The following is a 72,089-nucleotide window of genomic DNA, read 5'->3' on the forward strand; positions in this document are numbered from 1 at the left end:
ACTAGAGGAATAAACCAAAGAAGGTTTCATTGGAGAGAGACAAGATTCGTGGAACATTGTTTAGGCACATAGCGTGTTAGTCACTTTCGCTGATTCGCAGACTATGTGGCCGCCATTTCCTTTTGCCCCATGAAACAATGAATTTGAATAACATAGCATGTTAGTAGCTTTTGCTGATTCACGGGCTATGTGGCTGCCATTTCCCTTTCCCTCACAAAATAGCGAATTTGATAAACATAGCGTGTTAGTCTGTGAATCAACAAAAGTGACTAACACACTATGTTAGTTGAATTCGTTGTTTCATGGGGAAAAAGGAAATGGTGGCCACACAGTCCATGAATTAGCGAAAGCGACTAACATGCTATGTTAATCGAATTCACTGTTTCATGGTCCAAAAGAAAATGGCAGCCACGTAGTTTGTGAATCAGCGAAATCGACTAACCCGCTATTTTTAGTTGAATTCGTTGTTTTCCAAGGCAAAAGGAAATGGCGGCCATGCAGTCCGTGAATCAGCGAAAGTGACTAACATGCTATGTTAGTCGAATTCACTATTTTATGGGGCAAAAGGAAATGGTGGCCACGCAGTCAACGAAAGCAACTAACACGCTATGTTAGTCGAATCTTCCATCAACACGCTATGTGCCTAAATAATGTTCCATGAATCTTCTCTCTCTCTCTCTCTTTCCCTCTCTCTCCCAGTCTTTCTCTCTTAAGTCTCTCTCCCTCTCTGCCTCTATCTCTCTATCTCACTCTCCTCCCCTGTCAAGTGTATCTCTTTCCCACTCTCTCCCTACCTCCCCCCCTCCCTTTCTCTTTTTCACTTAACTCTCTCTCTCTCTCTCTCTCTCTCTCTCTCTCTCTCTCTCTCTCTCTCTCCCATTCTTTACCTCTAAAGTCTCTCCCTCTCATCCTCTCTCTATCTCACTCTCCCCTTCTCTCAGGTGTATCTCTCTCTTATTCTATCCCTCTCTCCTCTACCTCCCTCTCTCCCTTTCTCATTACCTCTCTTTCTCACCCTCTCCCTCTCTCCCTCTCTTTGCACCTCTCTCTCTCTAGTCTCATGTGCTCTCCTTCTATCCCTTCCTTCCTCTCACTCAAACTCTTTCTATCTCTCACTCTCTCTTTCTCTCTCTCTCTCACCTTCCCTCCCTCCATCTCTTCGGTCTCTATTTCTCTCCCAATCCCTTTATCCACCTCATAGATCTCTCTCTCTCTCTCTCTGAGTCCCCTTCTTTGTGTTGCTCTCTATCTCTATCTCTCCCTCTATTTCACTCTATTTCCCTCTCTCTCTCTCTCCATCTCTCTCCCCCTCCCTTTCCCTTTCTCTATCTTTGTCTCCCCCCTCTCTCTCTCCATCTCTCTTTCTCTCATTTATCTCTTGTCTCCCCCTCTCAGTCTTTATCTCTCTGTCTCACTCTCCTCCTCTCTTAAGTGTGTCTCTCTTCCATTCCCTCCCTCTCCTCCCCCTCTCTCCCTCTCTAGGGTCATATGGTATTCTTAGGGTTCATATGGTATCCTAGGGATCCATGCATGTGTCCTATGGGGTCATAGGACACCATATGACCCATAACGACACATAAGATGTCATATAGAGTCCTAAGGGGTCATATGACACCATATGACCCCTTAGCACACCATACGACCCATAACGACACCAAATAGTTTCCTAAGGGGTCATATAACACTATATGACCTCTTAGGACACCATACGACCCATAACGGCACCATAGAATCTATAATGACACCAAATAGCATCCTAAGGGGTCATACAACACCATATGACCCTTTAGGACACCATATGGTGTTGTTATGGGTCGTATGGTGTCTTGAGGGGTCATATGGCATCCTATGACCCCTTTTGACACCATATGGTGTCGTTATGGGTTGTATGGTGCCTTAAGGGGTCATATGATGTCCTAAGGGGTCATATGGTGTCCTAAGGGGTCATAGAACACCATATGACCCCTTAGGACACCATACGACCCATAATGACACCATATGGAGTCCTAAGGGATCATAGAACACCATATGACCCCTTAGGACACCATATGACCCATAACAACACCTAAGGGGTCATATGGAGTCCTAAGGGACATAAGACACCATATGACCCCTTAGTACACCATACGACCCATAACGATACCAAATGGTGTGCTAAGGGATCATATAACACCATATGACCCCCTAGGACACCATATAATGACACAAATTGTGTCCTAAGGGGTTCTACGGTGTCCTAAGGGGTCATAGAACACCATATGACCTCTTAGGACACCATATGACCCATAACGACACCATATGGAGTTCTAAGGGGTTATATGATGTCCTAAGGGTTCATAGGACACCATATGATCCTTTAGGACACCAAACAACCCCAAACAACACCACATGGTGTCCTAAGGGGTCATAGGACCCCACATGACCCCTTAGGACACCATATGATACATAACAACACCATTTGGTGTATTAAGGGGTCATAAGACACCATCTAAGCCCTTAGAACACAATATGACCCCTAACAAAACCTGAGTGGTTACATGGTGTACTAAGGGATCATAGAACACCATATGACCCCTTAGGACACAATACGACCAATAATGACACCATATGGTTGCTTAAAGATTGATGCAATTTGCTGCTCCATGATGCCTGAAAATATTGGAAGGATGTGGTGGTATCAAATGCTTCCTTGAATGATTGAAGATGCTTGATGTTGCTTGTAGATGGATGTGGAATGAATGAGTATCGATGATGTGATGTGAAAATGAATTGAAAGGATTCTCCTAAATAGGGTTCCGAAGGTAATTTACCAATTAGGGTGATCTCCAATGGTTAAATTGAGACACCAAGATCCAAAATCACCAAGAAGGGGAAGTGCACTGGCAAATTTAAATATGTTTTTTTTAAGGAAGGCAAGGATGTGTTGGGCACCCCTATACAGACAAGGGTGCCTCGAGTGCACCTGTTCATTGAAAATAGGGCAAATAAATAATAAATGAAGAGAAAACAACTCAATGTTAGGGTTTAGATTACCGTGCAAAAAGGTGACATTAGTTTTGAGGTAAAAAGGCCTGAAATGGACTCAAGTGAAAGCTAAGATGGGACACATAAAGTTGTGTAAATTATAAAAGGTTACAAATTACAACACTTCACTATCTCTCTCAGTCATACACACACTCCTTGTTTCTATCTCTCTACAAATCTCCTTTGTACCTCTCTCTATCTCTTTGTTCCTCTCTTTGTTACTTGTCTTCATCACCTTTCTCTCTCATTATTGCTCCCTCTATTTGTATCTCCCTGTCCCTCTCTATCTATATCTCATTATCTATACCTCTCTCTCATTCACCCCATCTCTCTTTCTTTATATCTTTATCTCTCTATTACTCTCTTTATCTCCCTCTTACTCCTCTCTCTATCTCTTTCTATCTCTCCCTCCCTTTCTCTTCCAATATATCTCTATCTATCCCTCTTTCTCTCTCAATTTCTCTATCTCCCTCTATTTGTCTCCATCTATATTTTTCTATCTCTACTTCTCTATGTTTTTGTTCCTCTATCTAGATCTCATTGTATTTCTCTTTCTCTCCATCCCTATATTTCTATCTCTACTTCTCTATGCTTGTATGTCCCTCTATCAATCTTATTTATTATGTTATCTTGTAATTGTAGACACCCAAAATTGTCCAGTCTAATTAAATAAATATTTTATTTATTTAATTATCTAAGCTTAATTCATCTATTAATTAAATAAATTTTTATTTGTTTAATTAATTCATTTATCCTCTTCTAGCCTTATTTCTCATTTAAATAAATACATTTATTTATTTAAATTATCCTTTTCCTAAATTAAATAAATATTTTATTTATTTAATTATCCCACTTCTTCGATTAATTAAATAAATCTTTATTTATTTAATTAATTCATTAGCCTTTTCTACCCATGACACATGTCATTCATCTCTTAATTCCTACACTACCTACCCCTTTCATTATTTTATTATTTTCTCTACCTACCCTCTAATCGTAGCCAACCTCCTTTTACACCTCTCAATCTTATCCCTCCATTTCATATTGTGTCTTCTATATAAGGCGATACTTCCTTCATTATCAAACCCTAATCAATTATGCTAACTACCCGACCTTTGGACATAGGCGATCCTACTTGCAACCGCATTCCGTTCTTTGTTGAGCTCTTGTGCACATAAAATCTGAGAGCAAATATATCAAGCAAGATCAATGGAGATAGGAAGAATGGAGATCCAAACCCTATTGGACATGTGATGGTATAATCTTTGTGATTTCATTTGATTTGCACTGTCTTAGGTAATCTTCATATGTTATGGTGGATCTTTGTTGTTGTTGTTAGGCTAGGGTTTTGTGGTTGAATTCATTTAGCCTTTCAATATCGTTATTATTGTTGTATCCATTTTCACCATATACATTTTGGCATGCCCGGTGGGACCCTTGTCCCTTTTTGCATTTAACATCCTTGTTGCAGACTTTGTGTTTTGAAGTTGCAGATCTGATATTTTTGACAGCATTTTGATATTTTCACGTCTGCGTACTTTCAGATGGCATTTTTGATTTTTCTGACACGTTTGTGTGACATCTGGAATCACGTCTATGTTCTCGATAGTATTTTATTTTGTAGATTCTGGAAACCGCGTCTGTGATCCTCAGTCACGTTTGAGGTGTTTTTTAGACGCGTCTGTGTCTAGAAGTCGCATCTGGGTTCTGGAGCCGCGTCTGTGTCTCACAGAACCGCGTCTGCATCAGGGAGTCGCATCTGTGTCAAAGGTAACCGCGTCTGTGTGCATTGGTTTCATTTTTTTTGAGTTTATTGATTTAGTTTTGGGTCTTGCATTTAAGGTTTCAGATCCGGTTTATTTTGAGCTAACATTTTCAGATCTAGCCAACGAAATTGGTGCAGCTTGTCTTGAAAGCAAAATCATTTTGTTGAAGGCCCCTATTTTCACAAATTCTTTTGGATTTAAAATTTACCTAACTTGTGTGCTTGCAGGAAGGGGTGATTATTTGAAACAATCCAAACTACTAACAACTCTTTGGTGCAGGTCCTTGGCAAAGGTTTTTTTTTGGATTTTTATTGTGTGCTTTGTTTTCATAGACTAGCAAACACTTCAATTGGTGCACTAAGATTGAACCATTGTCTTTTGTGTCTTGAGCAATAGGCTCTTTTTGTTTAATCTTTAGAGGGTCTGTCTTCCCGTGTGGTCATTAGGACTACTAGTGAGAAGAGAATGATCCAAGTGGTAGCAAAAGAAAAACCATCTTCTTCCAAACCACTATAAATAACTGTATTCATGGTGAAAACTATGAGTAACGTGTGTTGATTAGTTCATACCGACACTATGTCTCCCCATAAACCCGTTTGATCAAATTTATTTGATTAGTTGTAGGGTGTAACCCCTACCGGATGTGAGCCTTCTGTATTTACAGAGCTAAAAGTGTCGCATGTATGGCCACATGAGCGGATGCCCTTACTAGCACCTTTTTGTTTTAGAAGCCCAAATCCTTCTAGTTGTTGAGGCAGGAGGTCGGACCTCTGGTAGTGGCCCACACACATACGGTTCTTAGTAGAGATACAAAGTTCACCACGGGGAGTTTTCGTGGGGACTGATGCTTGGCTGACCCGAGAAGTGAGTGCCGAGGGTGGAGCCAGTGAGGTCAAGCATCTAAGTATCCGCTCTGAATAGCGTAGCCTCGGGGGTAAAACCCCATGTGGGATCAACAACTATTGTCTTGGCCAGGCATAAGAATTGTGCTTGACTTATTTTGAACAATCAAACATTCAAGACCAAACAACAAAACATTGTGTCTTTTGTGTCTTCAAGTGTATGCAAAACATTTTTACATCAAACAACACACTTTTCTTGGAGTCATTTTGAGTCTAGGCACTTGCAAACATTGATTCTTCATCAACACTATGTCCTCTTGTCATGAAAAACAGTCAAACAATCAGATTTGGTCACAACAAAAATGACTTCACAGATTGGAAAAAATTGCACAAATTTTGTGGAAACGCGTCTGTGTTGTATAACCGTGTTTGTGAAGGGTAGAAACGCGTCTGTGTTTTCCAGAATCAACAGTGCATTTTTACAAAAATCTCAGAAATGCGTCTGTGTTAAATAGAACCACGTCTGTGTCAGAAAATCGCGTCTGTGAAGTATACAGGCACGTCTATGTTCAGAATTGAAAAACTTGTACAGTCCAGCAAACAAACATAGTTAGTTTCAGAATTTTTGAGCTTCCTAGGTCATTTCTCCAGGGTTTCATTTAGCATTCAACCTGTCTTTGGGTCTCACAAAGTCCATCATTGCTTTACACCTTACATTACATTCACATCTGTCTAAACTTGAGTCAAAAGGTCATTTGCTTGTCCTCATCATACTTTTTCAACACACTACATACAACAACACTTTGCTAAGTGGTCCCTCATCAAGGTCTATCACCTTTGGGTCTCATTTGGTCTTACTTAGAGTCAAGGTCAACTTACCTCATCAAGAGAAACTATCCTCTCTTTGGAAGTCACACCTACTCTACTACATACATACTTGGTCTTACACTTTGGACATTGCAAGTATGCCTCAGATTCATTTACATTCCATCCAACTCTTGGTCTTCCATACTTTTTCCATTTTCATCTAGTCTCACACATTTTGGTCAATACCTAGTTCATGGTTGAAACCTGTCTTCAAAAATCTAGGAGAGAAACTAAAGAGGCTCAAGAGTCCGCAAACATGAGTGTCTATGAGTATGACAATGATGTCTTTTTCAATATTGATCATAACACATTACCTGACATGGATGCCTATAGCAACATTCCAAATGTTGAGCACATGGACACTACAAACAACAATGATACACACAATGACAATATGGTTAATTTTTCCATACATTCAGCAGATGTGGAAGAATCCATTAGGGATCCCCGTTTCAACAAATTAATTGAGGAAATAATGAGGGATAGACAATACTTCTTACAAATGATGGCACAAAGTGGAGCCAAGATACCTCGTGATTTTGACATGTCTCAAATAATGGAAAATCGACCTTTGCAACAAACTCACTACAACATGGATCAAAGGAGACCTAATAGTGGAGGCAATAGAGGACCACATATGGTACCTGAATCACCATCATCTTTGTTTCAAAAACCAGAGGTCCCACATACACATGGTCAAGCATATGATACTCACATTCGCAGACCATTATGGAAGTCTTATGCAAAGAAATATGCTCAATCACATATCAATGCTAAGGATCAACCACCAAAGCAATTGGATATTCAAAGGCATGCTCAAAATTTGGACACAAGGAAACCCCGTGTCAAATTTGGGGGCAACACATTAGAACATGACATGCCTGTAGAGTATGGTATACATGGACAAAATAGATATTTCATTCCTCAACATGAATCTATACCAAGTGGTCCATATATGCAACATCACTATAGACCTCCTCCATATGAACATGTGTATGATCAATATCATCCATATATGCAACATGCTCCTCCTCCAATTGGTGCCTCAAGCATGGGGTATGGTCCAAGAAGTCAATCTCCACCTAAGAGCAATTTGGAACAACAAATTAGGGACTTACAAAAGAAAATGGAGGACATAAATACACCAAAGCCAACATACACAATGAGAGACATATGTCCTTATCCATTTGACAAGAGCATTCCAATGCCTCCTTTTCCTACACACTTTGTGACGCCTAAATTTGATAAGTATAGAGGAAAAGGGGATCCTAAGGCACACATAAGACAGTTTTTCACAGCTTGCATTGAGCTAGCAGCAAAAGAGACATATTTGATGAGATTATTCCCACAAAGCCTAGGTGATCAAGCTATGGAATGGTTCTCCCAACTCCCACCTGGTATTAAGTCATGGGGTGACTTAGCAGAGGCATTTATCCAACATTTCTCCTACAACATAGAGACAGACATATCAGTCACTACTTTGTGCAACACCAAGCAAAGGGATGGAGAATCTTTTTCATCATTTTTACAAAGATGGAGAAATCTAGCCAGCAGATGCTCTTGTGAAATTCCACAAAAACAAATGGTAGAGATGTTCACACAAAATGTTAACAAAGACATTGGATATGATCTAAGGAAAGCTTGTTTGTCCACCTTCAAGGACGTCATTGAAAAAGGCTTAACAACAAAGAAGGTCCTAATTGAACAAGGAGTCATTAAGATATTTAAGGAAAACAAAGATGACTTTAAAGGAAAGGACAAGCCAAGATTCTGGAATAAAAACAAGAACACAGTCAATGATGGTGTTGTTGATGCCAACACAGTGCGACCCAAATTCATTTTTTCCAGATCAAGCTCTACAAACAATCAAGTGAATACCCAAACAACTTCTAGATCACGAAGGAAGTACACTCCATTGGGAGAACCACTTGAGTCAGTTTTCAAGAAGCTTGTGGCAAACAAGGTAATCACAGTTCCATATTTTCCTCCATATGAACCAAAGGTTAAACCAAATTGGTGGAATGATGATGAGTATTGTGAATTTCATAAGAGCAAGGGTCATAAGATAGGAAATTGTCATCGACTGAAGAACATCATACAAGATCTCATTGATAGAGGTGACATTGAGATTGAGGGACACTCATCCAATCAAGAACATGAGATGTTTAAGGAACCATTCCCAAAACATGAAAAGGGAAAAGCTAAAGCCACAGACGACCAAACCAACTATACCAGAGCAACCTATAACTATGATTCAACTATCAATCACATTTTGATGGACAATTATGTCTCTACCATTATCATCAAGGACAAAAACCCTGAGAATTCTACCCAGAGACCCAAGATTGTCCTAAAAGGTGTCGGATCTTCTTCCGAACCTACCTCTGAATGTCATGTTACAACCCGTCGAGGTAAATTTACTTTGCAAAGTGCTCCAGCCCAAAATACCCCTTCTTCATCAACCAAGCCTGAGTATGACCTTGTAGAACAATCAGGGAAAACACCCGCGCTCATCTCCATTCTTGAGCTCCTACGCATATCCCCCGCACATAAGGCTATTCTTGACAAAATCTTGAGAGACATTGTCGTTCCTACTGATCTAAACGTGGACCAGTTTCAAGCCATGGTGGGATACCTTTCCGTTCCACATTCCCTTACATTCACAGAAGCTGACGACGCCTCCGTAAGTCAGCCACATAATGCACCACTACACATTGAAGCTTTCATACACAAACATCGAATAAAACGAGTCCTGATAGATGGAGGAGCTGGTCTAAACATTTGTACATTGAGCACAATTAAACAATTGGGATATTCTGATAAAGCTATGAATTCTACAAACAAAATCACCATCAAGGCATATGATGATGAAGAGCGTTCATCCAAGGGCACAGTCACCTTACCTCTCAGATTTGGGCCAGTTACGAAGGATGTGGTTTGTCAAGTCCTAGATCTAGATCTCACATACAACATATTGCTAGGACGTCCTTGGATTCATGAAATGAGGGCAATCTCATCTACATATCACCAATGCATTAAGTTTCCTCACAATGGAGTTGAGATAACAGTTAATGGTGATCCTAATCTATTCATATACTGCAATAACCTGAGATAAAAAACTGAGACCATCATTCCCAGTAATCGCGAAGCTGTTCCTTCTTCGACATATATTGATCCTGAGTCATTAAAACCTTCGACATCAAAAAAAGGTGAGCTTAAAGGCAAATTTCAGGACAAGGGCATGGGGGAATACACTTTCAATCAGACCATGTACTTCCAACAAGTCATGAGTTCCCCAAAAGAATATGGAAGACCACATCCTAACAAGAAAGTATCCATCATTGTACTCAAATGGGACCCTACTACCTTTCAAAGATGGGGCGAACTGGAAGAGGAAGACTTATACAAAATGCTTTACAAAGACCTGGAAGAGGATACACAAGATCATATCAATCTCCATGTGAGAAATATGACAAAGGTTTTAAGATCCTACAAAAATTCAGGTATGATGGAAAAAGCCCTCTTGGGTTACGAAAGGAAGGCATCATTGAACCTTTACAACCTGAATTGACATTCAAAAAGGAACGCTTGAAAGGACTTGGTTTCCTGACTTCCGAGGTCCACACTCAAAGGACAGAAGAAGCCTTACAAATCAAAGCTGCCAAAATTCAACAAGAGGATCGCTATTCCACAGACTCCAACGAATGGGAATGGGGTTCAAACAAATCCTCCAGTGACTATGAGCTCACCGAGACATTTAGAGAGCCAAATGAACCCACAGAAGAAGAGGAATTTTATAAAAGATTCAAAGTTGGTCAAGAAACAACCCATGAGGATTCCACGCAATCCTTGTCTCAAGGTTCTAGGTTGAAATCACATAGGATGAGAACACCTGTCCCAGAATGCGCTACTAGTGATGATAATCTGGATTCGTTCGTGATCAAGACTGATGAGGAGAGTGCCATCGATGACCTCGATAATTACCTTGACATACCCGAGTATAACTGCATCTTCACTCTTAGCCCCACTAACTTCGAAGACATTAAAGGCCTTCCCCTTGTTCGCCACCAACTCATTGATTGGGATCATGAAGGACCTGCACAGTTTGACACATTCCAAAATGATGAAGCTTTTATTAACTATCCTGGCATACGAGATGATCTTCCCCCTGGGGACCATAAAGCAGGATACACTATAGAACTCAATAGTGTGGCATATTTTGGTGAGGGCGTCGGACCTTCCAGTCGCAAAAATGTGAAAATAAGAACAAACCAAGGGTCTTATGGCGAAAACCACACTGTGGTGCTGTCTGACCCCAAAAAAGTAAAAAGAAAGGACATATCTGAGGGCGAAAACCTCTCTGAGGCACCCGAAGATGGAAGGCTCGATATTCTCCCAGCATCATATGAGGAAAAGTCACCCATGTTGGTAGAGGAGACTATCAAAACAAATATTGGTACAGAAGAGGTTCCACACAACATATTCCTGGCTCAATCGTTGACGGAGTCAGAAAGGTCAAAATTCATAAGTTTCTTCAAAGAACAACAAATCAACTTTTCCTGGTCATACGTTGATATGCCTGGATTGGATCCGGATTTGGTAATGCATCATTTGATAGTTAAACCGGGGGCAAAACCAGTGAAACAAAAATTAAGAAAGATGCATCCACAAGTGGCATTACTAGTCAAAGCAGAACTTGAGAAATTATTGGATGTCGGATTCATACGCCCAATTGATTATCCTGAATGGATCTCCAACTTAGTGCCTATCAGTAAACCAGATCGCATCATCAAAATATGTATAGATTTCAGAGACATCAACAAAGCTTGTCCTAGGAATGACTTCCCATTACCAAATATTGACTTGATTGTCGATCTCACAGCAAGTCATGAAATGTTATCGTTGATGGATGGATTCTCTGGTTATAATCAAATAAAGATTGCGTCCGAGGATCAACATAAAACATCATTCACTTGTCCTTGGGGAACCTTCTGCTGGAATGTCATGCCCTTCGGGCTAAAAAATGTAGGTGCTACATATCAGAGAGCCATGACTACTATCTTTCATGATCTCATGCACGTAACTGTGGAAGATTTTTTTGACAACCTCTTGGGCAAATCAATAGATAGAAATACACATTTGGACATACTTTCAGTCGTCTTTGATCGGTTGGAAAAATACAAAGTAAGATTAAACCCCAAGAAATGTGTCTTTGGAGTAACCTTCGGGAAGCTCCTAGGATTCATTGTATCCAAAAGAGGAATTGAAGCTGATCCAGCAAAATTCAAGGCCATCTTGGAGATGCAACCACCAAGAAATATTAGTCAACTTCGGTATTTACAAGGGAGACTTTAGTCCATACGAAGATTCATAGCGCAACTTGCAGATAAGTGTAATCCTTTTCAGCACTTGCTACATAAAAACATCAAATTCAAATGGGATGATAACTGTCAATAGGCTTTTCAGACACTCAAAGATTATCTTTTGAATCCACCAGTTCCAGATCAGCCTCTGTTACTATACATATCAGCTACTCCAACAGCACTGGGGGCACTCTTAGCACGACAAATTGTTGAGGGCAAAGAAAAAGCAGTATACTATATCAGTCGCACATTGGTGGGATATGAGCTAAACTACACACCAATTGAGCGTGCATGTCTCGCCGTGGTCTTTGCTTCGCATAAATTATGACATTGCATGCTCACTCATAAGACTAAGTTAGTTGCAAGAATCGATCCATTGAAATACCTTCTCAATAAAGCAACACTTACTGGGCGACTGGCCAAATGGGTAATGATACTGAGTGAATTCGACATCAAGTATGTGGACAGAAAAGCAATAAAAGGACAAGCCATCATAGATCAATTAGCAGATGCCCCCATGATAGATGATGTTCCTCTAAGTTTAGAATTTCCAGATGAATCCATTTTAACAATGTCACATGCAAAGCCATGGCAACTGTACTTCGACGACTCATACACATAGCATGGGGCAGGAGCCGGCATCCTCTTTATAACTCCTCAAGGGGATTCTATACCAAAATCATACCGCTTATCATTTCCTTGCACTAACAATATAGCGGAATATGAGGCATTAACAACTGGATTACGGATTGCAGTTCGGTGGAAGATCCAGGAACTTCGTGTTTTTGGAGACTCTCAACTTGTAATCCATCAAGCAACTGATGATTACCAAATAAAGGATGAAAAATTAATGCCTTACAAACAAATGGTGGATGACCTTAAACAACACTTCACAAAGAGAGACTTTGAGCAGATACCAAGAGAGCAGAATCGAGCCACAGATGCCATGGCTACAATTGCTTCACTAATCGATCTACCTCCAAATGAGACTCACTATGAGTTCTTGGTGGATAACCTTTTGGTTCTTTCATATGAAATTATTCCTATTGAGATGATATGTGTTGTCGGTCTCAAGTCCCAGTTATATGGTTCCATTTTCACATACCTTCGCGACAATACCCTACCTCCTGATCTATCAAATAACCAACGTCACACTTTCATTCGCCAATCCTCTTGATATGTCATTTTAGCTGATATCCTATATCGGCGAGGTCTAGATGGCACTCTTCTTAGATGTTTAGAAAGCGACAAAGCTTAGATTGCGTTACGTGAAGTACATGAAGGGATATGTGGTCCACATGCTGGTGGTCCTACCTTAGCCAAGAAACTCATCAGGACTGGATATTACTAGCCCAATATGGAAAAAGACTCATATAAGTTTGTCAAGAAATGTAAGCAATGTCAAATTCATGGAGACCTCATCCATGCGCTAGCACAAGAACTTCAACCAATTGCGTCTCCTTGGCCCTTTTGTCAGTGGGGACTCGATCTCATAGGCAAGATTCACCCTCCTTCCAATGGTCATAAATTCATTATCACTACCACAGAATATTTCACAAAATGGATTGAAGCCGTGCCTCTCACACAAGTCACTGGAAAACAGATTGCTACGCTCATCCTCAACTATATCATTTACCGATACGGTATTCCTATTTCCATTATCACTGATAACGGGCGTCCCTTTAAAAATCAGGATGTTCGTGAACTCTGTGATCGCTTCCATATTTCCCATCATTTCTCCACGCCATATTACCCCCAAGGTAATGGTCAAGCTGAGGCGTCTAATAAGACAATCCTTAAGATCCTAAAAAAGACAGTCGACGACGCTGGCCATAATTGGCATATCCAACTTAATCCTACACTTTGGGCATACCGCACAAGTGTTCGCACACCTATAGGAGCTACACCCTATTCACTTGTCTACGGCGCTGAAGCAATCTTGCCTATTGAGGTCGAGCTACCCTCTTTATGAGTCTCTTTGCAAAACATTATCAGTGATGAAGACTATAGGGTCTCTCACTTACAAGAGCTTGAACTACTGGATGAACAAAGACAAACTGCTTTTAATCATCTCAAGGCTTACCAACAATGAATGAGTCACAGCTACAATCACAAGGTCAAGCCTCGCACATTTGAGGTAGGTGATTTAGTTCTCAGAGAAAACCCCAAAAATCAGCAAGACAGAGAGAAGAAGGGCAAGTTCGAACCAAACTGGCTTGGTTCTTACATCATTACAGTAGCATATGGATCTGGTGCATATCAGCTCTCAACTATAGAAGGTGAACCTTTGGAGGATCCTATCAACAACATGCACCTTCATAGGTTTTACACATAGCTCTTCAGAATATCCTAATTCCCAAAAATACAAAAACAATTATAAAACAAAAAAATTGTTACTTGGTGAAAACCTGGCAAACAGGGGCCTTGTGACATAAAAAACATTGAAAATCGAAAAAAGTAAAGAGAAATAATTTCGTCCAATGGTGAAAACCACTTCGGTGGCACCTTGGGCAAGTACCATGGTGAAAACTGGGTCACCAGCGCCATGCGTAGAAACATTGCTCCTCCCTCCTTCAGGATTCACTTTCATCCTTTCACTCTGCACACACTCACAACCTATTCGTTCATAATAAACTTACCCATTCCCATCATGGCTTGCTATTGATCTACCCAAGATTGGTTCACCATTCATAATAAACCTCCCTTTTCACTCCCTTTCCATCCATAATAAATCAGATCCTATCTGTGGCTAAGGAAAATCCTACGTCTAGTGATGGGTGTGGAACTCAGAACATCACATGTTTCGAGTAGTATAGTTTCTTCCAGTTTTCTTCAATCTATCCACACACAATCTGCAATAAAGCAACATTTGCATCACAGATCCGCAATAAAGTTTCATCTTCTCCGCAATAAAGTATCAGTTTCATGGATTCAGTCAGTTTCAGATGAGACACAGCAGCAACAATGGGCTTCAACAAATCAAATCTTTCAACAGACTCAGACAACATATGGTTCAGTGCTATCTATCCTTTCTGTGAAAGTAAACATTGTGACCACAATCAAATAAGACTTATACAAGTGACAAGAGACACTAAACTTGAGGACTACAATGGATGTTGGTGTCGAGTCTTGGTTTTCTTTTGATTTTATCTTTCTGGTGACATGTCTTTTAGCTTTTTCGGGATGTCTTTGACTAGAGATTCTATCTCTAGGATGTTTTTGACTAGAAAAGCGAGGATGGGGTATCGTCACCTATTTGTATTTGTTGTCTGTGGATTGTCTTTTAGTAATGCTATGACTTGTGCAAGGATATGAGGACACTGAGAGTCTAGTATGAACTGGGGCATTCCTTGTTTATGACTGTCTTATCTCCATGCAAACAGGTACAATGATTTTCTGGGTCGAACATATACCTCTATTGTCATAACCTACTTGCCATAATAAAGCTCAATGATGATAACACACAAGAAGCTCTTTCACTTTTATATCTTCTGTCTTCCATCCCCCTTTCTTGATTTACTTCCATTGTCCTTCTCAAGTCCGTGTAGCCCGCTATCACATGACTGAGTATAATGACACACCAAAAACATTTGCATTTCATGTAGTTGCACCTGCATTACGGCATATAAGCATTTCATACATACATATAGATATCACATCCTACACACAACACCTATTAGCACAATTTACATTTGCATTATCATATTCATTTGCATTTCATACATTCACATTTGCATCATGCATACACATATAAAACATAAAAGAACAAAAATATGGCATTTCATCATGTACATATTTGCATCCATATCATAAGCATCACATAGAAACATACATCATAGAAATACATAGAAGCATCACATAAAAACATAAATCATGAAACATTCATCACATAGGTACACGTGCATATAGCTGCCGCAAAGAAGAATCATCTCATATATATAAATCAAAAGTGTCATGATACAATGATGTCAAAATCATATGGCTACAATCACCTGCAGGTGTCTACATCATCATACAAAAATGATACAGTATTGATATATAGGGAGCCCTCTACGGCTGTGATGAACTCCCTCCCTTGGAGCCGCCTAGCCTCAACGAAATCTGAGCCCCTGAAGGACCCGCCCCAGGATCATCCCTCATATCCCCTCTATCTGGTGGTGGTGGAGGACCCATAACCCCACCACTAGACGCCTGTCTCCTCCGGCTCCCTCTCGTAGCTGTCGCTGTCTGCGATGGTCTATGGAAACTCCTCGCCTGCTGATCAGCTGGCACTGCACCATAATAGAGATCCCGCCAGTAGGCAATCTCCTCCCCTGCCCGCAGGACATAGGCGTATCCGGCCCCTGTGTCCTCTGTCGCCTGCCTCCCAGCCCTCAGTGCTGTCTCAGCCTCTGTGTAGCACTGAATGGCCTGGTCTTGCTCCCGCTCAGTATCTTTGAGCTGCCTCCTGAGTCTATCCCTCTCCCTCTCCAAGTCTTGGATCTCATCTGCCTGTCCCTGGCAGATCTCACTCAGCTCAGTCAGCTCATCCTCCTTTGCCTCAGCCCCCTGTGGCTCTGCTTGTGGCTCCCCCTATACGGGTGCCTGCCCTTGTGCCTGTGCCTGTACTGGTGGCGGTACCTATACCTGTCCCTGTACCTGTCCCTATCCCTATACCTGTCTAGGACCCTGTGCTGCTGGCACCTGTAGCGGCAATCCACCGCAACCCCTCACCACCCGAGCCTGCCTGTCCTCTCCACCCTCCCTCCGCGATGCCACCCTCCTCTCTCCAACTGCCCCCCTCCTCCTCTGTCGGCCTCTACCCCCATCATCTCCATCATCATCACCATCCCCACCACCATCTCCATCTAGTAGCTCTCTTGGATCCGTCAGGCGTGGGAATGGATGCTCGGCCCAGTATGCTGTGTACTCGGCATCCATGCCGACATCCTCAATCTCTGGCCATATGTCCTAGGGTAGGGGCATCATCTCTACTAGTTGTGTAATAGCCTGATCATATGATAGTAAGGGTCCAAACTGCGCCTGATCCTTGATAGTTCGTGCATACATGCATGAACCCCGTGGCATCCACTAGATCCTACCGAACTGCTTGCCCACCCTGTCCACTAACTGCCTCTCCAGTACATAGGGCATTCACCCAATCAGATACCTGCTTCGGAAGGTGTAGGGCAGCTCTACTGCATCATCCTCCCACTGCTCACATCCTAGGTACGGCCTCCATATAACCATATCAATATCATCTATAACTCGTCGCCAGTGCTCTAACTTTCCAATCCGTGGCTGTGAGGTGATCATGTCGTACAAATGCATGAAACTGTGTTCGTGACCTCTGCCCCTAAAGTGTATCGGTCTCGTCACCGATAGATGCTCATAGGCCCACACCTGTAACAACGTGACCCCGCAGCCCAATCCCACTGACCCATGGTACACAAACTGATGTCGCTCGTAATATAAGTGTGCCAGCACGCACGAACCCCAGGCATATCTAGTGTGCTATGTCACCAGTGTCTCCAATGCACCTCCCTAGCCCACAGCCAACCCTCGTGTTGCTCTATCAGGACACAAGAACCCACTGATCGCTCCTCCTATCACTGTTGGCAGTGCTAATCCTGTAGCTGTCATGGTGTCCCAAGCCACATGCCCTGCCCTCATCTCCAATCCTGGGTCCTGGAACACTCTTCTCAGGGCCTCTCTGTCTCCATCTCGATCGTAGGGAATCAGCTCCCCATCGATCGGTATCCTCAAAATCCTGTATACATCCTTGAGGGTGACTGTCATCTCCCCCATCGGTAAATGAAAGGTGCAAGTCTCGGAGTGCCACCTCTCCGCCAGTGCAGTCAGCAATCCCATGTTCGCCCGAAACTCAGGTACATATAGGATATGTCTCAAACCCGTAGCCTCAATAACCGCTCGGTCCTCAAAGGTCAGCTCAGGTCGCAATCTCTACGTTGACGTGAATCTCTCCCGTGACTCCAACATAGGCAAATACTCCTGCAGTCAAGCAAATCAATCATGTCAGTCATAGTGGCATTCACTGTTCATCACAAAATGCTACTTTTTATCTAAGTGCATATGGTACTCTATCCTAGTGACACTCACTGTTTATCACAAAGTGTTGCTTCTATCCTAGTGACACTCCCTGTTCATCACAAAGTGTTGCTTCTATCCTAGTGGTACTCCCTGTTCATCACAAAGTACTATGTGTTTTTGCACTCACTGTTCATCACAAAGTGCTGCTCCTATTGGTACTCCCTATTCATCACAAAGTATTATATCTTGGTACTCATTGTTCATCACAAAGTGCCTTGATCTATCCTATCCTAGGGCCTCTGCTTGAGTGAATCCTCTTGAGTAGTTTCCTAATTGGCAATGTATGTTCTATCACAAAATTGTCAATCCTAGCCCTATTTGCAATTCTAGTCTTCCCTAGAGGACCTGCTTGAGTGTATCCTCTCAACAACTTATCCAATCGACAACGTATGTTCATCATAGAATTGTCGATTTGACCTAGAAGACACAAATTCACATTTTTGGACACAAACGCGCTTTCCTGACATAAACGCGCTTAGAGACTGCATAAACGTGCCTATTTTACACAAACACACCTACAACACACAGACGTGCCTATGCTCTGCATAGACACGCCTGAGCGACACAAACGTGCCTTCCTATCATAGACACGCCTACACAGCACAGACGTGGCCGCATTTTTCACAAATGCATTTTCTAGCACAGACGCGCCTAGCACAAACACAGACGCACCTAGCGAGCACAGACGTGCTTGGCACCAATGCAGACACGCCTGGATGTTTTTGACATTTTTTGGACCCTCACCTAGAGCGCATTTATTACCCTATCTAGCATGCATTAATGACAATAATAAATGCAATGAAGTACGAGGAGGTTTTGTGGTACTCACCAGCTCTCCTGCCTCTGCTGGCCTCTGGAATCAGCGAACGCGATCGAATCTATGAACAAAAGCCATCGCTGCTGACTGCTGCTGCTCTATTTTCGCACTACACTCTGCTCTTGTGGATGTGTGGATGACAATGAGGATGTATTTCCCTTGTGGTCTATCTTATAGACTACCCTAGCCCTAGCTCTCATCTCCGAGTCAATTTTCATTACCCCGTGACTCTGTCACTTTATCTAGTCGATCCATTCTAGCCTTTCTTTTTTATCGAGAGATTGTTTGTGGTCTTTTTACACATTTTTTCATCCAATCTCTCAAGGGGGCATATCATTCCCATCTTGGGGCAACTCTGTATCAGTTCATCTTATCTTCTTTGAAACAACGTGACAAGCCGCATTGTCTCAAAGAGGGGCAAAATGTAGACACCCAAAATTGTCCAGTCTAATTAAATAAATATTTTATTTATTTAATTTTCTAAGCTTAATTCATCTATTAATTAAATAAATTTTTATTTGTTTAATTAATTCATTTATCCTCTTCTAGCCTTATTTCTCATTTAAATAAATACATTTATTTATTTAAATTATCCTTTTCCTAAATTAAATGAATATTTTATTTATTTAATTATCCCACTTCTTCTATTAATTAAATAAAACTTTATTTATTTAATTAATTCATTAGCCTTTTCTACCCATGACACATGTCATTCATTTCTTAATTCCTACACTACCTACCCCTTTCATTATTTTATTATTTTCTCTACCTACCCTCTAATCATAGCCGACCTCCTTTTACACCTCTCAATCTTATCCCTCCATTTCATATTGTGTCTTCTATATAAGGAGATACTTCCTTCATTATCAAACCCTAATCAATTATGCTAACTACCCAACCTCTGGACATAGGCGATCCTACTTGCAACCACATTCCGTTCTTTGTTGAGCTCTTGTGCACATAAAATCTGAGAGCAAATATATCAAGCAAGATCAATGGAGATAGGAAGAATGGAGATCCAAACCCTATTGGACATGTGATGGTATAATCTTTGTAATTTTATTTGATTTGCATTGTCTTAGGTAATCTTCATATGTTATGGTGGATCTTTGTTGTTGTTAGGCTAGGGTTTTGTGGTTGAATTCATTTAGCCTTTCAATATCGTTATTATTGTTGTATCCATTTTCACCATATACAGTAATAACTTTCGTGTTATATGAAATCCAGTCAATAATCTCCAATGTTGTCTTGTGGTTACCTTCATGTTATACAACATCATGTCAATAATCTGTCATGTTATCTCAATATAACCATCATGTTATATGTAAATCTAGTATATAACGAGCCATGTGCAAAAGTGACTTCCTCACCACCCCATGGGTTAAAATAAGGAAAGACAATGGTGTTGCGAGCTGGAGGGATGAGCAAAAATTTCTGCAACTTAGATCACTCAAAAATTACAAATCGTTGATCGTGATCACCATAACTAGCCGTGGCTTTGATTTTTCAAAAACATTACTAAAGTCAATAACACGAGTTTTATAACCACTTTTTGGAGTCAGTTTATTTGCATCCCGATGGGGGTAAAAGTGGTTATAAACATTGTGTTATTGACTTTGGCGAAACCCGGTCATATTATTTCATAATACGTTCATGTATTACGAAATCTTGTCAAAAATTTGTCATGTTATCATGTAAAAAAACTTCATGTTATATGAAATACAATCAATAATTTATCATGTTATCCTGTAATAACCTTCATGTTATATGAAATCTAGTCAATAATTTGCATTTTTATCTTGTGGCTACCTTCATGTTATACAACATCTCGTCAATAACCTATCTTGCTAATCCTTTGATGGATAATGTTATGTGAATACAATAATAAACATACATAAACAACAATTAGGCTATAGAGGTTTGTGTCTTGTGTGTCTTGAAGGATGCCCATGTCTTGTTATAAAGATCCAATCTTGGTACAAGAAGGATGTTGGAAAAGTTTGTGATCCAATGGTTTTTTTTTTGTTATCTCAAGTGAATGATTGGATAGATCACAACCTTCCTCTTCAAATAACAAGAGGTATGTTCACCCCATAAAATTGTATAAAATCATAGTTATTCAAGATAAGAAATAAATTGTTGCACATATATAGCTTAGGTGGAGTGGTTGGATGAAAATTTAAAAAATATTTGGAATTGAAAAACAATGACATATTTACCATATAACATAATTTATACTCTATTAAATATCATAAATGATTATTAAGATTATACAAATTGAAAATGTAAGTAATATATATATATATATATATATATAATTTCAAAATGTGTTGTACTTAAATTCGTAATGGAAAATTATGTGAAATTTATCTAGATCTTTTCAAATATTTGGGTAAACACAAGTCAATAGTAGAGTAAGTTTAAATTCCATAATTATTTGATTTATTATTACTATAAATGAAAATATTATATTTTCTACTCATATTTAAATATAATTTTTAATGATAAAATTGATTTGAAGGTTTTTCAATAAAATATTATATATGTTAAAATATAATAAATGTATGACATAGCTATTAAAAAAAAGAGCAAATTTTTTTATATTATTTAAGAAAACTAAATTATATAAATTTTTCATTATTTTTTAAAATTTAAATCTTGTAGACATATAATTAAAATTATTAATTAAAAGATAATTTTATTTATTAATATAATAAATTTAAATGTACTTTATTATTAAAAAATATTCATATTAAAGAACATTCTAAAAATTTTGCATTTAATTTAAACTTCATATAAGAACATTTTAAATTTTTATAGTTATTTTACAAAGAGATTCAAATAAGAAAACTTTAAGTGATTGGAACTATGGAGAATAACCAATGTTTGAGTAGATTTAATTATAGTATTAATTGGAAACTACAAAACAATGTTTGGATTCAATCTAATGAAATTCGATGTGGCTTTTTTCAATAAAACTTTAGCTATCACGAAATTATGAAACAACTTCTGAATTAAAAAATATATATATTTTAAGTGACATTTTTCAAATGCATGTGAATTTTTTGTCTATATAAATGTGATTTTTTTTTGTCTGTAAATGAAACTTGATCCAAGTGTAACAAATTTTCCTCCTTTACAATGGCTATAGTATATAAGTTGGCGTGGTTTTAATAAAATATAAATTTCACAACAATCATCTTATTTAAAAATAAAAATCATTCAAGATGAGATATATTCACCCAAATAATTAGATTTAGAAATTAAGAACCAATCTTAATTCCTTTTTGCTTAAAATCTCCTCTATAAATGACCTAAATTAAACAACACAAAGCCTGCATAATTAAAATCAATGAATTTTTTAATGAATCAAAATTATAACTTTTACAATATTATAGTCAATTTTAAGTATAAATTAAAAAAACCGAATAACAATGCTTCATATTCTGGTTGTTGGTGCGAGGGCTACCCGAGTGCCAAATAGTTTTCATATTTGATCAGCCACACCAGAAACTGCTCCATCTCTTGTCACGGTGAAAGCCCCATAAAAGCTTCATTGCCACAACTCTTCCTGAAGGTATCAACGTCATCGAGGTATCAAATTTGGAAGGGAGCTCTTGGCAATACATGCATAACAAATGAAAACTAGTGAACATATAAGCACATCTTGAACAACTGTCATTTTCACCTGCCAAAGTTTAAGAATTAGGTTTCTGATCTCTCTGTATTACTGGGCATCACATTCAACTCGAAATTTGGAGGATTTTTTTGCTCCTTGGCTTCCAAAATTTCACCATTAGTAACAATTATACTCTTTAAATCAAATTTTGGAGGCTCAATTTGCTCAGCTTCAGAGTTTTCATCCCCTGTAATAGATGAGGGTTTCTTCTCATGCTTATTAATGTGCTTCTTCTTTCCTACTCTTGAAATAACCTGCGCCGCATCTCTCATGATTGGCCGCTTCCTTGCAGTTGTTTGAATGCACTTGTATGCAAGGTTTGTCATTGCAGTGACTTCATCTAGATTATATTTTCCATCAAGTCGTGAATCCAAGATTTCCTCCCACCCAGATCTTTCGTCTGCACTAAATGCGACCTTTTTCAAACAAAGAATTTCAATTCGTCAGAGAAAATGGAAAAATATTAGGAAACTAAATAAAACTTGAAATCTTCATAATCAACCAAAATATAACCAAGGCAACAAGAATGCAAGCAACAAAGGGGATTTCTTAATATCTACATGGTAAAATAAATAACCCTTGAGGCATGCAAGTTTACAAACTATGCAATTTGATAATTAAATAGAGCACATTATTTGCCTCAATGTAAAACTAGTGCATCTAAAGAATACTAGCTCCAAAATGAAATGTCTAGTTATCCAACACAAGAAATCTATGAACGTTCATTTAAGCAATTTAACTGCACATAAAAGGAAAGTAGTGTGAATTATAAAAATGAGATTTTAGGCGTATTACCTGAATTGGGGATAAATTCTTTTTCTAGAACTGCTCTGCAACTTGGTTGACTGAATCATTGGCGAGGTTTTTGCTCTGCTCTCAATAGTGGAAACTTAAGAGAATACCGATTTTAATCTTTTTGACAGAAGAAATTTTGAGGACCATCAAGGCCATGAGCTACAACAAGATCAACGTCTTCCACTGGCACATAACTTCAATGTCATTCAACCAAAACCTCCACCTCCAGATTATTTCTCTCTCGCCGGACGCAACTATTTTGGCAAAATGATCATTGAGGCGGGCATTTCAAATTTTTAGACATGTTTACAAACTGAGGCGGGCATTTCAAATTTTTGGACATGTTTACAAACTCAGGCAGGCGTTTTAAATTAACACGGGCGTTTCAAATCGACGCGGGCATTTTCAAATTAGCTGCGTTCAAATCTCCGCAAAACGACAACATACCTCCACGTCAGCCCGATGATGGATCCGAGAACATGTCTCATGGCATCATGAAAGAGCATACGATGTTGGAGCTGCATCATAGCATGACATGCCGTTTTGGAGCCAAAATAACTACAGCCCCTACCAAGAGAGGAGAAAGCTTGTGATTGTTATCACTAGCATGTTCATTAATAAATACAATTAATAATAACTTGTGATTGTTATCACTAGCATGTTCGTTAATAAATAAAACAATAATAATATTTTAATTTAGTAACATATACTTATAATTTCCTCCCCTTTCTCCTTTTGGCGCCAATTTTGATTGCATATATAACCCTAAAAACTGCCACCTTCTAACCATGTCTTTCTAGTCTGCTCTGCGTTCAAGCCATTAATTCACTTTAACAGTTTTCTTCCCTTAAGTCCTCCTCGTCCAATACTACTGAAAATCTCTACATAAACCTCCCCTAAACAGAAGACATTTCTAAAGAGCGAATCGGTAAGCCGTAAGGGTTGAAAAAATCACATTTATCAGATAAATTTGAGCAGTTGAACGCTGTATCATATCTGCAAAGGTCTGTGTTTAATGAAAGTTTAGGATGCCAATCTTAACGTAAAGGTACTTTATCGTGTTATTCTCTCGTAGAATGTTTGGAGTTTTGTAGGCTAGATTGACAAAAAATTATCCTTCAAAATTTTGTAAGTTGGGTTCTTACACAGGTATGAAAATAACAAAATTCAAATACAATGTGTTTTCTTGCTAGGGTTTCACCTGCGTCATTGTAAATCATTTTTCTAGAGGATAAAAGGCTATGTTTTAGATTGACGTTTCGGATCACTCAGACGTTTTTTTTTTTTTCCCCAAAATTTGTTAATCTGGTAATATCCCCTTGCTGGGTATTCCTCCGCTTTGATGTGGTCTGTTGTAGGGGATACATCTCCTGCTTATCCTCTATGGATTGTCCTGTGCAAAGTTTGTTCATATAAATTATGAACAAATAGAATCATTTCCTTAAAATATAAACTAGATGAAGTTTGTAGGACCTGATGAGAGTTTTTAGGGAGGCATACTGAAAAATGCCATCAAATATATTTGATGACATTTGTTTTTAGAGGCTTATTGACAAATACAATCTAATATTTGTTGACATTTTTTCTTAGTAAGGCATTTAAATATTCCACTGGATCTCGCCCTTGAGAATAGCTCCACATCTGGCTTAAAAAAGTAATTGAAATTCAAAACCCAACATGTATTTGAAATTCAAAATCCAATATGTATTTAAATTTTAATTAATTCAAATAAGTATTATTTATGGACAAATTTGCATCCAGTATGAAATAAAAGTATTGCGCCCATTGAAAGATGCTTTCTAAATTTTCTGAACGCATGCTTCTCAGAAATTTTAAGAGCAGTTTTAATGAAATATGTCTCATACCAAGGGTACCTTACAATTAAAATATTTGCTCAAATGTGCCCCAGCCTCCCCACAAGACAACCTTGACGTATGTATGTTGGAGTTATGGGTCATGTTATTGCTGTTCATGGATTGAACTCAAGTCTTGCACTCAGAACGTCCTTGTTTTATTACACCAACCACCCGTTGGACCTCATGTGTTGTGTCTGCATCATAGAAATAATACACAACTTATGCATGGTTATGAGGCTTTTAGCAAGTTTGTCATGGTTAGAGAACCTTGTTGCATGTCGGATGGGGCTATTGACTACCATATTGGGGTGGAGGAATTTAAAAATGAGTCAAACTCTTACGAATGGTAGACTGGACCACAATCCTAGAAGTGTTATGTTTGTATTGGACAATTAGACATTGTGCATGGTTACATAACCATTTTATAATTTGTGATCTCAAATTTATAGGTTTTTAGTTCAATACATGCTTGGCGCAAACCTAAAACACAACCTTTTCCTTTTTAACGTAAATCTATTTTCTTTGGATTCAGAAATTTGTATACTAGTGCTTGAGTTTTGTGTATTAGTTTCAATTGTGTTAGAAGTTTTTAGTTCAATACTAGTTTTGCAGACACAGCAACGCTAGTATTTTTTGGTTTAAAAATCCAAGAATTTCATTAAAATTTGTACAAACCTTCAAAGCAGGTCCATTAACTTTTCCAGGACAAATAGGGATAGAATACTCTTTTTAAACTGTGATTACGTTGCTTTGGTTCTTGATATTTCTTTTCTACATGTAAAACGAGAAAAAAAGTCTAGTGTGTTTTTACATATGAAACATGCAGTCAAGGTCATCTTCTTTCTGTAACTTCTCAGGGGCTTTTGCATTCGGAAAGAAAGGGGAACAAATAAAAATTCTGAATGGAGTGTTTTTGGGGTAAGCTATCTGTAATTCATTCAAATTAGTATCTTCTTTTATACCCAACAAGTGGGCTTATTTTCTATGTTCTAATGGTTGCTAATGATTGTGTTTCTGTAATGAGTGCTTGTTGTATCCTTTTAACTGCTGGAGTGGACTGGTTGTTGCATCCCTTGATCCATCTTTGGAGTTTCATTATGTGTTGCTTGTGTTATTCCCTGTATTTAGTTTTGACTCTTGAGTGACTTTTCAGGGAATGGGCTTTTTATTTTGTTATGTAACATTTATTTTGGTTGCCTAGACAGGAGTTGAAGTGAAGCCTGGACAAGCTTTGACTTGTGAATCCTTCAAAAACGATGTCATAAATTTAACTCAGGTTGTTTAAGATGCCTGCTCTGTCACTCCCCATATCCATAGTACTCTAATGAATGTGCTTGAGAGTTTGCAGGCTTTCTTATGAAACGTTTGGTTATATCTTCACAGGCCTCAAATTTGAAATTTTTGCAAAAATATGCCATTGGTTGCAGGTGGCCCTCGGAGAGACAACTTTGCGCAGAGATAATGAGAGGGTTCTTGTTTATCTTCATGTGGATAAGAAGATAATTGTGCTAGGAACCCTTATACATGGAAGATGTCATCAGATTGGGCTGAATTTGATCTTCAATAAATCATTCCAAATATCTCATTCTTCTAAATATGCAAGTCTATTTTTCTGTGGCTATTCTAGAGTTGTCCCTAAGTGGAAGCAATCTGCAAGGAGGGATGATGATGCTGATGATGAGGGGGACGACAAGGTTGGGTTTCTTTTGTCTTTTGCTTGTACGTTTTAATCAAATGAGTTTATTATATAAATCCTTAAGGCAATTTAAGAAATTATAGATACTTGCTTTGTCATCTGCATCAAGACATACTTTTAGATTTCACTTTTTTTAGAAGCACCATTTTCTTGGCCTACAAAGTTCATATTGTCTGCGTGACAGGATTTTGAAGACTTTTGTAGTAGTGATGATGGAAGTGAAAAAGATGAGGATGAGGATGACTATGATGATGATGATGACGACGACAAAGATGAGGGAATTCCCATGGTATAATTGGAATTGGTTGATTTGTTTCAGCTCTGACATTTTAATATTTAGCTAACAATGCAATATCATACGTTGCTGATGGAAATCAATGGCCTGTGCAGGATTCGGATACAGAAACTCCAAGAATAATTCAGAAGGGAAACGTTTCTACATCTGAAGATGATTCCAAGGATGAAGAGGGAGAGTACGATGAAGTTGAGGTTAGTTTTTTATATATTGGTCAAATATTTTAAGTACATGGGTTTCAACTTTAAAATTTTTTCACCAACCTAATAAGTGAATTTTTGGTTAATTTCTCTCTTATTTTTACTGTAATTTGACACCAATATGCTCGTACTATTTGTGCCTTTTCTACATGTCTTATGAAGCTTAATCCTTTTGTGTAATAGGACATGGAAGATAGTAGAAGTGATGATAAGGATGAGGAAAGTGAGGATGAAGTAGACAGCAGTGAAGATGAGGAAGATGAGGAAATATCAAGGGTCGCAATGGTATAATTTTTCTTGGTTTAATTATTTCAACTTGTCTTGGGCATTTAAAGTTTATTGACACAACAATGCACTGCCATAGATGTGTGCTGGAAATCATAAGCGGCCAAGGCCAAATTCAGGCATCAAGACTCCAAAAACAAATAAGAAAGCAAAGGTGGTTACACCTCATGTTGAAAAGCCAGGTTATCTTTGCAGCTCTATTGCTAAGTTGTCTTCTTTGCTTTTCTTTTGGTGTTTTGATTATGTCTGATTTTATCAATGAGTAGTAGTTAAAATCATTTTCAATTTTTTCTTTGGTTGTCCATGTAAACCTTCTATTATGATGGCAAGGTTGATTTCATGCCTAGATAAGTAAAATCTCTACTTGGTAAAATATATTATCTTTACTAGCAAGAAAAATTGTATCTATGTTGACCAGATTATATCATATTATGCTAGTGGTCAGGGATTCTTGTAAAGATCTTTGCATTAAAGATTCATTTGAGTATGAACATGCAAGGGTCTAGAATGAAGGAACATTTGTTTTCCTTTGTTGCCACACAAAATTTGAACAAGTTGCAAAAATGTAAACCTTTGGTTGAATTTGATGATATTGAAATCTAGTGTGTGTTGATTTATAAAATCAAATATATCCACTTGTTCCCTGAAGATGCATCACATGGGTTTTTAGCTATTCTTTGAGCGCTGGGGGGTTCAACTATTATATAGCTTATAATATGGTAGGAAAACTTTGGAGCAATTTTGTAAGGTAGGTAAGACCTTTGACTTTGGGCTCAGCTAGACCCAGTGGGCTTCCTTAGAGGTACCTTGAATAGGATTAAATACAATTGAAGATAAATCTATAAATTGTGTAGTAGTATCCACTGTACATCTAACCCCAAAGGTTGTCACTAGGTCAAGGACTAACCTACCACTATAACCTCTATTAAGCTATTAAGCACATCACTCCATGACAACAAGGTGTGGGCATGCACAAAGATCCTCTAGGATGATAATCGCTATGGATTGATGGAGATGGTTTTCCTAGTTATAACATTGAGTCATGAAGTGCACACAAACCTTCTTCCTACTACCCTATTGGTGTAAGATGTTTTTAGTTTAGGTTCATGGTGCATCATTACTTCGAGGATTGGCTCCTTATCTATTTGGTCATGGAGTCCAGGCATGCCATGAGGAACAGCAAATCAAAATCACAAAGGATATGAGCCATGCATACACATACACCACAAATATCAACAAGCAATTGAACATACTTGGCAATCCATCCTAGATTGTAGAAATTCATATGCAATAAAGAAAAAAATTGTACAACGCTTGTAAGGACTTAGAACGTTGTCCCATTCATCTAATATTCGATTACATTTATACTAGCAAACTAGCAAGAGAAAACCTCAAGCTATAACTTCCTAAAAAAATCCCAAATGGAATTACGGAGACATTCAATTGCGAGAATCATTTACAATATTATCCTCCTTGAGATTTACAAGCATTTGTTGCTTGAACGGTGATTGAATTTGCAAGAGTTGAAACACCGTAGAAGCTCCTTTGGTTTGTAGATGCATGGATATTAAAAATGGCAAACCTTCTTTTTGGAAAACAATTTGGCATGTACGATGCTCCATTGGTTGCCATGTTACTTTGGGAATTGAGGAGGAATTGGTGGTCAATGGTTGAGGTGTGCAAAGTGAGCTTAGTTCTATAAAATCCATTAAAATGGTAGTTTGGAGCTTTCATGGAAACCATCCATGTAAAAAATGTAACCATCACATTAATAGTGGCATGGCACTCCTCATTCTTTTCCATTGATGGAAGTACATTTGAAATTGTACCCTTGAGATGAATAGTTCTTTTTGGGTGTGAAAAATCCAATTGGGTTAGTGCGGTGTCTTATTAAGTCATTAATGACGCTTTGGGTTGTGTAGGCAGGCAAGTGGGAGTGAACAATACAAAGTGCAAGAGTTTTGAGGATTCGAGGTCTATGCCTCAACCCATAATACTAGGGGTGTTCCCACATCTTCAACTCTGATAAAGCATATAGAAGGAAATGTTGGAAGATGGGGATAAGGGATACCAAGGGAAATATACCTAGGAAAAGGGAAGGTTGAAACCTTGGCTCTAAAGGAAACTTATCATAAAGGATTGAAGAGTAGGGAGTCAAGAGGAAAGCATGTTCGTGAGATAAATTCTAACAACTTGACAAAAGAAAGGGAAATTCGAGTTCAACGAAAAGGAGTGATAGGAAGGACGTAGGAGAACTTAGATGTCTTGACATGAATGGGTAAGAGGTATGTTGAGATGGGAAAGTTCAATATCTTGATGGGAATAAAGGAAACAATGGGGCTAGGTAGAAAGGCATATTGGAAAGGGAAGCTTTGACATTCAATATAGTCTCTAGAAATTTGAACATAGAACCTTCATACTTAGACTTTTTGGGATTTTTTAACTTTTAACACATGAGTAGGCACATGAGGGATGCAAAGGAAGGACTCCTATGCAGACTTAGATGAAGGGAGACCCATTAGGAATTATCTCAAATTGGTTATCTATGATGAGAATAGCAGGGGAAAAATACATAAAGGGCTATGAATCTAGCACAATTGGACATAGTCAAACCGGGTGCTAACATTAGGGATAGGGGGATGAGGATAACAAATCCCATGTTCACCACCCCTAGTTTTCTTTAAGGGACATCCTCATATGTTGGGTAACTTTGTGGGATGGCTATCATCCTTGACATCCCTATAACTTCCCAAAGACTTCAAGACATCCCCTGTGATTGTCAATTTTAAATTTGTAAAAGTTTTTCATTGACCTAAGTAATGCTTTGTTCGTTTGCTCATCAATTTCCTATTAAAGATAATTGCTTGGATGTTTGTGCAATCTACCAAAGCTTGGAGCGACATGGTTGGGTAATACTAAAATTTGTAGCAATCCAACAATGGATAACATTGTGGGGTTGGATGGATGCTAGTGGGCCAAGGTCCATGGAACAAGATTTAGTTATAAATCTAAGGCAAAACTTTAATTTAATGGTGTGTTTGATATTGATTTTAATCTTTACAATTGTAAACTTCAAATATTATAGAAAGTAACAATATATTTTTTAAAAACTTGGATAATTGTCAAAATGGGATTTGTTAGGCTTAGAAGTAGCTTGAATACTTGAAAAGATAGTTGATGATAGAAATGTTATATCTCTTGAAGGAACCCTTTTTAGCTCATCAGAGAAAGGTGCACTACTCAATTTGTCGATGGCATGGTGCAAGTGAAACAAGTTTTACAATTCATTTGGGGAGGATACTATATCCCCCTTCAAGTCTAATATTGTTGGTATTTGTCATTGTTATGACTCAATACTAGAATGAGGGAATAAATGATATGGTCTTCTAGTCTTGTTATCAATCTTAATCGTACACCTTGATATATACTCATTTATATGCTATAAAATGGAGTTGCTATAATTATAACTTATTACTATTGCAATTCAAATTCATTATAATCCTCTTAGTAAATTAATTAATAAATTATTTTCTGAGCTTTCTAAGTCTAATATATAATTTTTAAAGGAAAATACTATAAAGTGAATAAAATCAAATAAAGAAATGTTTGTTGAAAAGAAAAGAGGCAGCAAACAAATTATTGAAGAACTAAAATGATGTGAAAGAAGTTTGGTGGAAGGTGAGCAGTTGCTTGCATGTCATAGAAGAAGGAATGGCGTCCATTTGCTATGGTTATATTGGAAGTGATAGGGGCAGGTGCAAGGTGTGAACATCCATTAAAGCATAAAAGATGGAGGATTTGTCAGATGAGTAGTTGGTGCTGCCCTTTGAGGCACGGTGTTGCATGTATTAATGAGTCGCTTCTCTACAAGCTAGGTATACTTGTGCAAGCAAAAATGACCATGATTCATGTGCTCTAAGCTTTGTAGAATGAATTGAAACCATAAACATTGAGAATCTAGGAAGCCTCCAGCATAGTATGAATGGCCCATTGAAAAGGAGAAGAAGTATGGCACACATAGCCCATTCTTTGATAGCTGTAGGAGCCAATTAGGGGATCCTCTATAAGATAACTCTCATAGGGAAATTTGAGTTTGTTTAGCTTTTTTCCCATGGTGATGAGAAGAATGATATTCATTTCTTAAGGGCACTGAACATATTGCAAGTAAGTCTAATATAGAAGTTTAGAGATATAAAAGGTGGTTATCAACAAGGCCTCCTTGTGTATTGTGCCAATTGTTTGAAGTGGTGATAAGAGAGACAAACACAATGAGTCAGCTTTCCTGTGGAGGTTTGTAGACTAACTCAATAGTGACCTGGGACAACATTGAGCTTACAAATTAAAGAATAATTTTTGCACTCGTGTGCCTCCTTGCAGAGGCAGCAGATAGTGTAAAAGAAGAAGTGGCTTCCACTATTGTTAATGTTATTAAGTGTGGGAGCAATGAGTTGGTGTTGTGACAGGGCTGAAAACACTAGCGACTACCATGCTTGGGTTTGGATTGGGATAGAGGAGAGTGGTGGAGACCATGGTCAACATCAACACACAACTTCTCTTACCTTGCTGGCAGTGGGTGTTACCATTGGTGGGAGCTGGTATGGAAAGGTACATATTTACATGCTTGTGTGAGTCTATGAACGGTGGAAAACCCACAATTTGTACTTGCATTAGGATTCATTTTAGAGGCTGGTGTGTTTGGGTGTCTGGTTATTAGTTTATGTCATTTGCAGTGCACGCTCTTGGAGTATTTTGGTGCTATGGGTAAGTGGTTTTGTGACCGTTCTTTGTGTATTTTTTGGGTGTGAGTTTGAATTATTATGAGTCTTATAATGCTTTATTTTCTAATTGTTAATATTTTTCTAGTAGAGCTACAGGATGTAGTTCTATGTATATATCTTTTGTGAAAGCAATAGATAGTTTACCATATGATAATGCAAACTGATGTCTATGGGGAACTGCTGATACACAAGTTCGAAATTAGAAAAATAAACCACAACCACATGACATCTCTTTACTTTTCCTTTGGTGTAAAAAAATTGTTCCCTGAAATGGTTCTTCATGTGTTTGCAAATCTGATTTGAAAGGTGAGATGTCTAAATTACCATATTATGAAACATAGACTGCATAAAATACCATTAAGATTTCAGGAAACAACTTGGTATGATAAGACACAAGTGAACCCATAGCATTATCATAGTGAATTTTTGGTCAAAAGCATGATGACTTATATGGAAGTTGTGAAGACTAAAGGCTTGGCTTTAGTTGAGAAATGCAATGAACGTTGTAAACCTTGTTGAACCATAAGGTGTTAGTTACATTACTATTGTAGTTGTCCGCTTGAGACCAATTTCAAAGGCTGCATCAACAAGACTTGTGTGACCTCAACATCATCATTTTTGGACGAAGAGCTATGGAACAACATTGGATTGAGATAGTATCTGATGCAGAGCATGGGGGCTCACTTCAACTCTTTCCTTAACTTGACAAGGTCTACTCAAGATTTCATATCACCAAATGACTCTAACTTTCCAACCCCTTCAACAAACTAATGGACACTTTAGAATATGTGCAAATGACATGACTAACCCAACAATGACTCCTGCAATCTCAGACTTTTCAAAACTTCAGTCTTTCAATTAACTGTCCCAATTTAACCTTCTTGTTCACACAAGGCTACAAACACCCAAATAGGCTTAATGGCTTCAAAAGCTTAAACCTCTTAACCAAAGCTTCAAACACTTCATTTAGGACCTATAAATGCTCATTAAATCATTAGCCACCTCCCCCAAGGATTTTTCTTCAAACCCTAACCTCTAACCACCTCTTCTTGCACAAAAACACACCGTTTCAACCTAGGGCTTCCTCATACCATATGAAAACCTTCTTCATAATTCCTTAAACCTTGGTAAATAATCAAACACCTATAAATAGACTTTCTCACAAATTTTGAACGGTTTTCAACGATGGAAACTAAAGATATGAATTTTCCTTCAAAACTGGAACCTTAATTTTTGAACAGGGCTGCTGGGAAGATTACCTTATTAGACAAATCAAATGAACTTATCTTTTGGACTGATAAGAACAAACAATGTTTGAAATTAAATTATCTTTACAACCATGTGAGTTTCAGGTCCGTACTATTCTGTATATGGCCGTACAACACAAATTATAGTCATGTTTTGCAAGAAAACAATGAGTATTGATTCCAATTTGCATCCAAACGGCCACCAACCTTGTGGTCGACCATATGAAGTCTTTTTAAATCTTCACATCTAGTTTTTGATCAGTTACAAACCACCAACCAACTTCTAATACCCCTTGACTCTTCAACTTCTATTCTTGCATTTTTGCACTTTGACAACATGACAACTTTTGCAAGAATTTACAAAATTTGACAAACCACCACCTATAAACTTAATAATGACTCAAGACACCTTACACACCTTAGAAATGGTCTTTAAGACCTTATGAAATGACTCAAACACAACATAAAGGAACTATTTACAAAAATGGCCTCATGGAGGCATAAAGTCCACTAGGTGATCCGGCACCAATATCTAACAACATGGATAGGAGAGTGCATCTTTGACCCATCTTCTATCAACTATGTCCCATAATTGCATATACTTGTCTTTGTTATTTTCCATCCTAATCCTTGTCATCCCCTTGTCCCTTTCCATGGCCTCATACAAATAGCCCATGGGGGATTTCTCCCTATCCACCACTCTCAAGACTTTTACAAAAGGCTTTGAAAATTCTACAACTTGTTTACTTGCATCCAAAACACAAGTATAATAAATGTACTTTGCTATTGCTATGTCATCTACTTGATTTATGAAGCTAAATTCCATCCGCTCATTTAAAAAAAACATACATTTTCAAATTTATTTTTTGTTGGCAAATAGTCTGTAGCGTCAATAGGTGTGTTACAAATTTTGTCATTTTTTATCAAACTAGCTCCTTGCCCTTCGTGAAAAATTGTATCATACACAAAACCCTCATGTGATTATGGATAAATTTGGTAATTGTGCAAACCTTTTGCAATACCTCCTTAACCCATCCAATTTTTTGAATGTCCTCTAGGATTAGATTGTGGCAATGTGCTCTACGTGCGGTAAAAAATGTAGAGGAGCATTTGTCCATTAGGAATCTCTTAACAACAACACAAGCAACAACATTGTCTGTAATAAATTGAACCAAATTTTGTTGCCCTACATCTTTGAGCATCAGGTTGCAAATTTGATTTCATCGAATGCATCCAAAGATTTTAAAAATATGGTGCTAATATCACAAGAGACAAGGAAGTTGATGAGGGTTCAGTTCTTTCTATTTGTCCATCCATTTGACATTATGGTTCAACCAATATTTTCCCACTCTAGTTGATGTTCATTAACAACATCCTTAACGTTTTGTACTACACCTTTGAGCATTGCAAACCTCAATGTCTTTTAAAATGGGGCTTTGGATCTAGGACTTGCAATTGCAATAGCGTCCACCATACTTTGTCAATATGGAGACCTGGAACATGTAATAGAAAGTTAGAGTGGTTCCAAAATTTTGCAATTGTCTTCTTTGCTTGTTCATGGGCATTTTTCCTCTATCCTATACTCTCCAAAGTGGTCTGTGATCCTAGTGTAGTATGTGGTGCAAAGAAAGAATCAATGTTTCCTCCACCTATGTTTGGGCCATGTTGTAGAAGGTGTTGACGTGAATTCCCTAAAAGACCCATGTGCATCACCTTCTTCCAAACAATTGCTCCTAGCAATTGTAGAATTAGAAGCTAATTTTATTCTAGTTTTTGTCTTCTTTTCCTTATCCATAGAATTGTTTGAAGAGCTTGTTTTGCTTGATATGTGACTCATGTAGGAGCATGTTGTGCAACCAGTGGTGCTATGTCATGTCTTTTTCGCCAAATGCCATTTGAAGTGATAAATGCCACCATTGATATCATTCAGACACTAGTTGCATTTAACCTTAGTTTTATCTAAGACTAATGTGCAATGCGTACACACAAAGTCTTTTTGATATGTCATTATATTATGATCAAATATGCAAAAATGTTTTAATTTAGTCTTTCATGATGTGATATTTCAACCCAAGAATGTGAATGAATGAAGGAGAGCAAAGCAAGAAATAAAAAATGAGCCAAATAAACTATATTCAACTCAAGAGAATGCAAGGAATACAATGAAAAATAAGATGCTCATATGAGAGCGATGGGTGAGTATATATAGCACTTACCACCCAAGAGACTAAAAACACAACCAATGTGGGATAAAGTGAAAAAGTCCCTAAGTAAGCTTAACTAAGTGTGAAGAGAGCTATAGTGGAGAACTAGCTAATAAAGAACTAGAAGGCTAAAGAACCCTATTCACACTAACAATCCCCCCTTAAGTGCAACTTAGGGAGAAATGTAGACAAAAAAGTAAAGATGGGTCCCAAGAAAGGAAGGAGAAAACCTAGTGGAAAAAAACTGTTGATTGTAACTAGGTAGAATGTGGATTCTAGTTGCCTTAAGGCAACATTGGAATCCGCCAAGGGCTGGGCCCTTCTCCTCTCACACGCTACTCTTAGGGCTGGGCCCTTCTCATCCCACACGCCACTCTTAGGGCTGGGCTGTATACATCACGCTACTCCTCAATACCACGCTACGTGCAAGATAACATGCTTACATGAATAGGGCCGACCCTATCTAATAAAGGGTTTCGGTTAAAGTGATGCAAATAAATTAAAGGTTATGAATTCATCATAAGCCGACTTGATTAGGAGTGGTTGCTCTCCTATAAATAAGACATATACCTCTCACAATATAATTAATGTAGTCTGCAAGTAAATGCAAAATATATCCTCCTTGTGCAGCGAACTCCTTCACAAGTAGTAGGTCACAGCGAATATCTCCTTCTTGTGCAGCGAACTCTCTTACAAGCAGTAGGTCACAGCAAACTACATGTATGTGCAGATCTAAGTGGTGATCACAGCGAATTCCATATATGTGCAGATCCAATTAGTGATCACAGCGAACTCCATGAATGAACGGCAGATCCAATTAGTGATCACAGCGAACTAATTGGTGATTACGAATTCCATGAATCTCCATTGAAGGCTCAAGCAAAGGACTGCAACTAGTTGAAAGGTGCATACACAGCAAGACAAGTTAGAAGGACTGTAAAACATGATCTTTGTCAACAAACTAGCTGTGTAGTCTTCCATAGCATCTTCCTTGTGACTACAACTTCTATACTCCAGATAAGTGTGTAAGTGTCAATTGAATCTAAAACCATAATCAGATTTGAGGATCTTTTCTGGTTGGGTTTTTCCTCCTAAGAGGTTTTCCTAGGGTAACTTTGTTTTGTCTCTTTTGCATTCATTTCTTATCATGCTTAAATCTGAAAACCAATAAATCTAATTAACCTAGTTGGAAACAAATTCTGATTTTCTGAGTATCATCTAATCTGAAAGTGCTAAAATTAACATGGTATCAGAGCTATAGGCTAGATCAACTTTCAATTTTCAGAATTAGTACTCCTTTATTTCCAGATTGTTGTCTCATTCACAGGTCAGGTTAATGGGGCTGGAAGTTGAAGATAGGCTTGATGAAAATATCAGAGATAGGTTCGTACTAACCAGTGATCAGATTTAATCATGTAATTTCAGTCTCTTGTCCTTTCCTTCTTTGATGACATGTTTGTAAATATAAGGATCTCTCAATAAGACGAATTTTATAACAATGAAAACATTAAATGTTAACTGAATGAATCTTCTATTTTAGTCCTTGTTAAACTGAATATTATAAGAGGATGCTTGGTTAATTAAGATTGTTGTTAAGGGCTTATTATTTTTGGTTGCAACTTTATGTAGTGGTTAAGATCTGATTTAAATAAGAGTTGCAGATCTGATTGTGAAAGGGTGTGTCTCTTGCCAAAGAACATACATGATGAGGAGGTGTGACCTCTCCCTCATATTGAGAGACATAAAGGAAAGAAATCAAAGCATCCAGTGATATCACCTCGGATCGGATCGGATCATAACTATTTTTAAGTTACAGGTAGTAACATCTTTGTTCTAGGTGGTATGCATGGGGATGTGCTTAGTGCATGCTTAATATATGATACCTAATAATGATCTTATACAGAATTTAATAATAATATTAATATGGACTGCAATATGTATGACAGTTATACTTAATTTCATTCATAATACATGACAAGTTAGTATGCTTATAGCCTAATACTTGTTACTACTGTCAGTATTTAAGAAAGTTGAGAATGGAGTTGTTTCCAAAGAGGGGCAGTCTAAATCCAATCAATAGGATGATTCCCAAGATAGGGTAAGGATCAGCATCCCATAAACTTTGAGGGTATGGTCCCAAGATAGGGTAAGGGCTTGGAACTGTAAACCTTGAGGGAGCCTATTGTATCTTGGTCTCTGAGCGCTTTGGTAACATAGCCATCCCCTTCTTCCTTAGAACTGAAGTAGTAACGTAGGTTGACTCTTGCATTAAGAATTATGGATGATAAAATTAACTATCTACTATGATACAATTAGTTCTCTAGTATGGTAAATGAACAATTTACTTATCAATAATTGATAAATTAATTGAAGTCATAAGTATTTTGAAATAGATTAAATTATGGTTAAAACAGACCTAAACCTAGTAGGGGAAATTTTGTGTACGTGCCTGTCTATGACCTGATCAATTAAATACTAAAATTAAATATGGAAGTATGCTCACATTAAATATCTAGTGCTTAATTGTTCCAATGAGTGAGATCAACACAAAGAAGAAAAGTTGAACTTCATATATTTGTAAAGACATTGCGAACTTGAATATTTCCTCTCTGTTTTGAACTTCGTTTAATTTGTGTGTGCCTTTATCTATGTGCGTAAGGGAAAATAAGCCAGTTACATAAGTATCGCTGCTAATTGAGTAAATGAAGTATTCATTAATGCCATAAATAAGTGAGTTAGGAATTTATTGTTCAATGCTTGTATTTGCTGTTGAATATCTAGAGGTTGATCTGAAATCCTTTATCAGAATTATTTTATTATATACTGTAGCTTACTAATTGCTATTGATTCATGGAAGTATAGGCTCTCACTATCATTGCTTGGTTAGTATCTTCATTGGTAAGTATACTTCTTGTAAACATTCTATTATTACTTCCTCACCTATGATCTGATTGAGCTTTTGACTATCAATTGAATGATTCTATAATAGTTACATAAAACTGACTTTTCAGTTGAGTATTTACTATCATGAAGTGTGAAGTATGGTGATGTACAAGTTTTCAAGGTTATGTGTTAAAGGCTGGCTCTTTTAATTTGTGTCATATAAGTATTGTCTCAACATTCTATGGATCATTGGTTATACTGTTAAAAGAACACATCTAACTTATCATGAATGTTGTGATCCTCACCCAAGGTCATTTTTATATAACCTCATATGGTAGGTGATGTATGTCGAGGAGCAAGGCCTTACCGACATCAAAAATCCATAAGCTTGGATTGATGTGACTTCAGAGGGAGCTTTGAAGTAAGGCATAAGGATCTTCTCACTCAATTAGAAGAAGTTTGAGGATATGTCCTGATCATAATTGCACCATGGGTCCATTTCATAAAAGGTGAAGTTGGCATTTCTCATCCTTGTTTATGAATAATTATGATCTATGATGCTTGGCTATCAGTCTGATATTGAGGATTAAGAGGGAGCCCTATGACCTTCAATAAAACTCTTGGTATGAAAGAGTATTTGATAAGCCTAGGGTTTTTGTATAGATTCTAACCTGTTCCTTAAAGTATTTGAAATGTTAATTCTGATGATCAAACTCTGACATAAAGATAGTCTCATGATTTAATATAAGAAAGAATTAGCTCAGAATTGAGATAGAAGATCTAAACCTAAAATGCATTACTTCTAGGTTAGAAATGTGGCAAGGATCTAATGAAACTGTTCTAAGTCAAGTTTTCTATTGTTGTGTTAGAATTATGGATTATAAACTTATATGGAAACTAACTTGAAGAAGTTGAGTATGTCTGCAACCAACTATGATCTTGCAGATTCATCTGAATAAAGGCAGGTTGATTGGCGAGTGCTTCAGCTAAGCATATTGTTGCAAGAAAGCATATTTTGATGTTTGCAAGACACAATTGATTATGGGCTGAAGCTGCTTAGGTTCAGATTGGTCAAGAAGTGTTACGGACAAGGAAAACACTTCGAGCATTCACCCGCTGCGATCTCTTGGACCTACAGGGACAGTCCTCAGTTGCATTAAGTATTACTGTAGCTAAATACATTGTTGCAAGTTTGCATCAAGAGAAGCAGTGTGGTTTCTCCAAATTCTTGTTATGCTGTTTTGATTTATTATCAGAATTGTATAGTGATACTTGACAATTCAGTGTTTTATGGCAGGACAATCGTGTGTTGTAGATGTTCTCACCAAGTCTCTTGAAGCTTGAGATAGACTTGGATCTATGGAGAACACCGCCTTGGTTGAGAGGGAGTCTCAACCTCTGTGATACATTATGTTGTATCAACCACCCTCTGCGGGCAATGTAAGGTAGTATTGTAAACTTCTCAGGGAGAAGTGTAATTAGTAACCATCCTCTATGGGCAATGTAAGATGGTATTGTAAATGTTAAACCATCCTCTACGGGCAATGTAAGATGGTATTGTAATCTTCTCAGGGAGAAGTGTAATTGGTAACCATCCTCTGTGGGCAATGTAAGATGGTATTGTAATCTTCTCAGGGAGAAGTATAATTGTTAACCATCCTTTGCGGGCAATGTAAGATGGTAGAAAAGATCCTCTCCACCCTCTGCGGGCAATGTAAGGTGGATCTAGTCTATGCTTGTGTGCGAGCTGGAAGATTATGTTATGTAGTTCCATTCTATGCTTGTGTGCAAGATGGAAGACTAAAATATTTCGATTATGTTTATTCCATTCTTTGCTTGTGTGCAAGATGGAGAACTATGTTTTCATTCCATGCTTATGGAGAGCAATGATTATGTATCTCCACTCTATGCTTGGGTGCAAGATGGAAGATTATGATGTTACATTCTTCTTTGGGAGAAGACTGAGGTAAAGACAATGTATGATGGATATACGCGATTGATGGCATGGAAAGACTCCATGATGTGCTTGAATAATTGTGCATGTGTGCATCCACTCGCCACAGGCAGTACAAGATGGATACTATGGGCTACTATTGTGGCTACTTGTTGAAGTTGACAGCTAAGTTCAAATTACAATTTAAACATTGTATGTATTACTTAGGGTTGGGCCCTAATCTTGTAACCAGGTTGTAAGATTATCTTTCTCCCTAGTTAAGAGGGAGTGTTGATTGTAACTAGGTAGAATGCGGATTCCAATTGCCTTAAGGCAACATTGGAATCCGCCAAGGGCTGGGCCCTTCTCCTCTCACACACTACTCTTAGGGCTGGGCCCTTCTCATCCCACATGCCACTCTTAGGGCTGGGCCCTATACATCACGCTACTCCTCAATACCACGCTACGTGCAAGATAACATGCTTACATGAATAGGGCCGACCCTATCTAATAAAGGGTTTCGGTTAAAGTGATGCAAATAAATTAAAGGTTATGAATTCATCATAAGCCGACTTGATTAGGAGTGGTTGCTCTCCTATAAATAAGACATATACCTCTCACAATATAATTAATGTAGTCTACAAGTAAATGCAAAATATATCCTCCTTGTGTAGCGAACTCCTTCACAAGCAGTAGGTCATAGCGAATATCTCCTTCTTGTGCAGCGAACTCTCTTACAAGCAGTAGGTCACAGCGAACTACATGTATGTGCAGATCTAAGTGGTGATCACAGCGAATTCCATATATGTGCAGATCCAATTAGTGATCACAGCGAACTCCATGAATGAACGGCAGATCCAATTAGTGATCACAGCGAACTAATTGGTGATTACGAATTCCATGAATCTCCATTGAAGGCTCAAGCAAAGGATTGCAACTAGTTGAAAGGTGCATACACAGCAAGACAAGTTAGAAGGACTGTAAAACATAATCTCTATCAACAAACTAGCTGTGTAGTCTTCCATAGCATCTTCCTTGTGACTGCAACTTCTATACTCCAGATAAGTGTGTAATTGTCAATTGAATCTAAAACCATAATCAGATCTGAGGATCTTTTCTGGTTGGGGTTTTCCTCCTAAGAGGTTTTCCCAGGGTAACTTTGTCTTGTCTCTTTTGCATTCATTTCTTAACATACTTAAATCTGAAAAGCAATAAATCTAATTAACCTAGTTGGAAACAAATTCTGATTTTCTGAGTATCATCTAATCTGAAAGTGCTAAAATTAACAAAAACTCCCCCCATGAGAGGATGAAGCAAGAAGGGCTAAGTGACACCCTTAGAAGAAATATCCTGCACCCCCAAGAGAGACCTAAGATGGACATACTTGCTCTTAGTGAAGGGTTTAGTGAAGATATTTGCAACCTGTTCTGTTGTAGGACAGTATTGCAAATCGATGGCATGCTTATAAATCAGCTTCCAGAGATAATGCATGTGGATCTCGATGTGTTTGGTCCGTTGATGATGGACCGAATTTTGCGAGATTTAGATGGTGCTTTAGTTGTCAGGGTAAATGATTGATGGCTTTTGAAAAGTGATGCCAAGTTCAATGAGGAGATTATGAAGCCAAATGGCTTGAGTGGTGGCATTAACAACCCCCCAATACTCAGCCTCAGCCGAAGAAAGAGCACTTGCTTTGTCAACTAATGGTACTGGAACCAAGGTGAAAGTTGTAGCCAAATATGGACTTGTGATCATCATGATCACCAGCCCAATCAAAATTCGTGTAGCCAACCAAATGTGAACCTATGCCTGTTAGATAGTGAATCTTGTACCTGTGAGTGCATTGAATGTGGTGCAAGATGCATTTGGCAGCCTTCCAATGAAGCTCATGTGGCTCTGTCATGATGCGTGAAACAATGCCAACTACAAATGAAATGTCAAGACGAGTATGAGTCAGGTAGATGAGGTTACCAACAAGCTAATGATACAAAGTGGCATCAACAAGTGGTGTGGAACACTTTGCCTCAAGCTTGACCACAAACAAAAAGGGAGTCGGTGCAGGCTTACAATTAGTCACATGAAAACAAGCCAAAAGATTAAGAGCATACTTGGGCTACGCAAGGGAAATCCCAAAAGAAGTCTGAGTGATCTCAATCTCAAGTAAGTAGTGCAAGAGACCCAAGTTAGTCATGGAAAACCTATGGTGCAAAGCAGACTTGACGTCCACTATGATGGGTGAAGTTCTCCCAGTGACAATCAAGTCATCAACATAGAGAGCCAAGAAAAGAAGATCATCCTCCTATCTCAAGATGTAGACATTCGAATTTGAGTGGCATTTGGAGAACCCAACTAAAAGAAGAAAGGAGTCCATCTTGGCATACTAAGCTCGTGGGGCCTGTATGAGGCCATAGAGAGACTTCCTCAATCTGCAAACCAATGAACAATCCTAAAAAAATCCTTGTGGCTGCTTCATGTAAATCTCTTCATGTAGATCCCCATGAAGAAATGCATTCTTTATGTCTATCTGATGGACAACCCAAACTTGAGTTGTAGTAGTAGCAAGTATTAGGCGAATGAAGTTCATCTTGGCTATGGGGGCAAAGGTCTCAATGTAGTCAACACAAGGAACTTGAGAGAAACCTTTAGCCATAAGTCATGCTTTGTGCTTGTCAATTGATCCATCTGTTGCAAATGTTGTGCGATAGATCCACTTACATCAAACTTGTTTTCTTCCCTTAGGAAGTGGAACAAGATGCCAAGTTTTGTTCCGAATCAAAGAGTGGTACTCGTCTTCCATTGTTGAATCCCACTCAACAATACTTAATGCTTCATGATAAGATTATGGATCTGAAGCTGTGGCAATGTAGGAATGCAAAATATCATGATGTTCTGATTGAGTCCTTCAAGTGTCTAAAGGATCCCCAACAAGTGTGCATGTAGACTCAAGTGTTTGATGAGCCCAGAGAGGTCTATGATGAGATGGAGGAGAATCCTCTTCCTCAGAATCTGAAGTCTATGAAGAGGAAGATGAACCTCATGATCAACTTTGTGAGTAGAGGCAACTGGAGAAAAGTCTTTTGAGATACTATCTAATTCCGTGATGGAGGAGGGAAGACAATAGGAGGCGCTAAGAGAGCTTTCCTCAAATTGCACACTTTGCTCAATAAAGAGCTCACGTGTTTCAGGATCATAAGTCGATACCCTTTGACACCATCTGGATAACCAACAAAGATACAAGACCAACTCTAAGGTTCCAAGGCCTTGTGCTTCTCTGAAGGAATATGAGCCCATGCAGGAAAGCCAAAAAATCTGAAGTGTCGCACAATAGGGTTCCTGCCACAACAAGCTTCAGAGGGAGTGATTCCCTTCAATGCCTTATGTGGATCTCTATTCTGGATGTGAGTAGCACAAGTGATAGCTTCTGCCCAATATTCAGGTGCAAGCGAGTGGGCATGGATCATGCAGCGAACCATCTCTTTCAGGGATCTATTTTTCCTCTTGGACACACCATTTTGCTGAGGTGTATAGGCAACAGTATGTTGAAGACCTATCCCTTCAAGAGCACATATTCTTCAAAGTTGTGGTTCACATATTTTCCACCATTGTTTGTGCGGAGAATCTTGACACACTTTCTAGATTGCTTCTTGGCACGAGCCTTGAACTCCTTGAATCCATCGAATGCTTCTCCTTTTTGTTGAAGAAAGTATACCTAAGTGAATATGGAAAAGTCATTAATGAAAGTGAGCAACTAGTGAGCCCTTGCTGAAAGACAATGATGGAAATCAGCTTGCCACATCACTGTGAACCAGCTCAAGGACTTCTGAAGCTCTCCAAGCATTCCCTTTGTCGAACTTATCCTCAAGATGTTTGCCCAAGGTACAACCCGAACAAACTCCATCTGAAAAATTGATTTGAGGAAGACTTGTGACCATATTTTGCTTGTTGAGCTGTTGAAGATAGCCGAAATTGAGATGGACAAACCTCTCATGCCTTAGCTTTCTCATAGGATCAGAATGAGTGAGAAAAGCAATAGAATGTGTTTTAGGTACAAAATCAAAGAAAGCATACAATCGAGACTCATGATCAGCCTTACCAACTACAAGAAGTGCATTATCTCCAAGATTCTTGATGGTCACAAACTCGGAAGTAAACTCAACTTTTCTACCATTCTGGGCAATTTGATAGACGAAGAGAAGATTGGCCAACAGATTAGGCACACAGAGGACATCCTCAAATGTACTAGTGCTAGCATCAACATAACCTTTCTCGATGACTTAAATAGGAGTCATCCTCGATGAGAATGTGGGGCACAAAACAATGCTCCAACAAGGAAAACTATTCTCGGACAGAGCCCATGTGATGTGATGCACTTGAGTCAATAATCCATTGTTTAGAAGAATTTGCAGTAGCAACAAGTGCAATTGCTTTCCCTCCTGATTTGGAAGAAGGTGTCGTTGAGGATTGTGAAGCAACAAAATAAGGCAGATTAATGTTGTTCTTTGTGAGAAGATGCTTCAGCTCATTGATCTGCTTCTTATGACAAAAATGTTCCTCATGACCAACTTTCTTACAGTAACAAGTTGGTTTTTCCTTCTTCTCAGAATTCCCCTTTGAAGAAGAGGAGTTGATGTCTGCTTTTGGGGAAGATAGTGATAGTGCTTGATCTTTTTGTGACTTCTTCTTGGACTTCTTCTATTTCTTATCAGGTTTCCCTAATGCTTTTTGTCCCTTTGATTGACTAACCAACAATGCCTCAGACTAAGATGACTTTAGGAGCCCCATGGACAAAAGTTTGCCTTGTTCTTGCATCAACAATTCAAAAAATGAAACAAAGGAAGGCATTTTATAAGTAGCACCCATAGTCAATCTATGAGTATGAAAACTAGAAACAAAAGCAGCATATTTAGGTCCAAGTTTATTAAGAGCACTCAAGTCAAGTTGAATATCCTTTTTCTCTATGCCACAAGCTTTACATTGTGCTCTCAAATCATTAACTTTTGTTACGAAGTCTTAGATGCTATCAAAAGACTTAGGATCAAGTGCCATTAGTTGATTATCAAGTTGATATCCCCTAACTTCATCAGTTGACCCATACAAAGTTTTTAGTTTGTCCCATGCATCATGTGAATTAGTACAACCATCAAGTTGAAACATTATATCAAGGGACACTAAACTCCTAAAACAACCTAGAGCTTTTGTTTGTTCAATCATCCAGAGTATTTTACCCTTAGCATATGTGGTTTCGCTTATCTTTTGTTCAACATAAGGTGTTTAACCTTGTTGCATTAAGAAGTTCCATGCATTTTGTTGCCATGTGTTATAGTTGTATGGTGTTAGCAATGGAAACTTAGCATAACCGATTTGTCAAAGGAAAGAGAGCATGTGCGAAAAAAAAGCACAAGCACAATCGCACCAAAGATCCCGCTTTTTCTTCAATCAAAGACCCCCCTCTCCCCCAATTTTGGCACTTTATTTAGTGCGTTTACAATTAAAAATAGGACCATTAGATGGGAAATGAAAAAATATGCACTTTTGCAAAAGATCACACTCAATTTTGAGCTACCGATCAAAAGTTACAGCTAAAAGAAATTCCCGTAAAATGGCCTATTTTAATACGTCAACATTTTAAGCAATAAAATTGCATTGTGCCAATAACAAAAAATGGCCTTCCAACCACTAGTTGGAATCAGAGCGGAATATAGAATACAATGGTGTGATTTGAGAGGGGGAATTGGCCTCCTGCCAGCTCGGGCCTCACTCTTCGTCTTTGACAGGTGAAAAGAGGGCAAATAAAACCTCCAATATTCACACCTGGACAAAAAACACCATATTTTAGTGCCTTATATCAGCCAAAAAGGTCAATAAACCTGGCAAAAAGATCCCTAGATCAATGTAGTGCTATGGGGAAACCATTTGAGGCTGCAAACTATAGATATGAAACTTGGACTTGGCGTGGACTCGGCAAGAGTGACCTGACTCGGGACTCTAGACTCGGAAAAAAAACTTGACTAGGACTCGGCAAGACTCGACAAAGTGAAAACCCAAGAAATTTAGAGATTTCAAGGATTTAAAACTTGTTTCATGCACCCTTTATTAAATAAACCTTAAATACACAATAACATCATCAAATAGAAGCTAATTTGATCACATACACAAGTATACATCGATCACATTAGTATAAACTATAAACGCAAATTGTAGCTGAAGGAAATAGGAAACTTAGATATATAAACAATGTCAACTGTAAAAATATTACAAAACTCATGGAATATGAAGTCCATGACATCAAATGTTCCACACAAATATCAAAACAACTACAAGTCTATGGCTCAGAGGAGCTCGGATCCTTCCTATGAAGGTGTCTAAGGTAGGTCTTGGATGATTCAGTAGGCATACTCTCTACCTGTGACTCCGTTCCACCCTCACCAACATCAATTGTGTTTGTGTTCGTCTCTGGCGGTGGCTCTAACTCTGCTCGTGCTCTAACCTCTTCCTCTGCCATGACTATAGTCGTAGCCTCTCTATCTGCTTGGTTGATCCAATCTAAGTCCTCACCACTAAAGACGAGATCTGTAGTCTTATTGATCCACTCAAATTTTGGATCAACTTCCTCTAGTATGATCGGGGTAGTGTCATGTTCCATAACCTGTCTCTATCTAAGACAAAGGTTGTAATGAACAAAGACTAGATCATTCAACCTCTCCACAAATAGACTATTGCGCCTCGTGGAGTGTATGTGCTCAAACATACTCCAATCGTGCGCACAACCAGAAGCATTGCATGGTTGGCTCAAAATACGAATGGCTATCTGCTGAAGATTTGGTGTTTTAAGACCAAACATCTACCACCATCTATCTGAGATGAGAAAAATAAAAGAAATCAGCCGCATTTAATAATTAATAATAAATTGAATAATATAACATTAAAATTATGCTCTTAAAAGTTAAAATATATATTTTTACCTGGCTGCATTTTTGTCCTATTTTCTTTGCATAGCTGACAAGAGAAGACCTCCCCTTCTGCATTATAAAAGGCCTCTAGCTCTTGGATTATAGTGCTGCTATGATCTAGCAACATTCACTCTATCACAGAGTAGAGCCCACTAAGAACCTCCTCATCTGCCTTGAAATCAGGGCAGAAATGGAATGTCGGATTGATGTAATAAGCAACTGCATGGAGGGGTTTGTGAAGCCATCTCCTATCAATGATATCCCAAATGGGACGATACTCTCATCCCCTCCATAGGCAGATCTGATGCCCTCCTTGTCCCTATCCATGCCCTTGTTTATGTAGCCCATTGTGAGCTTCTCCCCATCAGCAACTCGTAGGATAACTACCAAGGGCTCAATGAACTGCAAATATTGTGAAACATTATCTAATATCAGTTAACTTAAGTGTGAAATAATGAATGAAAAAAAGCAAATAAAAGAAAAATACGAATAAAAATTAAAAGTTAAAACATAATGTAGAATGTTTAAAAATTTTACTTTCACAATCTCAGCACAAGGGGTCCAAAAGCTTAGCTCATAAAAAATACAATCTACTACATCAACCCCTACAACAATCACAACATAGGATGAGGAAGTCCACTCCTCACCAACAAACATACGTCTCAAAGCTGCCTTACTCTGAATCAAGGATTGCAATGTGATGAAGTTGGTGGCAAATCTAGTGATTCCAGGACGAGCAAGCTCCTTCTGCCCCATGTATTGCCTCATTAGGTTAAGGACCCATGCATGATTGTATACAAATTTGCAAATATTTTTTGTCTTCTCTACACATGTCCTAATCCATGCAATCTTACCAATGTTATCCAACACATGGAGACCAAAATATAGATGGGTGCCTCTCCATCAAAAGTTTACCTGCAGCAACATAATTTGCTGCATTATCGGTCACCACTTGTACTACATTCTCCTCACCCACTTCATATATGATCTCTATGGCCTCATATAGGTAAGTGGCATTTTTGGAATGTGTAGAAGCATCAATGGACTTAATGAACATGGTGCCACTTGAAATTTGAAAAACAAAGAAAAATCAATGATCAATGATCATCCAATAAATCTTAAATTAAAAATAAAATACTAATCATTAAATCAAATTCAAGTTATTCAATCACTTGCAGAAGAAACAAGAAAATTTAGGAGCATTTGGTTTCTCCCATCGGTCATGATGGTGCAACCCTTCTTCTTCCATACCTCTTGCTGGTCCTCTAATGTGGCTTTCACATCAGCCACTGTATCTGTCAAAATTTGGCCATTTAACTCAAAATCAGAAGGGACTTTGAACCTTGCCCCACAAATAGCGATGACATCAATCATGCTCTGCCAATAAGGAGACCTATCACAAATAAATTAAATAAGTATGTTTAACTTTATACCCAGTAAAAAATCATTAGACAAAACAAATTGTAAATATTGAAAAGTTAAAAACTTAAAACAATCAAATAAAAACTAAAAAGAATTACCTAGCTGCAAAGAATGGAATATTGCAATAGTACCAAAATCTCCCAATTGCACCTTTAGCCTTATCATGTACCTCCTTGTTCCAACTCATGCTCTCAAGAGAAGGTTGGGCACAAGGAGTAGTGTGTGGCTCAAAATATGAATCCATCCTAGATTTACGAATTCTAGGACCAATGCTTGCACTCCCACTACCACTAGCACTACCAGCAATAGAAGCAGTAGCACTAGCACTAGCACTCGCACTCGCACTAGGATGATATGGAGGCATGGAAGAAGCCTCTCGAACACAACCAACGTTAGCCAACTCATCCCTTTGTCTCTTCTTTATTTCTTTTTGAGCCTCAAATGTCTCTATTTGCACTTGGCACTCACGAATAGCCTTAGGATGTGCTAGTGTGCAAGGCTCTGCATCATGGCCACATATGCTGACAATGTGGTATTTCAATCTATTTATGCTTCCATTGCAATATTTACATTTTGCCTCTCTTTTTTTTGCCTGGGAAAATATTCAGTATGTTTCCAAGCTGGATCTTTTCTACCCAGAATTGTTCTAGGAGGGGGAGTGGAACTAGACATTGTGAAAAATATGGTTTTCAAAAGTTGAAGGTTGCTAGAATAAGACACAATTACAAAAAAAATGAATATTTGTGCATTCTTAAATTATAAATTAATACAAAAAAATGTAGTAGCAATGTTTTGAAACAAAAAACAATGTAATAGAATTTGTATTCATTTTCTTTCAAAGAAATCAATAAACCTTACCATGTAGATTGTTTTCTTTATCCAAAACTTAAAGAAATCGGCAAACCCTACAATGTACATTTTTTTTTTCACATTGTAGTGTTTGCCGATTTCTTTAAGTTTTGGAAAAAGAAAACAATCCACATGGTAGGGTTTTCTGATTTCTTTGAAAGAAATGAATACAAATGTTTAAAAAAAAAACAATGTAAATTTTGCTTATAAAACACCAAAAAAATCCAAAAAGTTCAATCTTACCTCTTATAACAAGGTTGAAATGAAATGCAATCTCTTTTCCAATCCTCTCTAACAAGCTCTTGATGTGCCAAATGCAAGTATTACATTGCCCCAACGTGATTTGTTGAAGAAATTTTACTCCTTGCTGGTTACCCTACTATGCACTCTTCTTTTTCCTCACAACTCACCCTTCTCCTCCTATTTTTTCAATAGAATGACATGAGATGAGTTTTACAACTTAGAAGGAAATATAAATGAAAAAAAAGTAACTGAAAACATGTTTTAAAATGTTTTTTATTTTGCTTTTTAGAAGATTGCCGCTAGCCGAGTCCAAACATCGGGACTCATCGGGTCCAAGCTGAGTCACTGAGTCACGAGGACTCGGTTGGACTCGCCTAGGACTCAACGAGCCCAAGTCCGGGCCCCTAGGGACTTGCCCAGAGTTACCCGGCCCAAAACTCGCCGAGTTCTGGCGAGTCCTAGAACTATGCTGCAAACAGCAAGAATACACCAAAAAATGATGAAAAATAATGTTGTGAAGATAAAAATGCCCCTCTGAAAAAACAAATTTTGCCAAAGGCTCTGGTCTCCAAATATGGACAGTCTTTATATGCAAATGGGATTTTTTAGGTCTTCTGGACTCAATGGTGAAGTCCTTTTGGCCTGAAAACACCTTTGAAAAGAGCTGCATTGGATATGAGCTAGAAACCTTTGATCCGCAACTATATCAAATAATCTCCAAATCAGATGAAACAAAAGCCAAATTTCACTTTTTCGGCTACTCTGAACTCAATGGTGAGTTCAAAATGTCTCCAAGAAGATTTGAAAAAACTGCAACACCCCCCCGCTCTCGCCCCCACCCCTAAAACTAGAGTTTTCTCCACACTTCTCTGATTCTCCAGATCATCGAAAGATGCGAGAGAAGAGCATACTTGTGCAAAAAAAAAAACAGCCCTACACTTCAGATTTCTAAGAAAATGCCAACCCACAACTCACAACCACTGCTACCATGTGAGATTTCAACCCAAGAATGCAAATGAATGAAGGAGAGCAAAGAAAGAAATCAGAAACGAGCCGAATAAACTGTTTTCAACTCAAGAGAATGCAAGGCATACAATGAAAAATAAGATGCTTGTATGAGAGTGATGAGTGAGTATATATAGCACTTATCACCCAAGAGACTAAAAACACAACCAATGTGGGAAAAAAGTGAAAAAGTCCCTAAGTAAACTATAGTGGAGAACTAGCTAATAAAGAACTAGAAGGCTAAAGAACCCTATTCACACTAACACATGATACCAACTATCTCAATCAAATGATTTTATAGTCTAGTTTGGCATAGAAGGCCACAAGAAAGTTTGAAGGTTTGAATAATTTTTTGGGAAAAAGCTTAGCAGCAGATTTTGATGCTAATAATCATAAATAAAAGCAGATTTGTGGGCTGGTAATCATAAATTTCAGCTGTCTAAATGAAAAGTGTAAGAGTATTATAAAGCAGTGTTGAATCCCTGAAAAATATGGTCAGAAAAATTCAGAATTGCTTGTATGAGTGTGCACTTCAATAAAAGGATTTGATTCCAAAATTTCTCAACAAGTTTCAGTTATACAGATGCACACCTATGTGAGGAGAATCAATTTTCAATCTCTAATTTTAAAACTCCATTTGTAAAGGTGCAACTCTATGAAGAGGATCTTATTTCAAAAATTGAAAGGTGATTTCATTTGCATAGTGCACACCTTTGAAAAGGGGTTTTATTTCAAAAATTTGAAATCAATTTGTTAATTGGCACACATCTTTGTGAAGGGGTTTATACTCCAAATTTTGAAGGTGATTTTGATGTACATAGTCTCACACTTAGTAATGAAATTTTTAAAACACTTTCCTATATTTAGGTTGACATGTGATCTAAAGGATTTTTCTTTCAAAGTTTGAAATGGCATTTGCATGTGGAGTGGGTTGCTTGTGTTAGAAAAGAGAGGTAAGCAGAGTTTAAGGCAGCTTGGAATTGTTAGGGAATGTCTATCATGGTGAGATGGTTGAATGGTATAAATAAAGGTGGGGATCTATGTTAAGTATGCACCACATATAATTGCCGACTAGATTCCTGAGTAGTAAAAACCTATTAATATGTTTGTCTATTCATGCATGGTTGATCAGATTCATAAGAGGTTAAGTTTGATATTTAAAGATGGTGGGCCATGTTCCCAGCAGCTAGTCATACTTTAAAACTCAAGTAAATCTGCTAAAAATTATGTGCAATGTCAAAATTTATATCAAGTCAAAAAATAGCAAAATCAGCAGGAAAAAGAGCAAGATTTATTTAGCAATCAAGGCCACCTAATTCAGGAGAAAGTTCTGTTGAAATATGACTTCAATCGCTTCTTTATTCATATCAAAGCATGACACCAAACAACAGAATTCCAAAGAGCAAATCAGATCTCATCATTAGCAACTTCATCTACATTCTACACAACAGAATGCCAACATCAAAGATCAATAGTCATTTCAGTTGTTGCCTTTTCTTACACAACAGTTATAAACTTCCAAAAAGCTAACGTTTGATATTAATAGAGGTGCATTAGTTTGAGCAGTAGATTAGCAGACCTTTCATTTCAGTAGCAGAACAGGGTGAATTTTCTGTTATATTAACATCGTTCTAACTGATGCTACTGAAATCAAAGGTCTTCTTTCCTGCTCAAACTGATGCTTTAATAGAATGACTGTAGGTCTATATCAGGTTTGAGCATGGCAACGATCAATATTGCCAGTGCCTAGGTTCAATAATTTTCTCAAACATTAGTGAGCTTACAATCATCTACAGTAAAACTAAACATTCGTCAACAAACATTGATTCTTGTGAGGACTTGATATCAACAATAATTATCATCGAACTTCATCAAGTTTTCCTTTGCAAGGTATTTATCTATTCCTTAAGTCATTATGTTATAATAATCACTCACACAGCTTCCAAATTTATAACTTATGCCCTGTTTTTTGATCACGGTAACTGGAGTTGTGAGACTCTAAACCCATAAAAAAATGGAATCGGCATGAATTGAATCTTGGGACAGTTACAAATTATCTTGTTAATAGTAAAATGGAAGGCAGATACAAAATGAATAATCATGAAAATTTGATCCCTTGAATGATTTTTTTTGGGTTCATTAGTGTTTCATGTAAAAACCAATCTCCCTAATTATGCTTTTAAGGTGGGGCTCGCTTGAAATCCAGAGGCCGAAGGGACTCAAAGAAATCTTGTGGTAATCATGGCTTGTTAAACCCTAATCTTGAAATAATAGAGAAATCCTCACAAATCCAATAGAGTCCTAGGGTCTTGTTTATTCAAATTGGGAGTCCACAATTGCAAAATCTTAAGAATCCATTTAGGGAGCTTTAAAGGAGATATATTCCAATCTGACGTTGAGACAAGCAAGTATATATGACATTATAGAGAGTGTCACCTAAATGATTTCCCTCTTCCCTATTTCTTCACGTTTCTAGACTTTTGTGTAGATGTTTAAAGCTTCCATAGTCAGAGTATTTATGAGTAGGCTCTAGATGTGTGAAGCAAAAATTAATGCACCTTTAGAAATCATAGGTTGTACATCAACCCCTATAACTTGGCACATGTATTGATATGTGGCATGGAAGTGACAAGCAAATGATTGTATGCTAAGGGGCCCCATTTCCTTGTTAGGAATTGGCTCTAGTTTGTCTCCCTCTTTCTTGCTTCTGTGATTGGGAAGCCACTTAGCTCTATAGCTTAGTCTAAGCAAGTAGTTCAATTAAATCTTGTGTGGATTTGCGCTTATAAGACATTTCTAATTTGAAGGGTATCACACCAAGTGAGGTTTTGCAATTCAATTGGTTTATTGTAAATTATAAAATCCTTCTACAATTGCTCAACACAAAAAAGCCAAAACAGTGAAATAGTAACAATTAAGAACACAATTAAAACTAGAGTGAAGTGCAGAGAAGAAAAACTCACCTGTTCACTGTTCTTACATATTGAAACCAGAAAAATCGCAACCACAAAGTATCTGGTTTTTGGAGAACACTGCTATTTATAGTATGGTCTCATTATGGCATTGGGCATCATTCTTCAGTACCAGTACGCAATGTGCTTGGAATTATTTTAATAATTTCACTAAAGTTATAAAGTTATGTTTTAATATTTAGTTTAGTGTTAAATAATGAATATTATAAGTTATGTTCCTCACAAGGGGACGCCTAGGAGAGATTTGAGGGGATAGGAGGAGGGGCATTTGCACATGAATTGTTATTAATATTTCAAAGAGGTCTTTTTGAGCGGAAAATTGCAAAAAAGTGTTTTTTCTAAAAAGTAAAAAAGTGAAAAAGGGAAAAAGCATATTTTTGAAATAGTTGTGACAAAAGAAAAAAGCAAAAAAGCAAAATTTGCTTTTCAAAAAAGCAATGAAACAGCAAAACATACTTAGAAAATTAGCTAAAAAGCAAAAATCTCTTTTTCCTAATTATCTTTCAAAAGTTATAAAAGGAGTATTAGGGCTCTCATTTGTATGTACAGATGTTGCACACATAATAGAATGCTGTTGGAATGAACAGCGGAATTTCTTTTGGGTGTTGTTGAGGATGAAAACTCTCTTCAATCTTTCTAGTTTCGGTCATGAGAGATCCACCCTAGCTGGTTTGGTATTTTCATTCAGGAAATACACTGATTTGCATGAAGTTTTTGGTGATTTGGGGTTTTAAAACAAATGAAGATCCATATGGTTTTCTGATTTCAGTTTTTGGAGATTGCGTCGATGAAAAATGCAGGGATTTTCTAATGTGTTTGCAAGGTTTTTTTATATGTATTTGGAGTGAAGAGTGACTGATCTGGGCAATAAAAGAGTGTTGCATTAGCACCCAGCTTGCTGTTGCAGGTTGTTCTGAGAAAGTTTCAGACCTGTGTATGCTGATTTCATGCATTTGAAGTGAAGAGAAACTGATCTGGATGGTAAAGGAGCGTTCGGAGTTGTTTTCAAAGTTGTTTTTCCCTACCTTTCAGCCCTGTGCTGGCACAGAGAAAAGTTCAGGTAGTTGCTGTCAGTATTTCAGATCTGCAAAATCATATTTTAGACTTGTTTGGAGGTGTTTAAGCTGCTGGAAATGCTTTTCTTCACCTGGTTGATGCTATGGTTGGCGTTGGAGGTTATCAATGGAAGTTTCTCAGCTGTAGCTGATGATTTTCATGCATTTTCAGACCTAACAATTTCATTTCAGTGATTGCAGGCTTATTGAATTGTCTAGGGTTCCCCATTGAGGTACTACATGCTTGTATTTGACTTAAACAATATTATGTAATTGGTTACATGCTTTAAAAATGAAATGTTTCAATATGGAGTTGATGTCATCAGCATTTCCTTCATTTAAATGATATATCAGTTGTTCAGTAGAGACCTATCATATTACATGTTATCATTGTTAAGTTGCTTGGCAGCACTTCTCAAAAAAAAAGAAATCAGGGGTGTCTATTGCATGCTTCCAACAATGGTTGGCGCATAAGTTAAGATTGTCAAGAGAACCATCAGAGTATCTTTAAGTATAGGAACAGCCAATTAGTAATTTTGCACATGACATAGGAGAATGTGAAGCAACACATATCATCATTTCATTCAATATCCATCAGCTTCATCAGCACCCAAGTCCCGCCATTAACAAATGTCTTGAAGCCAATAAAATATAATAGCCACACCACCCAGATGGGTATAAACCGGTTGCACAAAGTGGAAATAATTGGAGTTATATCATATGACAGGGTTGAAATGTAGAGGCACAGCAATAATACGACTGCAGTTTGTGACCCGTGAAAAGAAATCTTGCATTGATATGCCAAGTTATACAATGCTATGGAAGATTTACCTAGCATGCTGGCACAATTAAAAAAGGTAAGGTGTTTGAATACTTAGAGCGGCCATATAGAGAAAGGGAAAACATAACTTAGAATCACAACCTTAGACCAGGGTAGTTCATAAGAAAGCTATTCTCAAGACTGAAACTCTTTTTGAGGGAAAATAAGGACAACAATGTTGACACAGAGGAGCATACAACTTTGCAGGTTTTTAGGGTGCCAACATTATGAATATAATTGATGGGTGCATTTCAAAAGGGAGGCAAAAGATCTCATCCTAGATGTGAGGATGAAGTCTCTCTATTAGCGCTGTTGAACTACATATGCAAGACCATTATGAGTGAACCCTCATGGTATCGGTTTGGGTTGAGGGATGACCTAGATATTGGGAGCTTATCATCTTTAGTGCTAGTATGTCAAATTGTGGCATTCACTTGTTGCCATGGTTATGAAGCTGACACTTATAAATTGGATGGATCATGGAAGTTGCTTCATCAATTAGGATGGTACTTGAGGTGTAATGAAATGATAAAAAAAAAATAGTAACCAGGGGTCGTTATTACAAGAAAGCTGTGTTTCAACATCAGACTCTGCCTGTCAATTTCATTCAGATGAATGACTAGCAAACAGCATGCAAGAAGAATTCTGAATGTTTTCTACAAAGGTTTACCAAGCTGTGAGACCATGACAGAGTCCAGACGATCTAGTCCACTTTTTTTCTGTCTTTTTTTTCACTGAACATCGCTCTGGGTTTGCAGCAGAATTCTGGGTAGCCATCAAATTTCTAGCAGTTAACATGTAGTCTGCTGCAGATGAAGAACCATCATGGATTATTGGATATCTCGTTTTCATGTAACTTAAGCTAATTTACCATTCCCAAAATTTACAAAAACTTTTGCCATCCCCAAAACCCCATTCCCACACCCCCACATCCCTGTCCTAAAAACTTAGGAGTAACACTGATATTCACCCAACGTAAAGTTTGATGGATTGTAGAAGTATAAACAGTTGCTCACTGCTTAAGGGAGGTTAAATTTATAAATGTTGAAATCACAATGTTTAGAAGTGAGGTTAAAAACTCATGGACTGTAATCAGTAATCACTATGGCTCACTCAGAGGAAGGAAAAAGAAATGTGAAATCTTGGCCATCTTGCAACTTTTGTACTAACCTTCATCTGATTTTAGAGAGCATGGGATCTATCAGTGTAGAGGTCTATTACCTCTTTAGACATTACCATGCACGACACTTGTTTAGATTCTTTGTTGGAAGGATACCAAAATCATAGATGTAAGAATAGGTTGGTCTCTGTACTGTTGCATGTTTTACGAACTTGAGTCAATATTTTAGTGCTTTTTGCAAGACTAATAGGCATCCATATTTACACACAATGCTCAGTGAATGAGAAGGGCAGTAACTGCTTTGGAGAACAGGGGGAAATATGACTCAAGGTATTGTAGCTCAGTAACACATTGGATCAAGGTATTGAGATTTGTTGTTACCATGAAACAATTTAATTCTCTTCAATTTAGAGATTTTTGATATTTCCATGGAGCCAAAGTGAAGGAATATAGCTTTTCCACTTTTAAACATAATAAATAATTACATGCAAATTTATTTTGAAATTAGAAATAACTTTTTATGTTTCTGCTTTTAGCGATGTCTTTAGTTTTGCTTGTTTTATTGTTTTGAACCTTTTTAAATCCTGGACATAGGTAAACCTACCCAACTTAAGCTCTAATCAATATTTCAAACATGGATGATCATCTGGATTTCATGTTGGGGCTACAAGGCGGTTTTGTTGAATAATTCATATTTGATGTTGGACAAGTCTAGATGGATTCAGTTCACAAGTGTATTATTGCTCAAAGTAGGGATCTGTTAAGCAAAAGACCAACTTCATAAAGATCTGTACTATCAAAACAGACAATGATGCATCAAGAGTATTGGGCAAGTCTTGTCCTTTTAGAAAAGGCAAAGGAATGTAGTGATTACATGTTTTAAAAGTTCCCACTGATTTTAGGAATTGGTAATAGAAACGATTCTGGTTGCTCTGAATCTGTGAACATAATACTTGTGATGCATTTCTCCAGATAGTTGTGGTAGAGATGTGCAATGCATATGCTACTGTTTATTTGTTACAGGTAAAGGAAAGAAATGTGTGCAATTTTCTACTCATTATGATGGTGCCAGCAAGGGTGCCAAGAAAGGCAAAAGGACTACAGGAGGCTCAGAGCAGCAGTCTCTAGTATCAAAAAAGGTACTCATTAGTTCTGTTTTTCCGAACTAAACAGCTATTAGAAAAAACAAATTATTATGTGTCTAATTAGCGTTTATTGTTGGAATCCAGGGTCCAAAATCTAGTAGTACGCCCTGGCCAGGGAAGAAGGGTCATTATGTTGCCAAGCAAGCCAAAGGTTACCATTGGTGTTGATGCTTCCTGTAATAAATTTTCTAAAAATATGCTCTAGTATTATATTGTATAAAAGATTTAGAAGCCATCTGTATTGTTTGTCATTTACTTTATGTTGCGTACTTTGACACCTGATTGTATTGTTTCTGTAAGTATTGTGTATGCATTGCCTTGTTAGGGTATCTATGTTTTCGGGCTCTTGTAGTAGCTTCATTTCGGTTGTTTTATTTTCAGGATCTTGAGTTCAGAGTTTACACTGAGCAGCCACGATGTTAAAAGGCATGGCGGAAAGTAAAAAATGTGCCAGATTTGATTTTTGTAGGATTTTTAACCATATGGAGCTCAATTTTGGTAGTCAAACAGCTTTTCTCTTGTCATGAAATTTGGAGAGTTTAATACAGTATGTGTTATAGAGAAAATGTGTCATGCAATGTTAATTTTTATATTGCTTCATTGACTTGAAATTATGGACATCTGTGGCTGTTGCACAATTTGCAGATTATTTGGAAGCCTTATTTGTTGACATAGCGAGCGTATTGGATTTTCCTGAATTTCTTAGGCTACCGTTATCATTACATCCTTCAAAAAATAAAAATAGAAACTTCAGAGAATCGGCTTCTATTATAATTTTGCTTTTCTAAATCTTGTGGGAGGCTGCTTTTTTTGTACATAAGTTTGAAAATATCTAAATTGTATAGATTGAGTACGTCTAAAGCATGTGTACTGGAGACCTTAGTTTCCCCTATTTTGGTTATCACCATATTTTTGGTTCAGGACTGCCTAGTCGTCTTCTTTTGCATGGTAAAGCTAGTTTGAATATATATCACCACAAGTCTGGTGGCAGCTGAATCTATGACACAGGTTTATATAGAAACATGCAATTAAATGAGAAAGGATTAGTGTGGGAGTTCCTGATCATTGTTGTTTTACATACATGGTTGTGATTCGTAAATATGCATACAATTTTGTTCATTCTCCTTATGACGGAATGTTTTTTTCTGCCAGTACAAGGTAGTTTGTATATAACTGGTGTTGTTTTTGTTTGACACGTTTTTCTAGATGTTCATGGTGGGCATATAAACCAATGTTATATTTTTTGAATGTCTCATTATTTTGATAAAGTGGTATAATATGGATTCTGTTCTGCAAAACTGAAAGGCTCCTCTTGGAGTTCTGTAATTGATCAGTTGCATGAGTTCGTGATTCGACCATCAGGTTTCTAGTAACTTCGCCAATTTGGAACAACCTTGTGGTGAAAATGTCGGGGTTAATGTGCAATCAATTTGCTCACTCCCATGCTAACGTTTGTCAAAGGTGCTTTTATATTTATGTAGTTTTTCTGCAGGCGTATAATTTGTGGCAATATCCATCAATGAAATGTCAAACATTCATGATTAACTTAATTGTAAAATACTCAATGTAGTTGATGATTCCCACTAAATATATTTAAAAATGCATTTGGTGCTTGACTTTGATTTAAGGAGGTTTGTAGCTCCCAGTAAAAGAATCAGTTCAAAAATTGGATGGGTGCATCTACTTTACAAAATTGTTGATTTTATTAGACGGTGATTTTGAATGGATGAAAATATATTGCCAGCATAGTTCCGTGAATTTGTTGTGGTAGTGGAATCAATGGTGGCAGTTTCAGAAGTGCCAAGGTGGTTTAAAAAGTGACAAATGGGAGTTTTTTGTGACAAAAAATTTGTAAGGTGAGAAAAATACGAACTGTTAATCTATCATAACAGTAGGGTTACTGCAGTGCACAATACTAAGGTCTAACAACACACCAAAGTAAAGAGAAGTGACAGAAGAGGCTAGTGGATGAGTAAGGAAGACAAAGCCATTGGCAGACAAAACAAACATGCTTCAATCCACAGAGCAGACATGAATGGTTGGAGCTGTAATAGTATTCTATCCCTCTTTATGTACTGGTTTGATTAGTAAAATATAAGATAAGACTAATATTTGGCACCTATTAAGCTGAAATTTTCCTCCCAAAATAGGGTTTCCTAGGTGAAAGAATTTTCAACATGTTTCGTAGTGTTTGCTTTCATTTTACCACTAGCTTTTGAGCATAGTTTCAGTTTAGATTGCACTGGAAACAAATTTATGTATTTTGAATGACTTCGTAGCCAAAATCTCAGTTTTTATAACCATTACAAATCATTTTGGTTTTAGAACTGATTCCAAGTTATTTGAAATTGATTTAAGTAGATTATATGATATGATAAGTTCTTCAAGTGATGGTAGTTTAGTCCTCGAGAATCTAGAGGTAGGAACTTGTCATTGGAATAAAAAAATTGGATAGAAGATCTGAATATCAAGGTTTTAGCTTTAGAGAGCCATGCAGAGCAGCTGATGAATAATTTACAATGGATATCTCAGCAACAAGAGCAAAATAACCAAACAAGCTCAAATGGTACAAGATCAATCATCTACTAGCGATTCCAACTCATTGGAAAATAATTTAAGTGGATTATATGATAAGGTCTTCAAGTTATGGTAGTTTAGTCCTAGAAAATCTAGAGATGGCAACTCGTCATTGAAATAAAAAAATTAAAATAGAAGATTTGAATATAAGGGTTTTAGCTTTAGAGAGCCATGCTGAGCAGGTAATGAATCACTGACAATGGATAAGTCAGCAACAAGAGCAAATAGCCAAACAAGCTCAAATGGTACAAGATCAATCATCTATTAGTGTGCTCGTTTGGGATCCAACAAAGAAGTTTGGTATTGGAGACAATGGGGATGGAGAATAAAAGGGTGACAATGATTGTGTTTGGAAAGAAAGAGAATCTTAGGTAAGGATTAATAGTTTTTTAAGGTCAAGAAGATGCGAAAATTTAAGATGCTTGGATTAAACAATTGATGGTGCATTTTAGTATTCATAATATGATTGAAGTGCAAAAAAATCATTTGCTCATTTACAATTGCGCAACCATGTTTTTGTATGGCAAGAAAGGTATCTTCGTGTGAAAAGAAGATACCAACAACATACTTCAGATATCTTATCATGGAGAATTTTTATCTAAAAGGTTATGAAACTTGTAAAAAAAAGAGAAATAGGGAAGAGGCGCCAGTACGTGAAATTGCAGAAAGAAATGTTTGTATTGTAGTAATTTGAGAAACAAAACAAGGCAAATAAATAGAACAACATATGATGGAAAACACACCGTAAGGGTGGTTGCATAATTGGCAAACTAACTAACTACCACCTTAACTAAAAGCTTAATGAATTAACGCGAACATTCCCCCCTTAATACATTAGGGTTACAAATAAAGCTACGAAAAAATACAAACTGCACTTTGCCAAGAGGCTTAGTGAGTACATCTGCCACCTGGGAAGAGGAAGGACAAAACTTGAGTTGAATACCGTGCTCGAGAACCTGTTCTCGAATATAGTGACAATCCACCTCAATGTGTTTGGTGCATTCATGAAAGACAAGATTCTTAACAAGTTTTAAAACACCTTGATTGTCATTGAACAGTACGGGTGGACGATCATCTGAAATATCCATATTGGAGAAAATCTGATGGAGCCAAACCACCTCGCCGACAACCTCTTGAGCAGCTCGATATTCAGCTTTAGTGGATGAAAGAGATGTGACATTCTACTTCTTACTCATCCACGAAATAGGGCCAGATCCAAGATGAAAAATATAGCCTGAGGTTGATTTGCGATCATCTAGAAATCTAGCATAATCCGAGTCAGCATATCCCTATAAGAAGAATTCCTCATTCTTCTTATAGTCCAGACCATACTCAAGAGTACCTCGGACATACCTCAACACATGCTTGGCTGCCATCCAATGACATTTCTTTGGTTCCTGCATGAAGCGAAATAGAAGCCTATGCTATCATTCATAGCTTCTTGTGCTCCGTGATTACTCTCCACACTACATGCATCTTCAGGTGTTGTCGACATTCACTGCTCGCTAAGCCAACGACTGCAAAACTTGCTTCTTTTGTAAACACCAAAGACTCAGAACAGAATCACCTTCCTTCAGCGCACTATTCCCTTGCTTGCTCTGATACCAAATGAAATTGCAGAAAGAAATGTTTGTATTGCAGTAATTTGAGAAACAGAACAAGGCAAATAAATAGAACAACATCTGATGGAAAACACACCGTAAGGGTGCTTGCATAACTGGCAAACTAACTAACTACCACCTTAACTAACAACCTAATGAATTAACGCTAACAGTACGTATGCACCCTAGCTTCGGGGGTCCACGTGGAGTGCCACGTGGACCCAGAGACCAAGTTTGACCCTCGGCCAGCTCAACCAGTGAGTTGGCAACCCAAAATCATGAGGTGGAAGTCCAATCATTTCATTTGCCATTTGTTCGTCGTGCATTGGTCTGAGGTGGAGAAATAGTGTCATTTTGTACCCTCGACCGGAACGTTTGCGGACCCACCCCGTTACTTGTCGACAATTTTCGACAATCTCAAATGCGGTTTACGCGTGGCAAATTTTTAGATGGCAACCCATTTCACTGAGCTCTCCCTCCAAAAATGACGCCGCCACTTTCAAACTTTCCAACCTGTCACATTAACTTCGCGTCCACTCACCCTACGTCCAACTGCCCCATCACGTTTTTCGAGCAGAGATGCATTCATGGCGTTCGTCTCCTCGCATTTCGCTCCTGCGAAAGGTCGTCCACTTTGTGCGCTTTCTCCACTGAAGGGTTTTCATCACCTCACCTCTTGTTCGCCATGCCATGCAACCAAATCGGCAAGGACCCAGAACGTGTGCACCTTCAATCGGGTAAAAGATTTGTTTTTGTCCTTAGAATTTTGGACTGTGGTCGATTTTTTGCCCTTCTTCCATTGTTTGACATTTCATTTGGTTTTTGCAGGGTTCGGCTATGACGAGGACGCATTGCGGTGGCTGTGATAGACCAACGACGACTCCCCCTTCAATCCAGGTGAAGAAATGTCCTCACTAAGGCATGTCAATTCCGGTTTTTTGTTTGAAGGCTCCTTCCCTTTGCTATTTCGGTTTTTTTTTTCATTCTCTGTCTTTCTGCAATTCTTTGTGTTTCTGAGCACAACATGATGTGTTCTTGAACACAATTATATGCCAAAAGGGAATCATAATCCTTTGTTCAAGGTCCGCTTTTTTTGTTATGCTCACTACTGCGAGAAGAGGGGTTTACATTTCTTGCATTGTTATTTGTATTGATGGCTTCTAAAAGAATTTGTTGAATGCCAGAATTTTTGTTTGAGGGTTTGAGGGTTCGAGGATTTGAATTGATACATGTTTGAATTATTACAATGCTTTGCAAAGTTCAATGGTTTTCGGTTGGAAGGGTTTCATTGATTGAATGTTCGAGGGTTTTAGTGTTTCAATGTTCCAATTTCTCGAAGGCTTTTGCATTCACTCACTGTTTTAATGGTTTCAATGCTCGAATGGTTGAGGGTATAGGGTTTTTGGGGTTTCCTTTGTTACATGGTTTCATTGCTTGAATGCTTTGGAGAGTTCAATGCCTTCGGTTTCCAAGGTTTCATTGATTGAATGTTCAAGGGTTTTAGTGTTTCAAATGTTTCAATGTTGCAATTTCTTGAAGGCTTTTGAATTCAATCACGGTTTTAATGGTTTCAATTCTCAAATGGTTGAGGGTATAGAGTTTTCAAGGTTTCCTTTGTTACATGGTTTCAATGCTCGAATGCTCCGGAGAGTTCAATGCCTTTGGTTTCCAAGGGTTTCACTGTTTCACTTTTGAAGAGATTGATTAGGGTTTCAATGGTGCAAATAATTGAATTTGTTGAATGTTTAAATGGTTCAAATGTTTGAATTTGTCGAATGACGGAATTTTTGAGGGTTTCTAGGTTTTTTGGTTTCAATGGTTCAAGTGTATATTTGAATATTCAAATGTTTGAGTCTTTGTGAGTTTTAGGGTTTGTGGGTTTGTGGGTTTGAGGGTTTGAATGATTCCAATGGTTTGAAGGGTTTCACTGTTTCAATGGTTTCATTGTCTCAATTTTTAACAAATTTCAATTCATTGCTTAAATGTACATTCAATGCTTGAATGGTTACATGTCTGAGTGTTTACAATCAATTAAATAGAAGTTTATTTGGTTGATTGAGAGTTAGTTGTCAACATACTTTTACTTTTCTTCTTTCAATGAACTCAGTAGTGGTTGTCATGTTTCAATACTTTCAATGTTCTCAAGTTACAAAAGTTTTGATACTTGTCATGTTTCAATAGTTTCAATAGTTGTTATGTTTGAATAGTTTCAATGTTTTGATGTCCCCAATGATTTAAATTATTCAATGGTGCAAATAATTGAATTTGTCGACTGCTTCAATGGTACAAATGTTTGATTTTGTCCAATGTTGGATTTTTTTAGGGTTTCTCGGTTTCAATGGTTTCAAGTGAATATTTGAATATTCGAATGTGTTTGAGTCATTGTCAGTTTCAGGGTTTGTGGCATTGAGGGTTTGAATGCTTTCAATGGTTCGAAGGGTTTCACTATTTCAATGGTTTCATTGTCTCAATTTTTAACAAATTTCAATTCAATGCTTAAATATACATTCAATGCTTGAATGGTTACATGTTTGAGTATTTACACTCAATTAAATAGAAGTCTATTTGGTTGATTTCGAGTTAGTTGTCAACATACTTTTACTATTCTTCTTTCAATGAACTCGTTGATGGTTGTCATGTTTCAATAGTTGTCATGTTTCAATACTTTCAATGTTTTCAAGTTACAATAGTTTCAATACTTGTCTTGTTTCAATAGTTTCAATGTTTTGATGTCCCCGATGCTTTAAATTAGATTTTGAATGTTCACAAATGAAATACTTAATACTTGTCATGCTTCATTGTAACTAGTACTGTTTCTTTCCAACAATGCATGAACAGTAAATTAGAAAGCCTCAAACCCTTAGACATGAACAATGGCATGTATGTGCAAACGTGTATGCACATGTGTATGTATTTGCACATGTCTATGCACATGTCTACGTATTTACACATGTGGTTGTATATGTCTATGTATGTACACATGTGTATGTACATGTATGAATCTACATGACTTACAACTCAAATTTGAAGACATTCACTTTATGGACATGTACATTTATGTATGTATGTACATGTATATACATATGTGCACGTACATGTATATATGAATGTGCATGCACATGTATTTACATATGTGCTTGAACATGTATATACATTGGTGTGAGGATCCACTACGTGCACACCCTAACTTTGGGGACAATGTGTCATGCCACGTGGAATGAGAGACCAACTTTGACCTCTGCCCAAGTATTTCGTTGATCTGTCTACAACAAGGTCATTGTGTGCTTTGATCTTCATTCACATGTAATGTGATGATTGGGCCAATATGTCAACATTTGGAACGAGAAGCCTCCAACCTTGCACAAATTGTACAACAAGCCAGGGACCTTACAATTAATTTCAAACAATTAAGTTCAATTTGAAATAGTTCTTAGGCGGATTGAACAATCAAGTTCAAACAACTTTGATCCTTTATCTGATGCATTCACAAAAAACACGTTTTTCTTGTTTTGCACTCATCTTACTCCCAAACAACGAGGACATGTCATTGTTTGAAAACCTTCGTGCTCTTCAATTCAAAGTGGCCGAAGGAAGTATGGAGGGAGAGCTTGGTGGATTGGGTGCATCACAAATCAAAAGTATTAAGATTTTCAAACAGTTAAGTGTCCTCATTGGAGTACCTGAATTCATGGAAGGTGAGGTGAGACGTAGTTAATGGCACTGCAAGGGAAATTTTCAAAGTGGTCAGAGGAAGTATGGAGGGAGAGCTTGGTGGATTGGGTGGCCGTGTAGAAAAATGCCACGCGGCGACCTCGTTCGATGGTACAAAATGGCACAATTTCGACATCTTACACCAATGGAAAGGTTTTTGAGGTGTTCAATTGGCAAGGTTTCAAGTTGGGCACCCAACTCAATTGTGCTAAATTGATACATCAAAACTATTGCCATAAACATCATTCAATAGACGAAATATGTAGCATGTAGTTGTTCACACCTTTGCTCAATCATCCCATTACATGTGAATTGTACCAACAACTTCCCTTTCCAACCCGAAACCATTGGACTCTGCAAACCATTCAAGCATTGAATATAAATGTAACATATTGTACCATTTGAGACATTCAAACATTGGAGCGCTTGACTATGCAAACCAATTATGCATTGAATGTACATGTAACCATTGAAAGCATTTGAGTCATTCAAACATTGAAACCATTGAAACCTCGTAACCCTCAAACAATTGAAACTATTGACACATAACAAAGTATTCAAATTGACAGAAACAGTCAATCATCCCATTACTTGTATGTCACTAATCAATATGTCTAGCAATGTATCTATTACATCAATTTCCACACATTGTGTGTAAGTATCAATCAAAATTGAACACGAACTATTATCCAAAATGTCTTCTTAAACTTCAATTGAAAAAATAAGGCAAAAAAATTCTGGCCCTTGAGCCTGAGGGCTGTAGTGCTGCAACGGGTGTCATGTTCTCATCAACATAAATTGACTCACTGGTACTCAATTCAAGTGCCATTGGGCTGCAATATTCGGGGCTAACACCATATGGTGACACCCTTGCAAAATATTTCAAAGTACCAAGAAAAGTAGGCGATGGGGAAGTAGGTGAATAATTCATGCCTATTGAAAAGTTGGGCAACATTGTGTTAATTAGATCTTGCATAACAGGGTGTCGGTCGAGCAAAGGCATGAACGAATTGGACTCACTGTTCAACAACTTCTTTCTTGCCAACTCTTGGACCTTCTTTGAGATTGCCCTTTCCTTAGCCCCGTGTTCCTTCCTTGCATTCTCTTGCTACAATTTTTCAGCCTTTTCCTTCTTCTCTAATTCCTTCAGCCTTTCCTTTTCTTGCTGCAAGATCACCTTCTCCTTTCTCAATAGTGCATTAGTTTCTTTGGCCAACAAACTTGTTGCCTTGTTTGCTTTTATCTGCTCTCTCTTTCTTTGTTTCCCCTCTATTTCTCTACTCCTCGTCTCTACAAACTCGACACCCTCCAAAAACTCATCAAAAGTTATCAACTGCCCTACCCGCACCAAACGGATGCCAGTTGAAGCCTCCATACCACTTCTCTGGTTCACAATGTGAACGAGCAGCTTTATGAATCGTGAAAGTGTATTTTATTGTTGTGATTGAAGCATCTCACTTAAATGTGATGTATCAGGCTCTCCTATTCCACATTACAATCTTGTGTTGCTTCTTGTGTCAAACCTGCATCATTTTTGTTGTCAAAGTCACCACAATCTGCATAGTAATGCACCATTTCCAAAATGACACCTTCTGGTGGTGAAGGAAAGCTACATGTCCCTCGTTCGTCTTCGCCTTCCAACTCAACACCAAGATTCAATGCCCCTTCCACCACCCAAGATGGTGCAATTCGCTCGGATGAAAGGCCAAGACTTGCGTCCAAAGTGTCAACTGCAACTTCATCAATGTTGGTGGCTACCTATTCCATGTCCACTTGTGCAGTTGAATCCATTTGATGGCTAGCTGCAATATTTTCCGCAACCACTTATGGGGAGACATGGACTCCTGAAAGGCTGACCATGTTTTGCACTACAGATGCATCTTCCCCATCATTAATGTGGAATGTGGTGTTCGGTTACATGTCTTGGGTGAGGGCATCGAAATTGAGGGGTCATATCCCTATCCTTTCGAATCCTGCAACAATGTTTGAAAGAGTCAATGCCTTGGCCAAAGACTTGTTGCTCAATTCTGCTAGTTCAGCCTTCTTGATTTCTAGATTGGGGAACCTTGCTATCCATGCATCTCTTTCTGATTTGAAGTGTGTTTCGAATGGAGAGAATACACTCACATCAAGTGGTTGCAATTTGTGAGATGTTTGAGCTAGAAATGTTAGCAAGTCTATGCCCAGCATCCTTGCCTCTTGGATGGTTGACAATGCAACATGGCTGTCGTGGCCATCGAATATCAACAAGCACTTGTTCGTTGGTGATACACCCCAGGGACAGAGCACTTGAAGTGGTGCAACCAACTCATGAATAGTTCCTTGGTCATCCACGCATGTTGTTGCACTGCCATGCAAGCACCAAGTTCACATTTAGCTATGTAATTTTGTATCTTCCTATTGCCTTTGAACAGGTAGAACCCTAGAATGCTTTGTCCGGAAGCATTAACGCACCAAAGAATTATGATCCACTCATGGCTCTTCGGATGTATATAAGACATGTTTTGACTTCCTTTCCTCGCAAGAACCCTCATTGCCCCATTTCTGTCAGCCATAACTCTTGTTTCATCACAGTTCCAAATGCAAGCAGGACCATATCGATTAGCAGCATATGCTTTTGACAATGTCTCATAAAAAGAAGAAACCATTTCTGGTCTAAGACAGTGCCCGGTCTTTGTCGAGGCCTTCGGTCGTCTGCAAGCTGAGTTCACGATGTCTGGCCTTGAATCCAGCCCACCATCAGTTGTCAGGCATGTCATCCTTGAAAGGGTTTGGTCTACCCTCACAAATCTGAGAGACAACTGCCTTCAAATTTATGATTTCAAGGCCATGACCACAACCAACCATCTCTTGGCACCACTGCACAATCTCCTCTTCTTCTTGATACGTGAGGATGGTTGGTGGACCTTTCTTGGACGTGGTGGTCAGATCACCCAACCATATTGACAGTGTTGCAGTTGGGATGCCCCAATTCCTTGATGCACCCCATATGGACATGTCATTGTCCTCAACATCTTGGAGTGCACCTTCAACTTCTGTTGCATTGTTACTTTGCTTGTAGTTGAAGGTGGACTAGGTTGGTCCATCGCGGCCGGGAAAAGACGTTCATTTGGATCGTCTGTTGTTGGGGGTATAGGGTCTGCCTAGGTCTGAACAAGAGGTAGGGCTTCTGCTTCAACATTGAAAGTGACACTTTTTTTTGAATGCACCCTTGTGCATGTTGATCTCTTTGAACCACGACAAGGCATCTTATCTGCACAAAACAACATGAACATGAATGTTAGCCATGGAAACAACGTTTAATAAATATAGGCCACCATGAGTGATATGAATAAGTTTATGTTATCCATTCAATCTTTTCTAAAGATTAATATCAGCTATACTCTTTTGAATCCGAATACTCTGAGATCGAACCAACTAACCATGTCATTTTGTAAATCTATGTGTGTTGATCAGTGCCAACAGTGATGCTTGATATGGAATGAATTTGCAATTACAAATTGAATGACAACAAGGTACAACAAGTCAGCGAAGCTTGAACAGTGGGACTATGGTTCCCTTTTACGAAACTCAAAATTTCAGCAATTGTTTGATTCTTTTGTGTATTGGACACTTGTTTTATTGTTTTTTCGTATTGGACACCTATTCTGGTATGGATTCATTATCGAAACCTTCTGGGTCTTCTAGATGTGGGAGTGTAGCTAGACTGTGTTCTTTCCAAAGAATTACTTGACTGTATAGACGGGAAGGGGTGCTTGGTTTACAATTTGGTTGGATGTATATTTTGGTAAAAATCCATGATGGGATTTGTTCATCCACTATTGTACGTAGCAGGTGTTGCTAGGATAGGTTTTGAGAGCATTCTCGGACCCGAGGACCATAGTTTTCTAAGAAAAATCTATTGATATAGTTGGTTTGCCATGATTGGAGGCTCATTTTGAATAATTTTGAAAAGAAACAAGATCTTGTGGGGAAGACAAGATCATCACAAGGGTATGGATAGAGAAAGAATTGGTTAACATGATGACCATGCTTGGCTAACCACTCTTGTTGTGCTCGGATTCGGGGATATGAGATGTTAACAGGGCATTCTATGGGTGGAATAACAAAGTGTGAGGTAGGGAAAGTTTCATGGAGATAGTTCAAGATTTCATAATCAACATCATCTGGAAATAGGGTTTCGACAAGACCTTCACTTGTTAGAAACTTGTTAGAATCTTATGGACCTTGAGATAGTTTTGCCTCTCATATTGATATTTTTTTACAATTTGATAGCATTGATCTGTGTTTGACATTTCCACGCTTTGTTGTATCCGTGTACGTTGTCTGGAATATATCATTGTCAATCTATATCATGCTATATATTACAAACTTTGCATGTGACCTCAAAACATTACTTTAATCTGTATATACATACTTGCACATTATCATGTGTATATACATACATGTAGAGTAATTGGCATGCATTTCTACATGTTCTTTGAATTGAAAGATTAGATTGGTATGGAATTGCTAAACACTTGTACATTTCTATGAATGCAAATATAGAATTGGTATACAATTGCACAGTAAGTTGTATGCCATTATACAGATTGAGAGACATATATATGTATGAATAGTGATGCATGCAGTCACACACACACACACATATACTCATAGACACATATATACACAAATATGGATTTGACTTTATATATAATCACATATGTGTGTGTATATGTATACTCATTTGTGTATATATAAATATATGTGTATATGTGTGTATGTGTGTGTGTGTGTGTGTGTGTTCGTAAAGGTATTAATACATAATTGGAGCCCAATTAGATATGTGGACCCCATAGAAAGGTATTCATACATATACAACCCATATATATGTGGATCCCATCTGTTGATAGGAGGGAGCCAACTTTGTTGTATGCATGGCGAAGGGTGAAAGCTGGCAGCCACCTCGTATACAATTGTGCATGTATTAATTGTATACGCATGGCAATTACGAAGGGTGAAAGTTGGCAGTCACTTCCTATAAAATTGTTCATATATTAATTGTATACGCATGGCAATTGGGAAAGGGTGAAAGGTGGCAGCCATCGCCTATACAATTGTGCATGTATTAATTGTATATGCATGACAATTGCGAAGGGACACAAGTATTAATTAGTCAATAAATGAAACAAGATGGTGGGAGAGAGTAAATTTGGAGGCAATTATTAAAAAAGCAGTGAAGTTGCTATTTAATGTGTTGGTGGGATATAGTTGCAGTTAGTTAAAAAAACATTCCTTGCATAAATCCAGAAGGTTTGTATACGTGTGTAGTCTTTACAAAAGACATGGAAGCCACCTTCACCCTTTACACAATGAGACAATAATTGGCCTTAAGGGGCAAAATCACTGATAAAAGGTTGAAGGCTATATTCAAGTTCGGTGATGATAGATTTCTTCGGTACTTGAAATTGTTTCTGGGTGACTGTTTCATGAATATAGATCACCGGTACCAGACGAATGCGGACATTGTAGCCATGGTAGCATCTTGGGCTTGGTAGATTGGGAAAAGTTTAGAGAAAGTTAAATGGTTGTTGAAAGAAATTGTGGACGATGACTGGCTGCTCAATCTCGATGAACTTGTCTTAACGGTTAGTCTAGGGCTAGGGTTTGAAGTGCCTAAGCAAGAATCGGGTCGTGGGGTTCCTACAATTTTCCCCTTCATTCGATGGGAAGTGGGGGCGAACTGCAAGGTAATGTCTGTCGAAACCACACTCAGATGAACGATGCTGGAGATATGACTCATGGAGAGGAAGAAGGTAGATGAAGGAATGTCGGGTGGTGTAGGTGAGGCGAGATGTGAGGGAACGTCAGGAGGTGTAGGTGACGCATGAGGTGAGGGAGAATTGGGAGGTGTAGGTGAGGCGACAGGAGAGGGAACATCAGGAGGTGTAGGTGATGCGGGAGTTGCAGAGGACACTGGTTATTGGTATGAAGTACCAGAGGTTCCTGCGGAGTCC

General features: G+C 38.0%; 1 protein-coding gene across 7 annotated transcripts; it reads left to right on the forward strand.

Annotated features, from left to right (window-relative positions):
- The first annotated feature begins 24,016 nt into the window (after positions 1-24,016).
- On the forward strand, positions 24,017-59,265 carry LOC131046028 (histone deacetylase HDT1). 7 transcript variants are annotated; one of them, XR_009105911.2, is made up of 12 exons: positions 24,017-24,291; positions 25,957-26,017; positions 26,305-26,375; positions 26,527-26,793; positions 26,980-27,084; positions 27,186-27,284; positions 27,474-27,575; positions 27,655-27,757; positions 58,080-58,195; positions 58,286-58,377; positions 58,583-58,699; positions 58,847-59,265. XR_009105911.2 is itself a non-coding variant. In XM_057979672.2 (11 exons), the coding sequence occupies exons 2-10, from the start codon at positions 26,002-26,004 to the stop codon at positions 58,367-58,369; spliced, it is 963 nt and encodes a 320-aa protein (XP_057835655.2). In that variant the 5' UTR covers positions 24,017-24,291; positions 25,957-26,001; the 3' UTR covers positions 58,370-58,377; positions 58,583-58,871. The 7 variants fall into 7 exon arrangements, 4 of the variants coding, with proteins under 4 accessions (XP_057835655.2, XP_057835657.2, XP_057835656.2 ...); XR_009105912.2 differs by having other exon boundaries at positions 58,583-58,666; XR_009105913.2 differs by having other exon boundaries at positions 24,018-24,291; positions 58,286-58,352; positions 58,583-58,666.
- Positions 59,266-72,089: the final 12,824 nt, after the last annotated feature.

Source organism: Cryptomeria japonica, chromosome 3, assembly GCF_030272615.1.
Source record: "Cryptomeria japonica chromosome 3, Sugi_1.0, whole genome shotgun sequence".
NCBI classification, from domain to species: Eukaryota; Viridiplantae; Streptophyta; class Pinopsida; order Cupressales; family Cupressaceae; genus Cryptomeria; species Cryptomeria japonica.

Coding starts and splice junctions, on each gene's coding strand:
- LOC131046028 (XM_057979672.2), top strand. Junction 27,576..27,654: donor AAATATCAAGGGTCGCAATG/GTATAATTTTTC, acceptor GCACTGCCATAG/ATGTGTGCTGGAAATCATAA. Junction 27,758..58,079: donor ACCTCATGTTGAAAAGCCAG/GTTATCTTTGCA, acceptor TATTTGTTACAG/GTAAAGGAAAGAAATGTGTG.